General features: G+C 35.6%; 6 protein-coding genes and 1 pseudogene across 6 annotated transcripts; 4 read left to right on the top strand and 3 right to left on the bottom strand.

The window, feature by feature from the left end:
- Positions 1-966: 966 nt before the first annotated feature.
- Positions 967-7,073, top strand: LOC143436429 (olfactory receptor 6C1). The gene is made up of 2 exons (XM_076920796.1): positions 967-1,183; positions 5,613-7,073. Exon 2 carries the CDS (start codon positions 5,645-5,647, stop codon positions 6,578-6,580), a length of 936 nt encoding a protein of 311 aa, XP_076776911.1. The 5' UTR covers positions 967-1,183; positions 5,613-5,644; the 3' UTR covers positions 6,581-7,073.
- A 15,192-nt stretch (positions 7,074-22,265) lies between these two features.
- LOC143435745 (olfactory receptor 6C2-like) lies at positions 22,266-31,417 on the top strand. The gene is made up of 2 exons (XM_076919201.1): positions 22,266-22,520; positions 30,319-31,417. The coding sequence occupies exon 2, from the start codon at positions 30,344-30,346 to the stop codon at positions 31,277-31,279; it is 936 nt and encodes a 311-aa protein (XP_076775316.1). The 5' UTR covers positions 22,266-22,520; positions 30,319-30,343; the 3' UTR covers positions 31,280-31,417.
- Positions 31,418-41,378: 9,961 nt separating this feature from the next.
- LOC143435746 (olfactory receptor 6C2-like) lies at positions 41,379-43,902 on the top strand. Its single transcript, XM_076919202.1, has one exon. The coding sequence runs from the start codon at positions 42,018-42,020 to the stop codon at positions 43,083-43,085; it is 1,068 nt and encodes a 355-aa protein (XP_076775317.1). The 5' UTR covers positions 41,379-42,017; the 3' UTR covers positions 43,086-43,902.
- A 3,552-nt stretch (positions 43,903-47,454) lies between these two features.
- On the bottom strand, positions 47,455-51,293 carry LOC143436430 (olfactory receptor 6C6-like). The gene is made up of 2 exons (XM_076920797.1): positions 51,225-51,293; positions 47,455-49,509 (listed from the first exon to the last, which is right to left on the bottom strand). The coding sequence occupies exon 2, from the start codon at positions 49,484-49,486 to the stop codon at positions 48,527-48,529; it is 960 nt and encodes a 319-aa protein (XP_076776912.1). The 5' UTR covers positions 49,487-49,509; positions 51,225-51,293; the 3' UTR covers positions 47,455-48,526.
- An 8,265-nt stretch (positions 51,294-59,558) lies between these two features.
- Positions 59,559-63,863, bottom strand: LOC143436431 (olfactory receptor 6C1-like). Its single transcript, XM_076920798.1, has 2 exons — positions 63,470-63,863; positions 59,559-60,644 (listed from the first exon to the last, which is right to left on the bottom strand). Exon 2 carries the CDS (start codon positions 60,610-60,612, stop codon positions 59,677-59,679), a length of 936 nt encoding a protein of 311 aa, XP_076776913.1. The 5' UTR covers positions 60,613-60,644; positions 63,470-63,863; the 3' UTR covers positions 59,559-59,676.
- Positions 63,864-65,823: 1,960 nt separating this feature from the next.
- LOC143436432 (olfactory receptor 6C3-like) lies at positions 65,824-69,499 on the bottom strand. Its single transcript, XM_076920799.1, has 2 exons — positions 69,349-69,499; positions 65,824-66,844 (listed from the first exon to the last, which is right to left on the bottom strand). The coding sequence occupies exons 1-2, from the start codon at positions 69,482-69,484 to the stop codon at positions 65,892-65,894; spliced, it is 1,089 nt and encodes a 362-aa protein (XP_076776914.1). The 5' UTR covers positions 69,485-69,499; the 3' UTR covers positions 65,824-65,891.
- A 1,357-nt stretch (positions 69,500-70,856) lies between these two features.
- On the top strand, positions 70,857-70,974 carry LOC143436542 (small nucleolar RNA SNORA17; annotated as a pseudogene).
- The last annotated feature ends 1,115 nt before the right edge of the window (positions 70,975-72,089 follow it).

The raw sequence follows: 72,089 nt of genomic DNA on the forward strand, positions 1-72,089 counted from the left end.
TTTTAAAGCAAGCAAGAGAGAGGAAGATGGCTTGGAGTTGGGTGGGTGAGGCTGTGGAGAGGATTTGAGAAGAGTTTGAAAAATGGAAACCATGATTAGATTATATTGCATAAAATTACTTTGAAATTAAAATATGAAAAAATAAAACAAGATGAGAGCTGTTATCCACTACTAAATAATCATCTATGAAAACTTACAAATATCATACAGACTTCACAGGTTGTGTTTATGTACATATATATATACATATATACATATTCCTGTACATATATGTTTATGATAATAATTAATGAACAAAGAGGCTATAAGTTTGAAGAGAGTTAAGCAGAGGTTATATGGGTTTGGAGGGAAGAAGGCAAAGGGGTCAAATTGTGTAATTATATTATAATCTTATGCACTAAAAGAAACAATTTTAAAATTAAATAAAAATCAGCAAAATAAACAATCAAAACCCCCATTCACGCTCTACTTTAATGTTCTGGACAGCATTTGCTAAAGTCTCACACAATATTGTTAGACCTTAATAACAATCCAACATTGGCATGACAGTATATTTCTGGCCTCCTTAAGGAAGATGATCCTAATATATTTGACACACATATTATAACATTAATTCATTGTCATTGAGAAATTCAGTGAACAGATAAAAGGAGCATAAAGTGTAAGGAGTCTTAATGTAGCCAAAATGTAAAGGTAGGGAGATTTTAAACTTAATGAAAAAAGCAGCATAATTTTTTCTTTCTGAGTGATCTTACTCTGTTTCACTGGACAATGTCCCCAAACTTCTTTTTCCAGTTTTGCAACTAATACAATTATTGTTGATATTCCCTAGTGTTTTGTGTACATTCCTCTGCTGGCAATTTTTACTCACTGAATTGGTCCCTTGAGCCAGCTGCAGAGTGAATGGATAAAACTTTAAGTACTCCATGCAACATAAAATATATTGACAAACCATGATTATTTTAAAACATCTCCTGAAACTGTTTCTATGTCCACCTTCATTCTTTCTTATCTCTCTGCACTCAAGGGAATAAACTCACTTTGGATGAAATGAGAAAATTCAGATGAAAACATTTATTATGAATCCCAAACTTGTTTCCTGGGGGAGGAAGTTTTTAAAGAAACAACAATGGACACTGTATTACCTCTCCTAGCTGTTCTGCGAAGCTGTGTATAATCCTAGGTAAGTTGATCATGAAGAAGGAAGTGAAAGTTGCTGAAAGTTAAACATCAGTTCAGAGCTCAACTTTGTAAAATTTAAGATTTACTGTAATTATATTTTGAAATGTGGCATGGCTGCCTATGTCAATTTATATATTTTCTGTCGGTTTAAAGCAAATATTCATTGTCTCCACAGTTCTCATTCTGGATTTGACAGGCCGTGTAGTGCTCTTTTAAAGAAATATTCGTTAATTGTAAGAAATCTCTTGATATCTGACATTTGACATTTGTATAAATTAATGAAAGTCACCAAATCTGATTCTCCATTTAAGAATCAGAATAAAAGTTTTACAAATGTGTTAAAATAATTAAATGAAATAAAATATACAAGCCTTTGATCCCTGAAATGAATAATATCCTTAATAAGCTATTACTAATATGAATACACTGTCAAATTTGAGAATTCATTCATTTGAAATGAAGTATACATAATTTATTTTAAATGAGTTTACAGTCTGTTGGTAAATAACTTAAACTAACTTTCATGAAGTATTACTGATTACTTTTCTAACATTTGTGTGAAACTTACTCTTCCAATTCATTTTTTCTTCTTTACTAACATTATTCTTAATAAATCAAAATTTTGGTTTTTATTTTCAAAAACACTTATGAGTTTTAGTATTAAATGTAGCTCAAAAGTCTCTCTTTCCACAGTTTTCTTGTATATATAAGTAACTATTAATGTTGAAATTTGATCCTTTTCATTATTATTGAAAATATTTCATTTATTCTATTCATATTTTCCTGAGAAGAAAAACACAAATAACTGTGAAAGTAGTACAAAGATAATTTATTAAAAATAAATCTAACCATTCAATGAGTTCTGAGAAGTCTGCTAAATCCAAATTTTAAAATAGTTTCAAAAAATCCTTGTGACATAAACCACACCATGCAGTGAAAGTATACTAATAAAAGAATATTCTTCTTGTATATTGCTTACTTATTGTAAATATGTTTCTAAATCTTCTGCTCATAATGTATTTTGATCATATTCTTTCCCCTCTTCCAACTCACTCTGAATCCCCTCCACCTCCTTATTATTTAATTTCTTGTTAATAGGGTATTTTTTACAGTTTGAAACTTGAGGCTGAGCTATATATTATCCCACTTAGAATTAAATATTCTTTCCTACCCTCCATTCACCAAAATTATAAACAACTCTTTAATATTTGAATGTGTAAAGAATTAAGACAATGTAATCAATAAAATATGTATGGAGATCAGCTCAGTGTAAATTTTCTAATAACTTTCATCTAAAGAGGTTTGACTGAAGGAAAAAATAGATAAATGTAGAGAAGGTTGAGAAAAAGCTGCCCTTTCAAAGTCAATGACTCATGGAGGAAAATGATCATCAATTGCATCATGTAATATTACTAACAATATTCAAACACACATACCAAAAATAAATTGTAACTAGTCAAACTCACTAACATATCTCTAAAAAGAGAATTCTTCAGCCTTTTAGTCTAATATACATTTCAATATAGTTTCTCTTCATTAATTTTATATAAATTGTCCATACATTATCTAGTTTATTCTAAGAATCACTGTTATTTATTTTATTAGAGAAACTTGGAAAGGTCATTATTTGAAGGTATTTTCATATTGAAAACCCAGAAAATTAATCGCAATCATGATACTGAACAAACATCATTGTTCATTCTTATTTTGAATTGTTCAGATTTTTTAGAAGGTAAGTAAAGAAGTAATTTTGATGAAATGGGTGGAAGAAAGATGTTAATAACCTAACTGATGTGCTAGAAAGATTGTCCTATGGTTAATCACACTGGCTGCTCTTACACAAGTCCTAAGTTTAATTCCCAGCAACCACATGGAAGCTCACAACTTTCTATAAGGAGATCTGAAGACCCCTCTGGCATGCAGGCATACATGCAGACAGTGCACTCAAATAAATAAATAAATAAATAAATAAATAAATAAATAAATAATTCTATCTTTAGGTAAATAAATAACCTAAACCATTTAACATTCTGAACCTAAACGAATGATTTAAATTCTTGGAATAATCTTTATTCTCAAGTGAAATATATCATTGGTATAATTTATTGGTCTAGGAATTTATGAATGTTTAGAATTTGTATCAAACCCATTTAATTAACAAAAAAATCCAACCCATGGAGGTATTATAAATGTTATAACATAAAAGTATATTACAGCAGCTCTAGAGCTGTGTATTAAATCACCTACTTACAAGTAACTTTGTAGTTTCCTTAAGCCTGCTTTTCTGGACTTTTAAGATTGGTACAGAATTGTTAATGGAGGAGGGATGTTCTCATATCCCAACACCTACTAAGACATTTCTATACAGAGCTGACTGTGCTCATTCCCAGCTCTAATCCATAGGGGGAAAGTGAATAAATACATTGTTACCTGTAAATGTTAAAATTAAAGTACATATAAGAAGAAAAGTACATGTAACTGAAAGAGAATAAAATATGATGCATTGATGGATTTTCACATACATAATAACACTAATCTAATATGTATTTACATCTTTTTAATTCTAAAAAGGATTTTATTCATCAACAATTTTACATTTTAGAATTATGGCATACAGTGTGGGGGAAGCAAGTTTCTCAGTTTTTTCAAGTGTCAGCATTTCAAGTAGCATTTTTCAAATGCTACTCCTACAGTTTTAGACATAATAAATAAGTCAATAAATCAGAAATTTCAGTATTATGATTATTTTAAACTTACTTCTAACACATTTCATACTCTATGATATAAATAACTAAAATTTATTAAGGGATAAAATACACTAATATTAATAGGACTTACAAAGAGCTACAGCATATGGAAACTCAAAAAATAAAAATTATTATTCAAGTATCAGCTCTTCCAGTTCTGTAACAATCCCCATAGACTCACATATGGATGATGCCGAATTAAGGACTTGTTTTATATTGAAAATATGCTATGTGAGATCATTCAAAGGTCTAGCATGAAGTATACTATACATATGAAATTACTTGTAATTGTTTTAACTTCAGTATCTATTTTTAAATATGAGTTTTAATATTATTATTTTACTGCAAGAAAGTCACCTAAAGATAGGAATCAAGTTTTATCTATTTGATGATGAAGTACTTTTTGAGCTAGATATTTAAAAAGTAACATATAATTTTGATCACAATCAAACTCACACCTATTAAGAATAATGGTATTCTTAATAATGGTATTCTAAAGAAACAGTAAAGTAAGTCAAAATAATATTTCACAATTTATTAAAATTTATATATGTGTGTTCTAGATTCCCTTACATACATTTTATCTGAAAAAATTTCAAAACACAGATTTTGAAACAAGTGCTTATGCATATTGAATAAAGTTAATAATTGAGAAAACTTACATTATAAAACAAAGATAAAAATATAAATAATACACATGCACAGAACAGCATAGAGAAGAGAATTATGCCAACAAGTGAATAAATATAAGCCAATACTAACTGGGCAAAATCTTCCTTTAAGCTAACATTACACTATGCTCGACACATATTAAAATAGCTTTGATAATGAAATCTTATCCTGTGAATTTACTCCATCACTTAGGAATTGATGGGAAAGGACAATGTGTTGAAGTCTATTGACAGGAATGAATGTAAGGTTTATGTGTGGTGACAGCAGGTGTTACTGCTAATGTCATGGAAATAAAGGAGTGAGAAAATGTGATTTGGTTGTCATTATGTTGAGCTACACATACTCATAATCATGACCATGTAAATATAATTTACTAATGCTTAACATATGTCGAGACATAACTTTTGCACTTTAACATTGACTTGTCTGCAGAAGAAACTGTATATTTACAAAAAGAGAAAATGGAACAAAGGGGATTAACCTATTTTCAGGCTAGTAAGTCGTTCAGATTCAACAATCCTTAACATTTCCTGGGTGTATATCAATTGCAAGATCATTCCACTTTCTATGAAAAGTAATAACATGTTTCTTATAGCATCAATTGAATCACCTTGGATCAGGGCCACAGGAATATATACTAAGTACTCATTCCTATTTGGGGAACCTCTATTCTGTTCTCATACTAGTTGTACTAAGTCAACATCACTGCTAAAATGTCTTATGAGTACTTTTCTCTCTCCAACCCCCAAGAGAATATTTTTCATATTTCCTTTCTCATTGAGATGACTGGTATTGCATTCCAGTTTTGATTCCAAACAGTCTTTCAAACTTCCTTGGAGGTGGAGTTGTTCTCTAAAAAAAAAAAAGGTAATTAAAGAATCATTAATATTGAAGAGCTTTAAATTTCCCCTACAGATGGAAACAGCATACTAATTGAACAATATGACAGTCCCTTGTTTGGGTTTTCATGAATCCTCAGTTCTACTTAAATCTTGCTGATTTTGTGTCTAGATTTGGCAGAAGGAATAAAAAGTAACTGCAGAATGAGCAACCATACAGAAACCACAGAGTTTATTCTTCTGGGATTGTCAGATGACCCAAAGCTCCAGGTTGTGATCTTCGTCTTTCTCTTCATCACCTACACACTCAGCATCACAGGGAACATGACCATCATCACTCTCACCTTGCTGGATTCTCACCTCCAGACCCCCATGTATTTCTTCCTCAGGAATTTCTCTGTTTTAGAAGTATCCTTCACAACTGTCACTATACCCAACTTCTTAGCCACAATTATCTCAGGGGATAAAACCATTTCCTTCAACAACTGTATAGCTCAGTTATTTTTTTTCATCCTCTTGGGAGTTACTGAATTTTACCTTCTAGCTGCCATGTCCTATGACCGTTATGTTGCCATTTGCAAGCCTCTGCATTACCTAACCATCATGAGTCAGAAGGTCTGCACAATGCTGGTCTTTTCCTCCTGGCTGATTTCTTTCCTAATCATCTTTCCTGCACTGATGTTACTTCTACAGCTTAATTATTGTGGCTCCAATATCATTGATCACTATACCTGTGATTATTTCCCTCTGCTTCAACTTTCATGTTCAGACACAAAGTTCCTGGAGAGAATGGGGTTTTCCTGTGCTGTCTTTACCCTAATGTTAACTTTGGTGTTAATATTTCTGTCTTACACATACATCATCAGAACGATTGTGAAGATTCCTTCTGCTAGTCAGAGGTCAAAGGCCTTTTCCACGTGTTCTTCCCACATGATTGTCATCTCTATCTCTTATGGCAGCTGCATTTTTATGTACATTAAACCCTCAGCAGCAGATAGAGCATCATTGACCAAGGGCGTTGCCATACTAAATACCTCAGTAGCCCCCATGTTAAACCCCTTCATTTATAGCCTGAGGAATCAGCAAGTCAAGCAAGCCTTTATGAACATGACAAGGAAGATATTTTTTACAAGTACATGAAATGATGTGGCCTGTGAATGAGAGGTACATTGAAGGTCAAAATAGCAGATTTACATGGCCTACTTATATTAATATGACTCCTTTTTTTGATCATCCAATTAAAATTCCCTTTCTAAATTGTTCTAACACAGTTTTACTTTCTCAAGGATTACCATTTTGTATTGCATAATCAATTGATGTTTGCTAAAACTTTTTAAAATGGAAATTCCAAACTTACCTTGCCTTTGAAAAAAAAGATTTATGTGCCAAATTGAAGGATACCCATGAATGAAATGTATGGGTAGCCATGACATGTTAACTTATGCTTGCTCTCATAAGTTATCCTTCAGTGACTTGCTCATTGATAAGTCATTATAGACCATTACTCATTTAAACTTTAGGTATAAATGTTGAATAAACATTTATATTATTAACTTCCTAAGTGTTTACAATACAAATAAATTATCATCATTTCCCTAAATGCAACTATGCAACTGATATATATATATATATATATATATATATATATATATATATATATATAATTATAAATGTATGAATAAATAGATAAAATAGTAGACAATAATTCACAACACAAATGTTATAAAAAACATAGTGAAGTATTGGACATTATAACATTATATTCAGGATTCAAATTTGCTTTCACAGAGTCTATCAACAGAAGTCAATATTCTGAATATTAGCAGACAAATATTTAATATCTATAATTATATTTGTATGTATGCCTTACTCAAACTGCTCTAGAATTTGAAAACAAAAATCATGAAAGATATTAAGTGTTCATATATTTATTATAAATATACATATAAATATGTATGGGTGTATATACGTATATTTCATATCATACAAAAATTTGAATTATGTACGTATTTAACTTGTAACATTCCTTAATACCCTAAAGCCATGAATTATATAAATAAATGTTTAGGAGCCAAAATGTTTAAGAACACAGTGCTTCCAGAAGTTCTGAGTTCAGTTCCCAGTTCCCATGTCAGCTGGTTCACAATCACCTGTAATACTAGTTACAGAGTTACCAAACTACTCTGTCTCCTATGGCCCCCTGAACTTATATGCACACATAGGTACACAGACCCATACACATGAACATAATTAAAAATAATAAAAATGAATCTTGGTTTCTGGGTGGTGGGAGGAAATGGGGTTAGGGGATAAAATCTGAAATGTAAATATTACAACCAATTTTAAAAAGGGGGGAAAAAAGAAAAGTTGTTAGAACCAACATCTTTAAAAAAAAAATGTCAGCCCCCTGGGTGGGAAATTTTTTTTTCTTGATACTAAAACTTGTTCTGAGAATTGTATATTGCAGAATACACAGCCTTGGTGTATCTACTCATCAAGCATACTGAGCAGACCTGCCCAAACCTCCGATGTCCTGGAATTCCATCTGGATTCAGTGAAGACACAGCATCAGAGGCTTATCAACTTACTCTTCCCCCCACCCCTCTTCTAATATCTCAACGCCCATAATCAGCTTGAAGAAGTTAAAGAAGAGTCAGCGCCCCTATTCCCTGGGCTTGAGGACTAATGTGGTTAGTAATGGTCTGTCTTTCTAGGGAAAAGTAGTGGTTTTATTGGAACAGGGAGGATTAGCTAGGACTTATTGCATAGCCATAACCTATAGCAGGACAGATCCAACAGAAGAAAAAAATAGTGCCTTTAAAGACAATATCTAAACAGGCATAAACACTCCTTATGGGAACATTGAACAGTAGTCAAAATAACAAAAGTTTAAGTGATTTGCCATCAAAAAAGATTTGATAATGCTAAAATGGTGAAAATTAATTCAAATATCTATTAATAGAAACTTTCCCACCTATAGAAGGAAATAGGCATCTAGTGGAGAAAACCAAAGGTTATTATTAATGTGTAACTAAATCTACCCAAGATGTTTTATCATTAAACACTCATTGGTGAAATGGTGAAACCCTCATGGACATGAAGTACAAACAACTTTATGGTGCCCCAGTTTGCCTTATACCCAACTTTTTAGCAGAAACCTTGTCAAGAAAAAAAATGTCATCGAAATTTCAAAATACTGAAGGAAAATTATATCAATCAAAATTAATATCTATCTAAGCTATTCTTTAGCAATGGTGAGCACATAAAAACTTTACCCAACAAGGGCAGAGAGACTATCTCCACCACACATGTTCTACAGTAAATGCTGAAGGAAGCTATTTAAGCTAAAAGAAGTCGACATTGATGAGTAAGGCTATATAATGAAGGTATAAAAATGCCTATAATTATACAAATTGGGATTATCTTAATAGTGAAAGTAAAGTAAAAAGTAAACACATGTAACAATCATAATCAGTATTAATAAATGTAAGTGGAGAAACTCCAATACTATAATTATTGACAGCTTATAACTTAATCTTACTTTTAGCAATGGACACAAGATCCAGAATATTGGCAAGAAAAATAAGTGTGGAATTGCACCCTGAACTAAATTAGACATCTACAGGACTTTTTGCCTAAGGAAAGGTTCACCTTTACTTTCTCAGCAGAAAATGTAACATTATTCATGATATATGATATGTCTCCCACAAAATAGCATTTCCACACATTAAAAAGGCACTGAAGAGAGACACCCAGGTGCCCACCCCAGGCCTTATGGTAGATGCTACTATGAAGAACAAATATGTGGTGGAGAGATTGGAAAGAGTGGGTACATGGTAGAGAGATGAGAGAGAAAGCAAAGTTGAGTAATTAATGTACTGTGAAGAGACATAGAACTAGAGGCTAGAAACTGGAAGTGAGAAACAGGTAGATATGAGGAGCCTGTGCAACCACCTAGGGTCATGGCGATGTCAAGGCCTGGGCTGCCAACAAGGGCCATTTCTGGGTCTGAGGCCCTACTGCAACCAGGATATGTGCTGATGACTTGACCTGTGTTGCCAGAGAAGGCCATCTGAATGTCACTGGTCTGGTCTGTCACTGACATGCTGGTGTATGGGGATGGGAATAGAAGTCACACTGATGTGAGATTGGGGTGTTGGCGACCAGGGTGTGGAGGTTGAAAATGAGAGTTATTGGAAGAAAATTTGATCTGAGTAGTTTGTGTAACTTCCTGAGATCATGGTGATGATCTTCTGCTGAGGACCATGTCAGGGTCCTTGGTCTGGCTGCAGCAGGGGGCTCCGTTGATGTCTGTGACCAAGTTACCACCAAAGGCCATGTAGACATCAATTGTCTGGGTTGCTACTTGTAGCCATGTAGATATTGTAGAACTGTGTTGATCTGGCCTGGCCCCTGGCCATCTACCACACTAAGCAGAGCTGGCCCCATAACTAGCCTAGATAGTATAACTGGCCCTGGTTATGTGGGTGTGGCACAACCCACTCAAGTCTTCTGAGAACAGGAGAGCTGGTCCTACCCCTTGCCTAAACAAAGTAGGAGAGCTGGCCCTGGTGGTGTGGTTGCAGTAGTACTGGTGGGCTGACCGACTCAGCTACCACCCAGGATAAGATCCAGGACTCTTAGTTGGCCCAACCAAATATCGACTCCATCTGTGAACTACTGCTGGAGCATGTGAAAGGGCTGGTTCTGCATATCCAAAGCTGAAGGATCTCTATGACACAGGGAAACTACCAAATATATGAAAGGAGTCCCAGTGAGGATCCAGTATTGATAATGTAGCCAAAGTCAAAAGCTTGAAACCAGAACAAGGACTCATTACACTGAAATTTATGAGTAAAGCTGTTTGGGGCAAAAGGAGAACACTGTGTAAGGTATTCGGACACACCACTGATTACACAGTGAGATTCTTGTTGTTTGTTTTTGCAAGGGTAGATTACAGATATAAAGTGCCAGAGAGATGAATGGGATTAGAGTGTAGGATGTGAAATTCACACAGACTCAGTTAAAAAGTTTAAAAACAGATATTAAAATAATTTAAAGTATTTTGGGGGGACCAAGTTACAATAAATTTAGATATCAGCATCAACAAAAACCTTGAAAACTACCCTAAAATATGAAAATAAAGTCTCTTACTCTTAAGCAATCAAGGGATCATGGAAGAACACAAGAATATTATCAAAACATTTCTTGACACAAAAGAAACAGAGAGAAAAATACAAGTGCATCCAAAATGTTGTGGAATACAGCAGAAGCAGAGCTGGGAGGGAAGCTTAGACACATCAATGCTCACATCAGAAAACTAGAAACATCTCAAATAGATAGCTTGCATTTCAAGAACATAGTAGAAACTACAATCCACATTTCAAGAAAATATTAGAAAAATACAAGAACTGTCTCAACTCAAAGTGGTAATAATTAACTAACTAATTAATTAATAATAAAATTCAAGTACATAGAAGAAATAAAGATGAAAAATACAACACAAAATCAAGTGCAGGGCAAGCTGTTTGGAGGGAAGTAAAATGAACACCTAGATTAAGAAAAAGTGAAAAATCAGAGATTAGGAAGGTAATATTATAACTGATAAAACACAAACTAAAAACTTCACTGGGAGTTATGATGGAAATTATATCCCCATACACTTGAAAATGAGAATGAAACAGAAAATTTTCTCGATACATAAACTTTATACCAAGAATGGATTATGAAGAAGTAGAGAAGACAAAGAGACTCATAACAAGTAATAAAAATCAGTAATAAAAAAGCTTCCCATGAAGGAACAGATGTACTCACTGCTGAATTCTATAAAACATTTAAAGAACTGATACCCATTCTCATTTTGTTATTACAAAAGATAGAAGAGGAAGGAATTTTTTCAAACACATTCTTTGAGGCCAGAATTATCCTGACACACAAACCAGTTAAAGACACAAAAGTAAAATTTCAAAAGTTGTATGTTTAGCTGGTATGCTTCTATAATATCAGCAAGTGAAAGACTAAGTGGGGAGAATCATCAAATTCTCTAGGACATCCTGGGCTATGTAATGAGTTCCAGGCCAGTCTGGGCTAGAAAATAAAGAAAAAAAGAAAGGAAACAAAGAAAAAAGGTAGAAAGGAGAGAGGAAAGAAGAGAGGAAGGGAAGAAAGAAAGAAAGAAAGAAAGAAAGATGAACAGACCACATGTTTAAAGAACCTAAATGCAAATATTCGAAAATATAATATCAGTAAATCAAATATGCCAGTGCATTAAAAAGATTATTCACCATGATAAAGTTAGATTCATTCCAGAGATGCAAAGATGAGAGAATGCCCAAATATCCATAAATGTGAAACAACGTATCAACAGTATAGATGGGTTAAATTGTTTATCCGTCTGAATTAATGCAGAGAAGACATGCATCAAGATACATGTTCTGAGATGATGATATAGCTCTATCATTTTAATACATGATTCATAACTATTAACATGTGCATCCAAATACCAGCATCTATATAGAAAGTTCTGTAATGGGAGTTTGTCTGTAACCAATGTTGACAAAAAGACATGTCTAGCACAATAACCACTAGTCAGTAGGAGACTTTGCTTCAAAAAGTAATTTATAAAGTGAGGGAGGAAAATACTTAACATTGAATTCTGACGCCCCCCACCCAACGCACACATACATCATTCCACAAGTATGTACCAAGTAGAAATCTGTATAATTATAATCAAGATGAAGTTATAATTTCTTAAATGGTACAAAATTTACTTTGATCTCAAATTTAAGATTTTCATTGGTACGAGCTCCTTATTAATATAAAAGTGAGATGAATATTGACACTCTCATGGGCAATGTGCTTGTATAACACATTTAGGAATACAAGGCCTAGACCCAGTCCTTCCTTAACTTTTTTAACTGATTTGGGACGGTTAACCTATGAGTTAAGGGACTATAGCAAATTTATGGCTTTGAGTTTATTGTTAGGAGGTTTCCCATATTTTATTTAGAAATAGCTGAGAGGAGTGTACAGACAACAGTCCAGGTGACCTTACATGGATAGTTGGTTTTCAAAATGTCAGAAGTCCATAGAATTGATGCTACAAAAATTTATATATTAATGTCCATTCTCATTAGAGACCTGTCTGCTCCTGACAGCTTCCTATTGTGGATTCTAAGAAGAAATTGAGCATCCTTGGAGTTACGCCAGTTGTGTGGTGACAGCCACTAGGTAAGAATTGCTTCTTTCCATCTACAGACAAATTACTGTCCAGAAGAGGACACACATGCAGAATAGTCGACTGATTATATCTGCCTAGACAGAGTAATCAGCCCTTAATAATCCTGCATCACTAAGGTCTGTCAGATGACTCTGGGCCAGAAGGCTGAAGATTTGATGTTCCAATGTTCGGTAGTATAGGGGCTTCTCAGGTGTTCAGCGGTCTCTATAAATTGCTAAGTTTTAGAAGCTACGTTTAGTGCTTCCCATAACTTCAGTTAACTCAGTCATTCTGGATTTTTGATGGGGTTGAAGACCCATAGTCTCATAGCCAATCCTGGCTATTTACTTTGAGAGAAAAGATCTGAGTAGATAGTTTTCAGCTGACATTCATTCTAAAGCCAAAAAAAAAAAAAAAAAAGCCAGGCTTCTGGTCTGGGCCAGAGCACTGAGCAGATCTTGGGTGGCAGCTCTGCCCCCAACCTCCAAGAACCCAGAAGAGGCAGGGATCCCAGGCGCTCTAACTTGGACAGTGTCTTAGAAACTAATTCTCAGATCTGAGGCTTAGATCAGACCTCTGCCAGGTCTGCTGTTGTGTGGACCCCGGATTCCACCTGAGACATACTGGAAGGTCCACTCAATCCAGATCCACAGAGGAACAAATGAACTCAGAGCTTCAGACAACATATCCTGAGATATTCTAGAGGAGACAATGCACCCAGAACAGCAGACACCTAGCTGGACTACTACCTTGGAGGCACCATATCCTGAGGCATCCTAGAGGTACCACTGTAATCAGTGCAGCTGGAAAAGATCACCGAGACATCTGGACCCCTAGGAGATCAGACACAAGCTAGATAACTAGAAAGACAGGCTTCAGTCAGAGACAGCAAGTACAGGCAGCACTAGAGTTAACCAGATGGCAAAAGGCAAGAGCAAGAATGTAAGCAACAGAAACCAAAGTTACATGGCATCATCAGAACCCAGCTCCCCCATCAGAGCAAGCCCTGAACACCCCATCACACCAGAAAAGCAGGAATCAGAATTAAAATCACTTCTCATGATGATGATAGAGGGCTTTAAGAAAGACATAAATAACACTCTCAAAGAACTTAAGGAGAGCACTGGTAGACAGATAGAAACCCTTAAAGAGGAAACACAAAAATCCCTTAAGGAATTTCAAGAAAATGCAACCAAACGGGAAAAGGAATTAAGCAGAACCATGCAGGATCTAAAAATGGAAGTAGAAACAATAAAGAAATCACAAAGGGACAATACCCTGGAGATAGAAAACCTAAAAAAAAGATCAGGAGTCATAGACACAAGTATCACCAACAGAATACAAGAGATGGAAGAGAGAATCTCATGTGCAGAAGATACCATGGTAAACATTGACACAACTGTCAAAGAAAATGCAAAATACAAAAAGCTACTAACCCAATGTATACAAGAAATCCAAGACACAATGAGAAGGAAAGCAACAATACCAAACAACCAGAGCCCCCCAGGGTCTAAACCACCAGCCTGGGAACACATAGGGAGGAACCCAAGACTCCAGAGGTATATGTAGGGGAGGATGGCCCTGTCCTATAAAAAAATGAATGAAAAATGAATGAATGAACACACAGTGGGGGGGGATATGAGGGCGGGGAGGGGATAGTGAGGGGGGTAGGTGTGGTCACTGCCTCATAGAAGCATGAGGAGGGGTATGGGATAGGTTCCTGGGTGGTGGGAGGAAGTAGGCTAAGGGGATAAAATCTGAAACGTAAATACTACAACCAATTTTAACAAGCGGGGGAAAAAAAAAAGTCTTCAGAACCATCATCTTTAAAAAAAAATGTGTCAGCCCCCTGGGGGTGGGAAATTTTTTTTTCTTGATACTAAAACTTGTTCTGAGAATTGTATATTGCAGAATACACAGCCTTGGTGTATCTACTCATCAAGCATACTGAGCAGACCTGCCCAAACCTCTGATGTCCTGGAATTCCATCTGGATTCAGTGAAGACACAGCATCAGAGGCTTATCAACTTACTCTCCCCCCCACCCCTCCTCTAAAATCTCAACGCCCTTAATCAGCTTGAAGAAGTTAAAGAAGAGTCAGCGCCCCTATTCCCTGAGCTTGGGGACTAATGTGGTTAATAATGGTCTGTCTTTCTAGGGACAAGTAGTGGTTTTGTTGGAACAGGGGGGATTAGCTAGGACTTACTGCATAGCCATAACCTACTGGTAGAAATCTGTATAATTATAATCAAGATGAAGTTATAATTTCTTAAATGGTACAAAATTTACTTTGATCTCAAATTTAAGGTTTTCATTGGTACGAGCCTCTTATTAATATAAAAATGAGATGAATATTGATACACTCATGGGCATTGTGCCTGTATAACACATTTAGGAATACAATGCCTAGACCCAGCCCTTTTCTAACTTTTTTAACTGATTTGGGACGGTTAACCTATGAGTTAAGGGACTATAGCAAATTCATATTTTTGAGTTTATTGTTAGGGTGTTTTCCATATTTTACTTAGAAATAGCTGAGAGGAGTTAACGGAAAACAGTCCAGGTTACCTTACATGGATAGTTGGTTTTCAAAACATCAGAAGTCCATAGAACTGATGCTACAAATATTTATATATTAATGTTCATTCTCATTAGAGACCTGTCTGCTCCTGACAGCTTCCTGTCGTGGATTCTAAGAAGAAATTGAGCATCCTTGGAGTTACTCCAGTTGTGTGGTAACAGCCACTAGGCAAGAATTGCCTCTCTCCATCTACAGACAAATTACTGTCCAGAAAAGGACACACATGCAGAATAGTCGACTGATTATATCTGCCTAGACAGAGTAATCAGTCCTTAATAATCCTGCATCACCAAGGTCTGTCAGATGATTCTGGGACAGAAGGCTGAAGATTTGATGCTCCAACGTTCAGTAGTATAGGGGCTTTTCATGTGTTCAGAGGTCTCTATAAATTGGCTAAGTTTTAGAAGCTATGCTTTGTGCTTCCCACAATTATAGTTAACTCAGTCATTCTGGATTTCTGACGGGGTTGAAAACTTATAGCTATTTACCGTAAGAGAAAAGATTTGAGTGGATGGTCGTCAGCTGACATTCATCCTAAAGCCAGGTTCAGAACTAAATGTTTTAGTTAGGATAGATGACAGAGGTGCTGGTTAGTCAACAAAATGATGGACTGGGTATTAGGACTATCTTGTACCTCACTGATACAAATTGGCATAATTATGCTCTAATTGTATTTTGAGAGAAAAGTTTCATTTTAACAGGAAGGGTGATGTGTAGGAGGAGCTAAGGTAGGAGGAGTACTGAGAGGAAGAAAAGGAGTAAGAAGAGGAGGAGAAGAAGGATAGGAGAAGGTAGGTGATGAAAGAGAGAAAGAGAGGGGAGACAGGGAGGCAGATATTCATGTATCTCCACCAGTCAAAGATAGTTGTTATATCTAGGTTGGTCAGTGGGTTACACCTCTGATTGAACAATTCCAAACTTATAACGCTTATGATTAACATTATTTAAAAAAATGTATAAATGCAAAAAGGAAAAGGGGGTATGGGATAGGGGTTTTCTAAGGGGGGGTAATGGGGAAAGGGGATGGCATCTGAAGTGTAAATAAAATATCTAATAAAAAAAAAAGCCAGGATCAAAAGTAAGTGTTTTAGTTAGAAGAGATGACAGAGGTTCTGGCTAGTCAACAAAATGATGGACTGGGTATTAGGACTATCTTGTACCTCACTGGTACAATTAGGAATAAGTATGCTCTAACTGTATTTTGAGAGAAAAGTTTTACTTTAACAGGAAGAGTGATATGTAGGAGGAGCTAAGTGGGAAGGAGTATTGAGAGGAAGAGATGGGGTAAGGAGAGAAGATGAAGGAGAGGAGAAGCTAGGTGATGAGAGAGAGAAAGAGAGAGGGGGCATGGAGGCAGATGTTCACAGGTCTCCACCAGTCAAAGATAGTTTTTATATCTAGGTTGGCTATTGGGTTATGCTTCTGATTGAGCATTACCAAACTTATAAATCCTTTGATTAACTTTTAAAAAAATTGTATAAAAGCAAAAAGGAAAGGGGGGGCATGGGACAGGGGTTTTCTAGGGAGGGGAAATGGGGAAAGTGGATGGCATCTTAACTGTAAATAAATTAAAATAAGAAAAAAATAAAAAAAATAACATATGAACACATGCATAAAAAATGAATCTTACTACCATATGCATAAAGTGATTGTTAGTGTTCTGATATGACTAAAAGCTTCATGTACTGAAAGGGTTGGGTTCCCAGTGGAGCTGCTATCAAGGACTGATTAGATCTTGAGAAATGTCTTAGAAATGGATTGATGTAGAGAAGGTTTCAGAATCATATAAGTAATTTTCCAAGGCCAAATATGTTACCAAGTATCATCTGGACCCTCTTGCATGTTATTTCTCTTTTTTAAAGAAAAAAAATAGAAAGAAATTGGAAACATAAAGATTTTTAAAGAATAGCAGAGGAGGCTGTAAACTTGGTAGCTTCCAGGAGGAAGGAGTTGGATCAAAGGAAAGGAGAAGGCCATGCCTTTTAGAAGTGAATGGAAGAGATGGGCTCTACAAATGAAAATCACCAAGTTGTTGCACTGGAAAAGGGAGAGAGAGAGAGAGAGAGAGAGAGAGAGAGAGAGAGAGAGAGAGAGAGAGAGAGAGAGAGAGAGAGAGAGAATGCTCAGAGTAAAGCTCAGACCAAGTAGAAATTGAGCAGGTCCAGAAAAATTTCACATATATGGAAAAAAATTTTACATTTTCCAAGTTAGAATACAGAAAATGAGGAAACTAAGCAATGACAATCTGTGAGCAACTGCAGGAAGAGGGGCTTCTGAGGTGTGTAAACACGACTCATTAACAGGACAGTGATGCTTGCTATCTTGTTGTCATTGTTGTTGTTAGAAATGGTCAAAGAAATGGCTTTTTCAATTTTTATTTTTGATATTCTTATTGATATTATTATTAATTTATTTACAATCCAGCGGTTGCCTCCCTTCTGCGCCCTCCTCCCAAAGTTTCTCATCCCATCCCTCCTCCCCACCCCTGTATCTGAGAGGATGCTTCCCCACCACCAAGCCCCCCCCCCCCCCCCCCCGCCCCAGGCCTCAAGTCTCTCCAGGGTTAGGTGGACCTTCTCCAACCAGGCAGTCCTTGGACCAGCTCATGTATGCTGCCTGGCTGGATGCTCATTCTCTGGGTGCTCCCTGAGGTCCAGGTTAGTTGAGACTGCTGGTCTTCCTATGGGGTTGCCCTCCTCTTCCCCTTCTTCTATTTTTCCCCTAATTCAACCATAGGAGTCACAACTTCAGTCCTATGGTTGAGTGTAAGTAACTGCATCTGTCTTAGTAACTGGTTGGGCTTCTCAGAGGACAGCTATGCTAGGCTTCTGTCTGTCAGATGATAGCATCAGTAATATTGTCAGGCCTTGGTGTCTTCTCATGAGGTAGAAATCCAGTTGTGACGGTCATTGGACTGCCTTTCCCTCAGTCTCTTCTCCATTTTTCTCGCTGCAGGTCTTTTAGAAAAGAACACTTCTGGATCAGAAATTATGACTGTGGATTGGTAACACCATACCTCCTCTTGAGGTCCATTCTATCTACTGGAGGTATACTCTTTGAGTTCCCTCTCCCCACTGTTCAGCATTTCATCTAAGGTCACTCCTATTGAGTCCTGAGCTTCTCTCACCTCCCAGGTCTCTGGTACTTTCTAGAGGGTCTCCCCATCTCCTACTTTGTGAGGCTGCGTATTTCCATTCATTCTGCTGGCCCTCTGAACTTCTCACCTGTTCCCCCTCATCCCCACTCTCCTGCCCCCACATACCTGATCCTGTTCCTTTTTTCCTTTTCTTCTTCCCTCTCTCACGCAAATACCTCCTTGTTTCTGTCTCCTGGCATTATTTTCTTCCACCTAATAAGTGGAATTGAAACACCCTCCCTTGGCGTTTCTGCTTGTTAACCTTCTTAAATTCTGTATCCTAGGTATTCTGTAATTTTTAGCTAATATTCACTTATTAGTGAGTACATACCATGTATGTCCTTTTGGGTCTGTGTTACCTTACTCAGGATGATATTTTCTAATTCTACTCATTTGCCTGCAAAACTCATAATGTCCTCATTCTTAATAGCTCAATAGTATTCCATTGTGTAAATGAACCTCATTTTCTGTATCCATTTGTTGTTTGAGGGACATTTGGGTTGTTTCCAGCTTCTGGCTTTTACAAATAAGGCTTCTATGAACATAGTGGAGCATGTGTCCTTGTGGTTTGGTAGGGCCTCATTTGCGTATATGCCTAAGAGCAGTATCGCTAGATCTTTAGTTAGATCTATTTCCAATTTTCTGAAGAACCTCCAGATTGATTTCCAGAGTGGTTGTACAAGTTTGCAATACCACCAGCAATGGAGGAGTGTTCCTCTTTCTCCACACCCTCACCAGCATCTGCTGTCACCTGAGTTTTAATCTTAACCATTTTGACTGGTGTAAGGTGGAATATCAGGGTTGTTTTAATTTGCATTTCTTTGATCATTAAGGAGGTTGAATGGTTCTTTAAGTGCTTCTCAGCCCTTAGTGATTCCTCTGTTGTGAATTCTCTGTTTATTTCTATACCCAATTTTTTTGATTGGGTTGTTCATTTTCTTGGTGATTAGCTTCTTGAGTTCTTTATATATTTTAGATATTATCTCTCTGACAGATGTGTGATTAGTGAAGAATTTTTCTCCCAATCTTTAGGTTGCCAGTTTGTCCTATTGACTATGTCCTTTGCCTTACAGAAGCCTTTCAGTTTCATGAGGTCCTATTTATCAATTCTTGATTTTAGAGCCTGAATTACTGGAGTTCTGTTTAAGAAATTTCCCCCTGTCCCAATAAGCTTGAGGCTTCTTCCCACTTTCTCTTCTATTAGATTCAGTGTATCTGGTTTTATATCGAGGTCCTTGATTCACTTGGACATAAGCTTTGTGCACAGTGACAAATATGTATTTATTTGCATTTATCTACATATAGACTGCCAGTTAAGCCAGCACCAGTTATTGAAGATGCTTTCTTTTTCCATTGTATATTTTTGCTTCTTTGTCAAAGATCAAGTGTCTGTAAGTGTGTGCTTTTATTTGTGCATCTTCAATTCTATTCCATTGATCAACCTGTCTGTCTCTGTACCAATACCATGATGTTTTTATCACTATTAATCTGTAGTACAGCTTGAGCTCAGGGTTGGTGATTCCCCCAGAAGTTTTTTTATTGTTAAGAATTGTTTTTTGCTGTTCTGAGTTTTTTGTTTTTCTAGATGAATTTGAAAATTGCTCTTTCCATATCTTTGAAGAGTTGTGTTGGGATTTTGATGGGGATTGCATTCAATCTGTAGATTGCTTTTGTTAGGATGCTATTTAACCGGCTTTTTTGTTTGTTTGTTTGTTTTATATAGAGTCTCTCTACATCACCCCAGTTGTCCTAGAACTTGCTATATAGACCAGGCTGGCTTCAAACACACAGAGTTCTGCCTGAGTCTACCCTTTAAGTGCTGGGATTAAAGGCCTGGGCCATCATACCTGTTTTATGGGTTATTTTCTTTTTTGAGACGTCTCATTTACTTCAAGTTTACACTAAACTTGCTGCATAAGTGAAATTACAGGTATATGCCATCATTTCAAACAATATATTTAAGGATTTCAATAGTAGTTTTGTAAGTATTAAAAATGCCTTTTAACAGTATGTTTCATAAATGTTTACTATAAGAACTCTGATAGTGCTTTTATAACTACTGAGGAAAAGGATACAGTCCTCATAATAGTTTCCCATGTTTTACCATCTTTCATAAAATGTTTATTTTTATTGGTTATTTTATTTATTTGCATTTCAAATGTTATCCCCCTTCCCAGTTTGCCCTTTCCAAAGCTCCTATCCCCTCCTCCCTCCCCCTGCCTCTAGGAGGGTGCTCCCCCACCTGCCTATCCACTCCTACCTCAGCAGCCTAGGGTTTCCCTACCCTGGGTCATGCACTGCATAAAATATTTATTAATCATCACATACTATGGCTATTATAGACTACATGAAACATTCAAATTAATTTATACAACAGTGAAGAAATTTTGCTAAGCTAGTGGAATTTATAGAATGGATTAGGAGGAATAAAAGCATTCTTTTAAGATGGCAGGTTTTCACTGAGGATCCATTTAGTTTTCTACAATTACAAAGAATTTAAGACCCAGATATTCCAGAACTACCAACCAAATGAGAGAGGGTCTTAGGGTTCAATGAAAGTAACCTTAACTCAGATGCATAGCAGTGGGTATGTGGAACCTACAGGTGCTTTTTGTAGACAGGACAAATTTGGGGTCAAAATTTTGTGGATGGTTTGTCCTGTCTACAAAAAATGCAGGGAGAAAGATGAAGCAGAGACTGAAGGAATGGGCATGAGCAGCCAATGAGTGGTCCAGCTTGAGACTCATCTCATGGACAAGCACTGATCCCTGATACTATTGATGATACTCTATTGTGCTAGAGACTGGCAAAAGTCTAGTATGAGAGGCTCTACCTAGCATCTAACTGAAACAGACGCAGAGACTCACAGTCAGACATTGGCTAAAGCTTGGGGGTCTCTTGTGAAGAAGTTGGGGGAAGAACTGAAGGCCCTAGTAAGAATCAGACCTCCACAGGAGGACCAACAGAGTCAAAAAACCTGGGCCTTTGGGGACTCTCAGAGACTGGGCCACCAACCAAGGAGCATACATTGGCTGGAACCATGGCTCCAACCTCATATGTAGCAGAGGATGGCCGTGTAGGACATCAATGAGAGGAGAGGCCCTTTGTCCTGGGAAGTATCAATGCTCCAGTGTATGAGAATGCCAGGGCTGGGTGGTAGGAGTGGGTGGGTTAGTGGGGAGCACCTTCATAGAAGCAAGGTGAGGGAGGATGAGATAGGGATATATATATATATATATATATATATATATATATATATATATATATCCCGAACTACCAACCAAATGAGAGAGGGTCTTAGGGTTCAATGAAAGTAACCTTAACTCAGATGCATAGCAGTGGGTATGTGGAACCTACGGGTGCTTTTTGTAGACAGGACAAATTTGGGGTCAAAATATATATATATTTGTGTGTGTGTGTGTGTGTGTGTGTGTCTGTGTGTGTGTATGTATGTATATATATAGTGTGATACAATTATATACTTTTAACATTGAAAGGTATTTATTGTTAGATACTGCCTTTGAATATATTTATACTTTTCAAGTCAAAACATAGGTATAAACAACTTTATTATCTTTTATTACCTTTATTACCTTCATTTTATAAACACAGAATCTGTTGAAAATTCTGAATTATCTTTTGTCTATCAATTATTGATTTGTACTTAGAATGTGGCTAATAAAACTGCTGCATCTTACTATCCCCAAGGACACAAATCCCATGTATGCTGCTGTTTGATATTCTGCCAAAATTTAGTGACTATTACATTCATTAAATGTGTTTATGTTTAGCCACAAAGGACTCTAATCTTTATCATCTCTATACCCATAAAAGATTAGCATAATAAAACAGCCTCCTTTCTTCACAATTTAAAATTCCTTTTTGTAAAAAGAAGTTGGAAATTATCTATCAAAAATCTCTGAAAATCATTTTATATGTCTTTATTTCAGTTTAAGTTGTAATAAATTGGTTACTGAGTTTAGAGTTGAGTCTTTAATGTGAACCTGTTAACCAAAAATAGCATTATCTTCTGCAAGATAATTCTGTACAGCCATATACATCTTTATAAGATTTGTGCACACATTTGATCAAACTTTCAGTTTCATCTTCATGAAAACTAAAGTCATGATTGCCTTCCAGAAGAGTAAGTATGCTTTAGTTTGATTACTTTGTTTCTTTCTCCATTCATCATTCTTTTTTCTTAGCCTCTAGACTATTTATACTTACTCATTTAAAAATCAGAGGTAGAAAAATTCAAGATCAGCATTGCTAGACAAGGAAATATATATTTGTTATGTCATTTTCTGTTTCATTAAAATTAAGAATGATGGAATAGTATTTATTGGAATTAAATTATACATGAATGGTCAGGAAGAATATGGCCATATCTTGTTCACTCCACCTGTCCTAATTATTTAATCTATACCAGTCACATCATAGATTTCCAAAAAAATCCTTTAATAAATTCATAAGTACTCTGGCAGACAGAATAATTTTAGAGGCAAACAGAAGTGACCCACAATGTCACTTTGCATACAAATGTAAATTTTAATATCCTTCATGAAATCTCCAAAATATTTGTGATATTGTCACTCACAACTACTGAGCTCAAGTGAGTTTGAAATTTGCAACATTGAAAGAATACCTAAACTGAATTGATTGATCAGAGCATGCATTTCATATTCACATTCAAAGAGAAAAAAAGATATTTCTCATCAGACAAGAAAAATTATTTTCGAATCTGTAATTCTGCTATAAGTTAGATTACAGCATGAAAGACCAAAAGCAGAATTTTTATATTGTTCTAAATTTCCAAATGATCTTGTCTAAAAGGATATTATCTCAATCCTATTTAGCCCATCTCATTATCAGCTAACAATTTCTTCTGTACTTAAATTGTTTCTCTTCTTATGTAGAAATGCTTACAAAATAGGTATTTGTCTGTCTTTGATAATTTAAAGTCTTCACTTGTAACTTGCCTTAATCCACCAACTTTAAGAAAATAGATTTCTTCCAGAGTATATTTCATAAGATATAAGTGTGCAGATTGAGTTGAAGCTACCATTTTTATAAGAAACCCTTTTCAAGCTTGAAGTAGAGAGAAAATAGAACTTGTTATTTACAAAATAGAATTAATAGACTAAATTTTTCTCGAACTTATTTGAGAAGATTAATCATACTTGGACTTAAGACAAGGTATTTCTGATTGCTCTGATAAAAGAGTGAAAGCAAATGAAAAAATGTCTTGAGAAATTAATATAGATTCCTACTGACAATGGCCCCAATTTGCAGAAGTCTGACTACTCCTCTTGTTAATTAACTAGCAGGTTTGAGGATTGAGATAGAAGGTTATCAGATGTACCTGATAACAGGTTCTCATCTTTTATCAAGATTACAAGAACAAAAATATAGCATGCACAGTCACCATTGGTTACTGACATTGTGCATTATCATAAATGTTAGAGAAAGTTTCAGAGCAAAGGAAGAGGAGCAGAAGGAAGCAGAACACAAGTGAAGAAAAGAATTTGAGATATTGGACTAACTTACTATCCACTAAGAATTCCTGAAGAAATATCCAAACAAATGATCATGATAATTCCATAAACTAGACACTGTTGAGGAAGCTGAGGAAAAATAAATCAATAGGAATATAAACCTCATAGAATTTTCTAGAGATTATAAAAGCACAGGAAATATACTCTCATTAGGCATCACTCAATAGGAAAAAAATTGTAGAGTCAGACCAATTACTATAATAGAGATAGTATCAAAGCATCAATGAATTTTTGCTATTCAGTTCATGTAGAAAGTAAATTCTTAGAAGTCATTCTAATGATTCTTTTCTGTATGTAAGTCAAATATTATGCTCATTTCTGCATTAATTCCATAAATTTTTGTATAACATTTTCCAGACCCCTGGAAATACATACTCAAAGAATTATATTACTATTTAAGAACATTTAAGCCCATGGGTTTTTTTGTCATCATTAATAATATGCAAGATATAAAACTAAGTGGCCATAAGTAGATAAATAAGAATGAAATATCTATGCTAAATAAAATTCTATACAGCTTTTATTTAAGGAAATGAGGAAATTCTGCCATTTGTAATAATATATAGAGAACAACAGTAGATTATTCTAGTTGAAACGAGCAAAACATAAGAATAAACAATATACAATTTTCAATATCATTATGATGGAGAAAATTATATATAACCAGATGTGGGATGTCAAGACCACATAGTAATTTTTTTCATGAAATACCAAGATTTTAATTGCCTTATAAAGATAATTTTAATATGACTATCATTAGGTTTTTTTTTTTTTTAGTATTTCCTTATATCCTGATTGTAGCTTCCTCTCACTCCTCTCCTTCCAGTCTCTCCCTTTCATATCATATACCTGTAATCCTCCTGTCCTCCCATTCTACTCAGAAAAGGGTCAGAAAAAGGGAGGCCTCAGTTGAATGTCAGCACATCTTGGCATATCAAGTTGCAATAGGTCTAGGCGCATCTTCTATTGTGGCTAGACATAACAGCCCAGTTAGAAGAAAGAGATCCAAATTTGGGCAACAGTCAGATACAGGTCCTGTTGTTAGGTGTCCCATATGAAGATGCAGCTTCACAACTGGTAAAAATGTGCCGAGGGCCTATATTTGTCCCGTGCATGCTCTCTGGTTGGTGATTCAGTTTTTGTGGGCCCTTATCAGCCTAGGTTAGTTGATTGTATATGATTTTTAGTGGTGTCCTTGACATCTCTGGCTCCTTCAATCCTTCATACCCCTCTTCCACAAGATTCCCTGAGGTTTGCCTAATGTTTAGCTGTGGGTCTTCACATTTGTTTTCATCAGTTTCTGAGTGGAGCCTCTCAGGTGAGAGTTATTATAGGTGCCTTTCTGGAAGTATAGCAAAATATCATTAATAGTGTCAGGGGTAGGTGTTCTCTTAAGGCATGGGTCTCAAGATGGACCAGTCATTGGTTGGCCATTCCCTCAATTTTTGCTTCACTTTTACTCTTGCATATCTTGTTAATAAGAAAAATTGTAGGTAAGATGGTGATTTTCACTATGTAATTTTTTTTTAGTTGTAAGACTTTTAATGACCTCTTTACTTCACTAGGGTTTATGTATCTAATTAAATTGTTTACCTGATTTTAACCTAACTTTGGTAAGTGGTATCTATCAAGAATTTTATTCATTTATTTTAGATTTTCAAATTTTGTGGAGTACAGATTTTTAAAGACCTAATGATTCTTTGCATTTCTTCAAAGTCTGCTGTTATGTCCCTCTTTTTATTTCTGATTTTATTACTGAGGATATTCTTTCTGCCTTTTAGTTAGACCGGCCAAGGGTTTATTTATTTTGTTGACTATTTTCAAAGAATCAGCTCTTGATTTTGTTGATTTTTTTGTATTGTTCTTTGTTTCTACTAGTTTGATTTTAGCCCTGTATTTCCTTCGGTCTACTACCCTTTGACATGTTTGCTTTTGTTCTAGAGCTTTCAGGTGTGCTGTTAAGCCACTAGTATGTAATATCAGTCATTTCTTTATGGAGGCACTTGGTGCTATGAACTTTCCTCTTAGCACAACATTCATTGTGTCCCATAAGTTTGGGTATGTTGTGCGTTAATTTCCATTAAATTCTAGAAAATGTTTAATTTCTTTATTTCTTCCTTGACCCAGTAATCATTGAGTAAACAGTTGCTCACTTTACATGAGTTTGTAGTCTACCTTTAATCTATAGTGGTCTGATAAGGTACAAAATTTTGTTTAAATTTTAAAAAATTTGTTGAGGCTTGCTTTGTGAGTAAGTATATGGTCAATTTTGGAAAATAATCTGTGAGATGCTGAGAAGAAGATATATTCTTTTGTGTTTGAGTGAAATGTTCTATGGATATCTGTTAGGTTCATTTGATTCATTTTCTCTGTTAGTTATATTATTTCTCTATTTAATTTCAGACAGGATCACCTCTCCATAAGTAAGAGGTTATTAAGTTATTCTACTATAAATGTATAGGATTTAATGTATGATTTAAAATTTAGTAATGTTTCACTTTCAAATGTGGGTACTCTTGCATTTGTGACATAGTATTCAGAATTGAGACATCATCTTCATATATGTTTCCTTTGATGAGTATGAAGTTTCCTTCTCCATCTCTTTTGATTAATTTTAGTTGAAAGCCTATTTTATTAGATATTAGAATTGTTACTCCAACTTCTTTTTGTTCCCATTTGCTTTGAAAAACTTAGTCCAGCCATGTACTGTGAAGTAATGTCTGTATACTTGTTGGAATGTATTTCTTGGATGCAGCAGAATGATGGATCCTGTTTTCACATCCATTCTGTATAGCATATTCTGGTAGCATATGTGTGTATGTATATGTATGTTCCCCTTCCTTTCGTTCTTCCTGTGCAGAATTATTTATCTCCTGTGTTTTCTTGGATGTAGCTAGCTTCCTTAGGTTGGAGTTTTCCTTCCAGTATCTTCTATAGGGTTGGATTTGTGGATAGATATTGTTTAAATTTAGTTTTGTCAAGGAACATGTTGTTTTCTCAATCTATGGTAATTAAAAGTGTAGAAATCTGTGCTGATATCTGTGGTCTCCTAGGGTTTGTAAGCTTCTTCTCAGGTCTTTCTGGGTTTTAGAGTCTCTTGAGACATAGAATGTAATTCCAATAGGTTTGCCTTTATATGTTACTTGCCCCCTTTTCCCTTGAAGCTTTTAACATTCTTTCTTTGTTCTGTACATTTAGTGTTTTGATTAATAGGTAGTGGGGAGATTCTGTTTCCTGGTTAATAGCAATAAAATCCAGTTTTAACATTGGTAACATTGGTAAAATATATGCACATATACATGTAAAAAGATATGGGTGGCTAATGCAATCATATTTTATTCTTCAACATCTCTAACCACAAAAAACAAAACAAAAACCCAAGCCCCACCAAAACAAAACAAACCACCACCCCCCAAAACCCCTAAAACCATATTATCTAGGGTTGAGGCTTCCAGAACTTTCTCCTTCCATATTATCATGTTCATTGGTGTGAGTATTGTTTGGGTCTTTCTTAGACACCCACATTAATGAGATTTCATTGTTGTAGATCCTCTGACATTCCTAGAAGAAATTATCTCACAGCTAACACACTGCATCTCTGTCTTTCATAATCTCTCTTCTCCCTCTTTCACAATAGCTTCTGAGCCTTAAGATAGAAGTATTATTGTTGTATCCAACAGATCTGGGTTCATAATTCTGCATTTTGATTGGCTATGGTTTTCTGTAATACTCTTTTATTGCATAGAGAAGTTTCCTTGATGAAGGATAAGAACTACACTTATCCGTGGGCATAAGAATAAATATTTACAGTGTAGTTAGTGATTGTGTTGGTTTAGTAAATTAGAGGTGGTATGTTCTCCAAGATTCATGACTAGCCCTAGGTAACTGGCTAGGTTTCCAGAATCAGGCATGATTTTTCCTTTTGCTGAGTAGAACTTAAATGCAATTAGAGAGCTGTTGGTTGCCACAAAGAGATGCATTCCATTATTGCACCATTAAATGTATCATGCCATGCTTACCATTGTTATGATTCCTAGGTGCTATAGCTGGGTAGAATGATTGTTTGCTTTCCATCATTAAAAATACAACTAAAGAATGGCAAACTTCAAGAGATAGTGTTCCCTAGGAAACAGACTCTGCATTGGGTTGTCCTGTATTAACTTTTCAGCCCTGAAATCCTATGCATACATGTAACTTTATACAGACTAATTGTGTTGTATATAGTCTTTAGAAATAATGTACACATATATTTAACAATAATTTTAAAAAGAAAAAACCATGAATTTGTGAGAGAACAAAAGGATTCATAACAAGATTTGGAGTGGGGGAAGAGAATGTAGAAACGTACTTTTGTAATTTAAAATTAAAAATATATGTAGAATAAATGTTTAAAACACAATATCTCTTTGTGGTGACTTATGAAAAGATAAGTAAGTATACAAAACATTTTTTTTTTTTAATTTTGCACTTGGATATAACACTAGATGAATGAGTTAAGCAAATTGTTCAAGAACATTTAGATAGAAAAAATAAAATGTGAATTCAGACCCTCTGAGCATGATTTAGAGATCCTTAAATAAGCTCTTTTGTAAAGCTGGAAAATGGCACCATATGCTTTCTTTACAGGTAAGAAACAGAGGACCATTTCCTTAATTTAAGTCACTTCATTTAAAAACCCTCCTAAGCACGAATCAGAAACAACTTCTTGAATAGAAATTACTCTACACCAATAATAGAAATTATATGAGGAAACAGAGCCATGAAGGAGAATGGGAAAGTGGTATGAAACAGAAAATATGTGAGATTATGAAACTGAGCTATAAAGCCTTTTATGAGGTTAAACAGATCAAAGATTTATATATAAACAGATCAAAGTAGAGAATGTGAATTTAAAAAAGAATGAGTTGTGCTTAATTAATAAAGCAAAGAGTGATGACTTTGGCCAAAATAGTTGAAATCATACTAAATAGTTTGAAGTCATACTAAAATCAAATGAGTTTATGTATAAGTGGAAAATTAAAAAGCAGAGACAATTTTAAATAGAATGTTAAAGAAAGGGAAAAGTATAAATAAACTTAAGAAAGAGCTTATTCTCTTTATGTGTGTATGAGAATATAAAAAAAATAATACAATTACTAGGTGAAACTATCATTTATTATAAAGGATTAAACCATCTCAAACTAAAACAAGGTTAATCCAAAACAGCATGAGAAGGGCATTGCTTTTTGATTGTGTAGTCATACTTCTCATTCCCTGAATCAAAATTAACATAATAGAATGCATACAGAAAGAAATATGCATAAAGAAAGAAATATTATTATTATTATATTTAAAAATAAGCATAGAAAACTTCATTTAAAAATTTTAATACCAAAAATACTTTTATTCAAATCCCTTCTGGTAGAAATAAAGGAAAAAACTTCAATGTCTAGAGAATACTAACCTTGGAGCTAGTTAGAGGGGACTAGGGTTTTCATCATGAAAATCAAATAATCAGGTGATTCAGTTTCACACTTCCACTTACAAGTTGGGAAACAATACTTTGTAGAAGCCTGTCTTAGGAATCATAAGATAGTATAAAATGGTTCTACATAGACATCCTATTGTGACATTCAGTGGAAAAAAATCAACACTAATTATCATATATAGAACATTTATGTTAATATGTATGGAAATATAAATCAATCTGGAAAAAAAAAACATGTGAACTACAACACAACCAAATGAATCATTTTGTGAGGGGATGCTGAGTCAGGGTTTGTCAACATAGCACTGGTTGTCCTGGAATTCATTATGTAGACTAGGATGGCCTCTAACTCATAGAGGTCTGCCTACTACTGCCTCCCAACTACCAAGGTAGTACTGCCATAACACCCTGTGACCTAAATAAATCTTTAATAAACCATAGTAAAAAATTATTTTAAACATAGAAACTATGCTGCAACTTCATGATAAGTATTTATCAGTCAATAACTAATATTAAATATGAACATATTATTAAGACTACCTAAACAGAGAAGACTTTTCATTTAACAGTTGTCTCCTAAAATCTTTTCTGGGAAAAGAAGTTAGAGGAAGACAGAGTGTTGGACAAAAGCAATTAATTTAAAGGGACATTTTTGTGGAATGATGTTTATAAGATTATGTATTAAGCTGGTATCAATTACAGCTAGACCGTAGGCATATAATAATAGCAGTATGAAATATGTGATTCAAATATGAGCTATTCTGTGACACAAAGAAATGTTCAAACATCAGCTTGTACTATGTACTTGCTTCTTCACTAAACAATGGTAATATGGGAATGATACTCAAGTTAGCTTGTCTTGAGATTAGCACCTGACTCAACTGTGAAGTTTTATAAAATCTTTGTTATTTTTCAACCAGATTGGGCAAGAGGCAATAATCAAGAATGAGAAACCGAACAGTAACAACCTTTATTTTGCTGGGTCTGACCGATGACATTCGGCTGCAAATTCTGCTTTTTATTTTTCTGCTCCTTTCTTACACGTTGAGTTTATCTGGTAACCTAACCATCATCACCCTCACGCTGATTGACCCCCATCTTAAAACACCTATGTATGTTTTCCTCAAAAATTTCTCCTTCTTAGAAATTTTACTCACAACTGCTTGTATTCCCAGATTTTTATACAGCATATCATCTGGGGACAAGTCCATTACCTATATTGCTTGTGTCAGTCAACTTTTGTTTATAGACCTTTTTGCAGTTACAGAATTTTTCCTCCTGGCTATCATGTCCTATGATCGCTATGTGGCCATCTGTAAACCTCTGCACTACATGACCATCATGAATGGCAGAGTCTGCAAGAACTTCATCTTCTTCTGTTGGGTAGCAGCACTGATCATCATTCTCCCACCAATTAGTCTAGGCCTGGGTCTGGAATTCTGTGACTCAGATATTGTTGATCATTTTTGCTGTGATGCAGCTCCTCTTCTGAAAATCTCTTGTTCAGACACATGGTTGATAGAACAGATGGTGATAGTTGGTGCTGTGTTGACATTCATCATCACCTTTGTATGTGTTGTCCTTTCCTATGTTTATATCATCAAGACCATTCTGAGATTTCCCTCTGCCAAGCAAAGGAAAAAGGCCTTTTCCACCTGTTCTTCCCACATGATTGTTGTTTCTATTACTTATGGTAGCTGCATCTTCATTTATGTCAAACCTTCATCCAAGAATGATGTAACTATCAATAAAGGAATTTCACTTATTATCATATCAGTTTCACCAATGTTGAATCCCTTTATTTATGCACTGAGAAACAAGCAAGTGAAGCAAGCTTTCAATTACTCAATTAAAAAAGTTGCATTCCTCTCAAAGATGTAAAAAACCAAATGAAGAATACTAAACAAAGTAGAGTGAATGATTGCAAAATCTTAAGCTTTATTACAGTATTATTCTATACCCTTATTTTTAATCTTTTTATAGTCACACTTTCTTCTTAAACTTGCATACTATGAACATGACTTTGTTGGTCTCTATTAAAATCAAACTTTTTGAATATGTTTAATCTTACAGTAAACCTGAAATTGTTGTCTGACTGTTATCCTTGAGAACACAATAAATTGTGGTTTTCTACCATCTTTCCCACACTTTCATGTATACCATTTTATTTTATATTGAAATAATCAAATGAGCATGGAAGTTATATATAAAAGTGCATATAAAGTATTCATTATCCATTCATTATTCATTTGCCACTTAGAAAACAGATGGCAATTCTTAAATGACTTTCTATGCTTCATGCTTGTTATGAATGATCTTATTAATATTTCATCTCTTAATCACTCTAGGAAAACCTTCCCAATCACCACCGAATTCAAACCTCTATAAATCATTTAGGTAAACAACAACAACAACAACAACAACAAAAACTGATTTGAGTTCTATCTGTTGACCAAGTTTTCATGGAACTTTTCTTGGAGCAGTTGTTGTAGTTAAAATCTAAGACATGTGGCATTCATACATAATGAGAAAATAGAAAACTAAAAACATAAAAATTTATGCAAAACATAAAATTTATACAAAGTAAACACTGCTATTCCTGTAGATACCCTTAAACACCCCACACCATTTGTTCATTCCTATCCCTAAGTTTCAGCTCCCAATATCTAGAAAAACATTCTACCAAGGACACCCAGGGGGTCACATCTGGTAAGATCTCAAAAAACATTCCATACTAGGCAACCCACAGTTACTACATTCTTCTAAGAGAGGGCAACAGAAACCCACCCAACAAACACAATCATATATCAGCACCTAGAATTACAATCAGCTTAAATCCAGACACCTGGATGCCAGCGTTAAAACACAATAACAGCCAGGATAATATGGCACCAACAGAATGTAGCAACTTTATTAAAGTAGGTCCTGAAATTTGCAATATAGCTGAAGAACAAGACAAGAACTTCAAATAGGCTTCAAAAAATGTTAGAGGTCTTTAAATAGTATATGAAAAGCATCCATTAATGAAATCCATGAAAGCACAAACATAGAATGAAACAAAAGAAACCAACTCAAGAAATGAAAGTAGAAATAAAATCAATAAAAAAAACTCAAATTGAAGTAAAACTGGTAGTGAAAAATTAGTAACTCAAACAAGATACTTAGAAGCAAACCTCACCTCAAAACACAAGAAATGGAAAAGAGAGTCTAAGGCATAGATAGAATGGTTGGACACCTTGTTTGAAGAAAATGTGAAATCATTTAAAAAAAAAAAAACCCAGGCCCAATCTTCCAAGAATTCTGGGAATCTCTGATGAGACCAAATCTCATAATAATAGGAATAGAGGAAGTAGAAAAAACTCAAGTCAAAGACACAGAAAATATTTTCAACAAAATAAAAGAATAAATGTGCTGACCTATCAGAGTACAGGAAACATATAGACTACCAAATACATGGGACAAGAAAAGTAATTCCTTGCAGGGCCAAATAATCAAAGCACAAAACATAAGAACAACGAGAGAATATTAAAAGCTGTAAGGGGAATAGGCCAAGTAACATATAAAGGCAGACCTATCAGAATTACACTAGACTTCTCAATTGAGATGTTAAAAGCCAGAATATCCTATACAGATGTTATACAGACCCTAATAGAACATAAATGCTAGCCCAGGCTGCTATACCCAGCAAAACTCTCAATCACCATAGATGGAGAAACCAGGAGATTCCATAACAAAACAAAATTGAAGCAATATCTTTCTACTAATCCAGCCCTAGAGAATACTAGAAGGAAAACTTCAAAACAAGGAGGATAACTACACACAAGAAATCAAGAGAACAACTTTGTACTCAGTGATAACTTGGTCAGGAAAGAAATAAAGAAAGAAATTAAGGACTTTCTAGAATTGAACAAAAATGAAAGCACAGCATAACGAAACTTATGGGACACAATGAAAGCAGTGATAAGAGGAAAAAGCATAGCTATGAGTGCCTTCATAAAGAAATTGGAGAGATCCTACACTAGCAACTTAACAGCACAACTGAAAGCTCTAGAAAAAAAGAAGCAAATACACCCAAGAGTAGATGGCAAGAAATAATCTATCTCAGGGCTGAAATCAAAGAAGTAGAAAAAAGACAACTATACAAAGAATAAAAAAATAGGAGCTGGTTCTTTAAGAACATCAACAAGATGGATAAACTCTTAGCCAAACTAACTAGAGGGCACAGAGACAGTATCCAAATTAACAAAATCAGAAATAAAAAAAAATGTGACATAACAACAGAAACTGAAGAAATTTTAAAAATTATCAGATCCAACTACAAAAGCTTATACTCAATAAAACTGGAAAATCTAGATTAAATAGACAATTTTCTAGACAGATACAATGTACCAAAGTTAAAGCAGAATCAGATAAATCATCTAAACAGTCCCAACACCCCTAAGGAAATAGGAGCACGGTCATTAAAAGTCTCCCAATTTAAAAAAAAAAAAAAAGCCTCTGACCTTCAGAGAAGATCTAATAGCAATTCTTATCAAACTATTACACAAAATAGAAAAGAAGGAACATAATTCATTCTGTAAAGGCACAGTTACACTGATACCCAAACCACACAAGACCCAACAAAGAACAATTTTGCTCAAGTATATTGATACAAAAATACTCAATAAAATTCTAGCAAACCAAATCCAAGAACATATCAAAACCATCATTCACCATGATCAAGTAGGCTTTATCACAGGGATGCAGGGATGGTTCAATATACAGAAATTCAGCAACATAATCCATTATATAAACAACTCAGAAAAAAAAAAACCACTCGATCTCTCATTAGATGCTGAAAGAGCCTTTGACAAAATACAGCAACCCTTCATGTATAAAGTCCTGGAAAGATCAAGAATTCAAGGCACAAACCTAAACATAATAAAAACAACATATAGCAAGCCAATAGCCAGCATCAAATTAAGTGGAGAGAAAATTAAAGCAATCTCACTAAAATCAGGGACAAGACAAGGCTAACCACTCCCTATTTATTCAATATAGTACTTGAAGTTCTAGGTAGAGCATTTAGAAAACAAAGAGAGGTAAAAGAAAAATAAATTGGAAAGGTAGAAGTCAAGATATCACTATTTGCAGATGATATGATAGTATGCATAAGGGTCCCTAAAAATTCTATCAGAGAACTCCTACAGCTGATAAACAACTTCAGCAAAGTGGCTGGTTATAAATTAACTTAAACAAATCAGTAGGACCTCTACACAAAGGATAAATGGACTGAGAAAGTAATTAGAGAAACAACACCCTTTACAATAGTCACAAATAATATAAAATATTTTGGTGTGAATATAACCAAGCAAATGAAAGATCTGTATAAAAAGAACTTCAAGTCTCTGAAGAAAGAAATCAAAGAAGACCTCAAAAGATGAAAAGACCTTTCATGCACATGGATCTGCAGGATTAATATTGCAAAAATGACCATCCTAACATAATTAATCTACAGATTCAATGCAATCCCCATCAACATTTCAACACAATTCTTCACAGAGATAGTAAGAGCAATTCTTAAACTCATATGGAATAACATAAAACCCAGAATAGTGAAAATAATTCTCAACAATAAAAGAACTTCTGGTAAAATCACCATCCTTGATCCCAAGATCTACTACAGAGCAATAGTGATAAAATACCACATGGTATTGGCACAGAGACAAACAGGTAGATCGGTGGAATAGAACTGATGATCTAGAAATAAACTGACACACCTAAGATCACTTGCTCTTTGACGAAGAAGCCAAAACTATCCAATGGAAAAAAGACAACACATTCAACAAATGTTGCTGGCTCAAGCAGTGGTAGGCAGGTAGAAGAATACAAAATCCATTCTTATCTCCTTGTACAAAGCTCAAATCCAGGTGGATTAAGGACCTTCACATAAAACCAGATACACTGAATCTAATAGAAGAGAAAGTGGCAAAGAGTCTTGAACATGTCAGCACAAGGGAAAATTCCCTGAACAGAACACTGATGGCTTAGGCTCTAAGATCAAGAATTGACAAATGGGACCTCATAAAATTGCAAAGCTTCTGTAAGGCAAAGGACACAGTCAATAGGACAAAACGGCAATCACCAGACTGGGAAAAGATCGTTACCAATCCTACATTTGATAGAGGGCTAATATCCAATATATACAAAGAACTCAAGAAGTTAGACTCCAGAGAATCAAATAACCCTATTAAAAATGGGGTACTGCTGGGGGCCAGCCCAGGCTTGGGTGAAGGGGGAGATGCTGCTTCTTCTTTCTTCTTCTCCTGTTGGTTCTTCCTGAGGCAGCCCCCCCCCCGGGGGGGGGAATAGAAGGTGGAAGAGCAAGAGCATAGGCAGGGGGTAAGACTTAGGTTTTAGGAGATTGAGATTTGGGGTAAGGCCTTGAGCCTTACAAGACTTTTAGGGTTGCTGTAATAAAAGTTGTACTTATCTATGCTAGAAAAGTTCACTTACTATGCTACTGTATCTGACCTGCCATCCACAATCCTGTGGCCAGAAACTGCTGTTTCTGGCACTTGCATCTTATCCCTAAAACTAGCAAGGGGTTAAGTAAATAGCCTTGTACTATCCTAAACACTTCTTCTGAAGCAGGCTTGAGGCTGCAGGTTAGGGTGATTAACACCTGTAGCCTAACAGCAGAGGATTAGGCAATGTGGCCTTTGTTCTATCTCAGCAGGAACTGCTGGGCTCTAACTTATGTCTGCTAGTCTGAGGTTGCAGGAAGAAAAGACACTTTAAAAAGTTGTTATAGATTTATTTGAGTGTAAAAGGAATCCTATGCAGCTATCTGAGGGGAAAGGTGGAAAAGTCCTGAGTGGGGAAAAGGAAAAGATTCTAACAAAGTAAGAATTCTAAGGGAGAAAAAATCTAGGCAGGGGGAAAAGAAAAGGAAAAGATGAACGGCTCCTAACAAATCTCTACAACTACTCTACTGCTACTGCTACTGCCTACTACTGTCTTTTTCTTTGTCTTCAGTACTTATGCATCTTACAGAGTACATGGTCACATGTTACAAAGTTCATCACAAGTTCACACCAAAATTTAAATCATAAATTAAAATGGAAATTTACAACACAGAATGTTTACATGAATATCCATTAGGAGCAATTATCTAGTTAGACATTCATCACCTGTCTAGCTCCACAGGTTCGCTGAAAGGTTGAAATTATAACTTAAGAAATTAATGAGCCAGGCAGTGGGCAGTGGTGGTGCACGCCTTTAATCCCAGCACTTGGGAGGCAGAGGCAGGCGGATTTCTGAGTTCGAGGCCAGCCTGGTCTACAGAGTGAGTTCCAGGACAGCCAGGGCTACACAGAGAAACCCTGTCTCGAAAAACAAAAAAAAAAAAAAAAAAAAAAAAAAAAGAAAAGAAAAGAAATTAGTGAAGTTTTGTAGTTTTGTATAGATAAACCCAGGCAATATTTTCTCTTCTGTCCTGGTACCTATAATACATCATTAATTCCTTTTTAGTGACCCTTGGTTAATTGTTTTACAACTTCTTGGCATGTGCTCTGAGCAGGAGAAAGTCTGGTTACTATCTAAGGGCAATTAACTGATGACACTCAGAAGATTGGCAGAGTTCTCATTGCAGTTTTGACTATGTGTGAGGGATCTAATAGCAGTCCCATTATAAAAGAGCTTAATAATCATTGATATAATTTTAGGAAATCTTATAGGATCATCAAGACTTAAAAAGTCATCTATTTGTCTATATAGTATCACTACAAGACAGTACATCTTTGTGGATCTACAGAGATCTGCTACAAAGGGGTGTGCTGTTGCTTAGTGATTGTTACATATGTTTAATAATAATAGAAAAAGCTTATCAATAGCAGGAATCTTTCCTAAAATTACATCCGCCACAGCCTTGCTAATGGGGCTCATTTGTCGCAGATTATATAATTATCCAAGGCAAGCATTTCAGGATGATCATCTGCTAATTATTAGCTTGTCCCATTATGGCTCCTGACAGGGTACAGAGCAAAAAAATAAGAACTCTCAACTGAGGAATCTTGAATGGCTGAGAAGCACCTAACAAAATGTTCAACATCCTTGGTTATCAGGGAAATGCAAATTCAAAAGTCCCTGAGATTCCACTTTACACAATTCAGAATGGCTAAGATAAAAATCTCAAGTGACAGTAGATGCTTTGAGGCTGTAGAGAAAGAGAAACATTCTTCCATTGCTCCTGGGATTCCAAGCTGGTGCAACCACTTTGGAAAACAATCTGGTTTCTCAGAAAATTGAAAATAGTTCTACCTGAAGACCCAGGTATACCACTATCGGGCACATACTCAAAAGATGCTCAAACATAAAACAAGGATACATGCTTCACTGTGGTTATAGCAGCCTTATTTGTAATAGCCAGAAGTTGTAAACAACCCAGATGTCCCTCAACAGAAAAATGGATACAGAAAATATAGTATGTTTACACAATAGAGTACTACTGAGCTATTAAAAATGATAACTTTATGAATTTTACAGTCAAATGGATGGAACTAGAAATTATCCTGAGTCAGGTAACCTAGACCCAAAATGACATACACAGTATGTACTCACTGATTAGTGGATACTAGGGAAAAAAGCTCAGAATAAACACAATACAACTCACAGACCACACGAAGCTTAACAAGAAAGAAGACCAAAGTGTGGATACTTTGAATCTACTTAGAATGTGGAGGGAGGGGCTTGGGAAGTAGAGAGGAAAAGAAAGGAAAAGAGGAGAAGTAAGATCAGATATGGGAAGAGAGAGGAGAGAAGTCCAGAGGGTCAGGAGGATGAATAGAAATATGTAGCAGTGGGGGGTGGAGAAAGGGGAGAACCACTAGATAGTCCCATATGCCAGGGAGCTAGAGGTTCCCAGGATGCAACAGGGATGACATTGGCTGAAATACCCAATCTAGGGGAAATAGAACCTGAAGTAACCACTTCTAGTAGATAGGCATGGCTCCCAGTTGAGGGATGGCATCACCCACCCATCTCAAAATTTTTAACCCAAAATCGTTTCTGTCTATAGGAAACACAGGGACAAAAAATATAGCAGAGACTTAAGGAAAGGCCATCCAGAGACCTCCCTACACTAGGATCCATCCCATATGCAGACACCAAACACAGACACTATTGTTGATGCCAACAAGTGCTCCTAGATTGGAACCTATTATGGCTATCCTCCAAGAGGCTCTGCCAGCATCTGACTAAAACAGATGCAGATACAGACACCCTTGGAACTGAGCCCAGGGATGCCAATGGAAGAGTACGGTAAAGTCTGAAGGAGATGAAGGGGATTGCAACACCATAGCATGAACTATATTAACTAAATGGACCATACCCCCACTCCCAGAGCTCCCAGGGAATAAACCACCAACCTAAGAGTATATATGGATGGGTCTATGACTACAGTTACATATGTAGCAGAGAACTGCCTTATCTGACATCAATGGGAGAGGAGGCCCTTGGTCCTGTGGAAGCTTCTTGCCCAGTAGGAAATGAGACTCTAATGCTTCAGTATTAATCAAAGGCTTTATATGTTTGGTAATGCTCAATAACAATATGCCCATACAATTAAAGGAGTTTCCCACTGAGCTAACCTAAATATAAGTTGTTACCCAGGACTGCTCTCCATACCTGCATGACTCTTCATTCTCCTACATCTCTGCTCTCTCCCCCTCGCCTTGCTCCACCCTTCCTTTTCCTCTCCCTCTCCTTAATCCTCCCACCTTAGCTCTTCCTACAGTAAGATATGCTAGTTCATTGTGGTAGAAAGCCAAGATGGCAGGTACATAAGCTTCCATGGATTCTCCTGTCTTTACTTCCTACTTTCCATAGGAACACCATGATTAGAGTGGGTTACCTCACACTACCATAACCACCTTCACATGGGTGCTGGGTATTAGAACTCAAGCCTTCACATTTTCATATCAAGCACTTTACTCTTGGCACTGAGCCTTATCCTCAACTCCTTAGATTAGCTAGCAAAAATAACATTCTGGAGACATCCACAAGTAAAGACACTTGTTATCTAAGCCTGGGACCTGAATTTTATCTCTAGACTCTACATAAAGGTGGAAGATGAGAAACAGCTCCACAAACCTGTCCTCTGAGAGCCACATATAGCTATCACACATATAGCTGTAGTACCCACACCCATATGCAAACACACACATATCATTTACATATATATACATTGAGTAATTAACTTTTAAAAATAAAATTAAAGCATTATTATTACAGAATAAAACTAAGCACTATTTTAAACCCATGACATTTATTCACCTCATAAAAAACTGATAACACAGAAAATGAGTCCTAAATCGTTTACAGCTGATATAACAAGAGTTAATTATAAGAAACTGGACTAGGTTTTCTTTTAATTAGAATCTATGCTTCCCTTGCAGTTTCGTGTAAGTGATTTCGATACTTTAAGTCTCCAAAGGCCCTGTTCCCACAAATGATTAATTAGTTATCTCTGAGCCTGGGTCACCAAGGACTCTTATGTTTATTTTCCATAGACATGGCAAACTAAAAATACATATCAGTCTTGGTAACAGACTTTCTGAGCAAAGAGTTCAGAAAATCATCTTTTCCCAAACCACCATTCATTCCTTCGAACTTATTTTTCAGGGCTGGAAAAAGTAGGAGAATTTATTTTCTTATGATGGTACTGTATAATCAATGAGAAAGTTGACCCAAATGATTAAAAACAGAAAATGTAAACCCCCATGCATTCAAAGATTTTTTTTTACACATGACTAGATTTAATCAATGGCCAACAGGCATTATTTTACATTATATTTACAAGAATCATGTGGTTAAAAAACTAAGAGTGGAAGGCTGTGAACAGCTGCCAGAAATGTGAGTATGATAAAATCTGTCCTTTCAACTATAAGTTCTTTTTTGATACTCGGGTCCCATGTATTTTTAGTTAAAAAGTCTTCACAGAGTGTATTAAAATTAAGGATGGAAACTACAATATAGTAGTAATTTAAACACCACTTTAGAGTGTTTTGTTATTGGATATGGCATAGGCATTAATAAAGTTATAATAAGCAAAAATGAAAACTGAGGCTGTATCTCAGTAGTTCTTGCATAACTTAAGCAAGTCCTTGGTTAATAAAAGAAAAATGCAACAAGGAATAAGGGGTCATCTAAAAACTGGATAATTTGAGAACTGTAGAAAATATCTGCATGCAGTTCTCTAGAAATTTGTGAAATTGTGGACTGGGGAACAGAAATAGAACTGGGAACAAAGAACATTGGAGGAAGATTCCTGATAGGTAAACCAAGTGCTTGTCTCAGAATGAAACCTGCAGAAAAGGTTTAGCAATCACAATATACTGGCTTGATCAGAAGATACAAAATGGAATAGAATTAGGTATGTACATCAAGTATTTCATTTTTGGACTTGTGTTCCAGGTTTACACGGTTATGACTGATAAGAGAAATAATCATTTTTAAAGATTAAATGATTAAGATTAATAGTGTTATGTTGACAAATAATACAAAGGACTGCATAAAGGCATCAGCAAGAAAAACAAGTGCCTCAAACTTACAAAGAAAGGTGACAGATAAAACACATTTGCATTCTCAAGGTAACCTGTGAAAGAGTGGTATGAATGTTGTGTGATTAAAACACACACTCTACTTACAAAGTCCCTAAATTGAAACAAATTTCATACTGTTTAAATAATTTTGCTATAAATTTTAAACATAAATAATGGAGAAAATGTGACTTTGGTATATTGACAACTGAACATATTAACAGGAAAACAAAAGTATTATATATCAGCATGCTGAAATAATTCAAGTGTATCTGCAAATCACAAATATTCCATATTTAGTGTTTCAGTGTGGAATATGTATGAATAATAACATCACTTCCATATCAAGACCTAAAACTGAAGTTGAGGTATTTTTGAAGATAGGCTTAACAGTTAAATATGACTTTTTTTACTTAATGATATTGATGGTGATATTTTCAGTGCATTCCAAAATTGAACACTAAAAGCAATTGTGATGATTTTTGTCAAATATGTCTTATATATAACATTATTATACTATGCAATAAATCTTCCCTCAAGACATTTCCTTTTTTTAATCCCATGATAGGATAATGATGTACTTTTATACTGAAAATTAATATGAAGTAATGTAGTAATAAGTAAGGAAGAAGTTGTTTAAAGAGAATATGAATTTTGTAATTATGATACTATATTCCAAAATATTAGATCACAAATAGAAAGCTTATAGCAACCTGAACCTGAACCTGAACCTAAACCTGTCTGTGAGTTTTACAACTAACAAAACCTGAAGAAACACATGAACAGGCCAAAGAAATTGCAAGATTTCACTTCAGGATTCAGACTCTAAGGAGGAAATTAGTCTCACAAAGCATTAGCATCAACTCAAAATGATTGGGAAAACATGAACCCAAAGAGCAATTGATTAAAATCAGTAATGAATTAAGAATCAAATGCAAAAAGATGGAAGCACCCACAACATTTTCAAATGTGTAGAGAAGGCAGTTTGATTTTCTAAATCTATCCAGAAAAGAACAAACACTGTAATTCCTAAGCAACCAATGTGTTTGTGTTTGCAAACAGAATGTGTATATATATGTAAGTTGGATATCATAATATTTCCCCAGTTAATCCCTACTCCTGGACAGATATCTCTCAATTTTAAATGCAGACTGGATAGAGGTAACAACTTAATTATGAGAAACCACACAGTAACATTCATCCTACTGGGACTGACAGATGATCCACAACTGAAAACTCTGATCTTCATCTTTCTGTTTCTCACTTACATGCTGAGTATGACTGGGAACCTTATGATCATTTCCCTCACCTTTGTAGATTCACAGCTAAAGACTGCTATGTACTTTTTCCTACAAAATTTCTCCTTCCTAGAAATCTCATTTATAACTGCTTGCATTCCCAGATACTTATACAACATCTCAACAGGTGACAAGACAATTACATATAACAACTGTGTCATTCAAATATTTTTTACTGATCTTTTTGTTGTGACAGAATTTTTCCTGCTAGCCATCATGTCCTATGACCGATATGTAGCTATCTGCAAACCCCTGCATTATATCACCATCATGAGCAGCAGGATTTGTACAAGACTTATTCTCTGTTGCTGGGCAGCTGGCTTGATTGTGATCCTGCCACCACTTAGCCTGGGTCTCAAACTGGAATTCTGTGACTCTAATGTTATTGACCATTTTGTCTGTGATGCATACCCCCTCCTAAAAATCTCATGCACAGAAACATGGCTCATAGAGCAGATACTGATAGTTTCTGCAGTGTTGACATTTATCATGACCCTTCTGTGTGTAAGCCTTTCCTATGTATACATAATCAAGACCATTCTAAGATTTCCTTCTGCCCATCAGAGGAAAAGGGCCTTTTCTACCTGTTCTTCCCACATGATTGTGGTTTCCATCACCTATGGCAGCTGCATCTTCATCTATGTCAAACCTTCAGCAAAGGACTCAATGGCTATCAACAAGGGTGTGGTGATTCTCAACACTTCCATTGCTCCCATGTTGAACCCATTCATTTATACCTTGAGGAACAAACAAGTCAAGCAGGCCTTAAATAACTCAGTCAAAAGAATTGCACTGTTCTTCAGGAAGTAGGGAAATTGACTACTATAGGAAGTCAACTTTTTAATAAAAAAATATATGTTATCCACATTGTTACATATTTTTATCCTTAGCTTTCTAACTGGAAAAACTCATCATATTTAAATGTCTCAATCATTATATATGAATCACTTTCAGTAAATAAAAATATGTCTTCACATAAAAAATATTAAACAGGTAATGATCAAGCAATATCAGTGAATAATTGTGTTTATTGTCTATTCTAACTTCAGCTTTCATGAGGAAAGCACCATGATAAGTTCTACCTATTTCTTCATATCCTTAGAGAACTGTTTCAGGAATTTCCTTGAGGGTGGTAAAATGTTTGTATGCACAGGTTCCTTACATTAAATGGCTCAGTAATCCCATATACCTACGTCCATTCTCTTGCATACATTAAATCATCTCCAGATTTCTGAAAGTGCAGAACACATGGTAAATTCTATGTAAATAGATATCATGTCCAGGGACTTATTACCTCAGTTTGAGCATATTCATTATATATGTAAATTTTTGTTAAAGTTTCTCACCCTTTAGTTGACTCCTGCATAACCTGTATTTAAGGAGCTACCTCTGGTACATTATTGTTTACTCTAAACAATAAAGTAAGAAAAAATGCATTTAGAACAACAGATTTAATATTAAAATACTATTTAAATCTTGATTTAGTAATATTTTAATGCTTTCATCTTTACACTGTAATGACAATGGTAGTATATAATCTATTACTTTGTGATTTGAAGTAATAAATACAAATTATGCTTTATCTTGTGTTTAATGTAGAATTTGATGCCTTACTAAACTATATCTGCCAGAAAGATATCCTAATATACAACTTAAGAAAACTGTGCATAGCTAGTAGTAATATTGTTTCATTATTAAAAACTAAAAAATGGTGAGGGGGCTTAAAAAAAAATGTGGAGATTGGAGAGACGGATCTACATGTAAGAGCACTGGCTACTTTTCCAGAAACCCCAGATTTTATATATAAATGCATCCATTGACACTGGGCTCTAACAATAGGTTGATCTCTACATTTTGATCAGTTGTGGGTTTTCTATAATCTTCTCCTTTTGTTGCAAAAAGAGGTTTACTTGATAAGCAGTAAAAGCTACACTTGACCTATGAATATAGGGGAAAGTACATATGTCTCATAAATGTACATTTATTTCACAAAAGGAAGTCAGTGTGAGGAGTTAACTTTGACTATCTTCTTGCTTGTGATTAATCACAAATGAGTCTGTTGACATCTGTCTTTCTTTTTAATTAAGACATGCATTTGTTCATTATACCCTGGCAAGTTCCTCTGTTTACAAATACATCCTTGAGAAACTGACCTAGCCTAAAGGAAATGGGCTTAGTCAAACATAGATACTGTGTACCACAAACTTGCCATGTAAGGATTTGTGCTTACTGTTCATCTTTCTGGAATTGGTCATGCTTTGTGTTGGTTGCCTTTAAAAGACATTGAGGAAACACACTTGCTCTCTAACATGGTATTAACCAGCAACCCTCCCAAACCTGTCTCTTGCATCTTCTTTTTGCCTTTAGTATAGTCATCCACATTCCCCCAGTCATGGTTCCAAAGTTGACTGACTGGCTGGCTCCAGGAGAATGGTGTCCAGGTGAGGCTCAACTATGGCAGACACAGTTTTTTTAAAAACTCAAAACAAAGAATAAAACACCCCAAATGTTTAAGAGATGAAGAATGGGCAGGAGAGATGGCATACTCAGTTGTTAGAGGGCATACTGCTTTAATGGAGCACCTTAGTTGGCTTCCCCACACCCATACTGAGAGGCTTACAGTGGTTTGTAACTCCAACTCTGTGGAAGAGCATTAGCTTGTTTTAAGACCCTAGGCTCAATACTAAGTATTGCAAAGCAACAATAATAAAACTGTAAAATGGAGTACATGTGACTTAGGGTTTGAATCAATCATTTTTTCCTGGAATCTTCATCATGTGATTAGTTTATGAATTGAAAAAAGGGGGATTTTTTTTTCATTAATGCTTGAAGATCATGTAGGTAGAAGAGAACATGTCTTGCCTATACTTAATCCAACACTGATGATATACAGTTCATAGCAATGAGTCTGCTAGGATGAGCAGATGTTTTTTATGAAGCAAATCTGTTTTATTTTAGAGTCTTTTTCTGGCTTTTAGGTCCTTCCCCCCCCCCCCCGCCCCCTCAATGAAATTCCTTCCTTCTTTCTCCATGCCTTCTCAGTCTCTTTTTTAATTAATTTAATTTATTTTTTTTACTTATTCACATTACATCCTGCACACTGCTCCATTCTCGGTCAGGTCATCCCCTCCCACAATCCCTCCCCCACTTTCCCTCCCCTTGGTGCCTCCCCCCCCACTCCCCCCCCCCACACCCTGGCACTTCATGTCTGGGCAAAACCAGGTGCTTCCTCTCCTACTGAGGCTAGAAAAGATAGCCCATCTAGAAGAACATATTCCACATACAGGCAATAATTTGGGGATAGTTCCTGTTCCAGTTGTTCAAGACCCACATGAAAACCAAGTTGCACCTCTGCTACATGTGTGTTGGGAGGCCTAGGTCCAGCCCGTGTATGTTCTTGGGTTGGTGTTCAGACTCTGAGACCCCCTATGGGTCCACCAGGTTAGCTGACTCTTTTGGTCTTCCTATGGAGTTCCTATCCCTTTTGAGGCCTACAATCCTTCCTCCATTAGGAACTCTTCCACAAGTATCCCCAAGCTCTATCCACTGTTCAGTTGTGGGTGTCTGTATCTATCTGAGTCAGTTGCTTGGTAGAGCCTCTCAGAGGGCAAAATACCCTTGTCTGTAGGCATAACATAATATTATTATTAGTGTCAAGGATTGGTGCTAGCCCATAGAATGGGTCTCAAGTTGGGCTGGCCATTGATTGGTTATTTATCCAGTCTCTGCTCCATCACCCAGGCCTGCATTTCTTGTAGATAGGGCAAAGACACTTGGTCAACTATGTTCATAGCAGCTTTATACATAATAGCCAGACACTGAAATCAACCTAGATGTCCCTCAACTGAAGAATGAATAAAGAAAATGTGGTTCATTTACACAATGGCATACTGGTAAGCTATTAAAAACAAGGACTTCATGAATTTTGCAGGCAATTGGATGGAACTAGGAAATATCATCCTGAGTGAGGTAACCCATTCCCCCAAAAGACATGCATGGTATGGACTCATTGATAAGTGGATATTAACCATAAAATACAGAATATCCATGATATACTCCATAGACACAAAAAAGGTAAATAAGAATGAAAGTCCAAGGAAGGATGCTTGGACCATGCTTAGATATGGAAACAAAATAATAATAGAAGGCAGAGGGAGGGAGGGAAGTGGGTAAGATAGGGGAGCATGAGGGGAATTGGGGATGGTGGCAGGTGTGTGGAGAGACAGGAGAGACCCAGTGGCATGAAAAATGAGTGATAATAAGCAGCTTCCAAGGGTGGGTTGGTTGAGGTGGGGGAAATCTTTAGGAAGTCTCAGAGTCCTGAGATGGAGATGTCTCCTGGAAGTCAATCGGGTGATCTTAGCTGAGATGCCTAATAGTGGGGACATGGAACCTGAAGGTGCTACCTTCTGTAGCCAGGCAGTGGAAGGATAAGTGCATCAACATTCCAAGAAAACTTTTGACCCAAAACTGTTTTTTTTTTTTTTAAAATGCAGACACAAAAATGTAGCATTGACTGAAGAAATGGCCAACCAATAACCAGCCCAACCTCAAACTTATTCCATAGGCAGGCACCAAACCCTGACATTATTAATGATACTCTGTTATTCTTGCAGACAGAAGCCTAGCATAACTGTCCTCTGAGAGGATCTGTCTGGCAGCTGACTGAAATAGACGTTTACCCACAACCAAACATTGGATAGAGGTTGGGGATTGTTATGGAAGAGATGGAGGAAGGATTGAAGGCCCTGAAAGGGATGGAAACTCTACAGGAGGACCAACAGAGTCAACTAACCTGGATCTCTTAGAGCTCTCAGAGACTGAGCCACCAGTCAAAGAACACATGGGCTGGAATGAAGCCCCGATACATATGTAGCAGACATTCAGCTCATTATCCATGTGGACCCCAACAACTGGAGTGGAGGCTACCCTTAAAGCCGTAGCATGATTGTGGTACCTGTTCCTCAACAGGGCTTCCTTGGGAGAGTGTGTGCCTAATCTGGTAGAAACCTGAGGCATCATGGTAGGAAATTACCCAACAGGTCCCACTCTCTCAAAAGAGAAGGGGAGAGGAGATGGGAGAGGATCTCTCTGAGAGGGTGACTGGGAGAGAGCAGCACTTGGGGTGTAAATAAATAAATAAATAAATAAATAAATAAATAAATATTGAAATGCCATATATTTTCTAACATTTATTATTCTTTCTTAATTTTGCCTTTTTGTCAGACTACAGTCATGGTCTATAACAAATGCAGGAGAGATGTTTGAGATAATGTGAATGGATGTTATAGAGTCAGTGTTCATGATTGTCAAGTTATTTCAAATACTCATACATAATGGACGCTAATAGGACAGAAAGATGAAGATAATATTACTTTATCCAAACCTATTTCCAACACTGACATCATTCACTGAGTCACGAGTGTGACAATGTATAGGATATAACTTCAAAGTGGTTTTCATGGAGATCTGTATGCTGGCACATCAATATAACATACGATGCTCCCAACTCAGGAAAGGAGAAACCAGAAAGCAATTTGTCTCTTTTGTTTCCAATTTGGTGTGGCTCAGTGAGAGGATTTTTATGAAGAGGTTTGAAGTGGGAGTGTAATATAACAGCAGTTCTTTGCACAGAGAGTGAAGAACTTATATGACATTCATGGTGGTTTCTGAAAAAATATTTATCTTTATTATATGTATCTGAATGTTTTGCCTGCACCTATGTCTGTATTCTATGTGCATGTAATGCCTTCAAAGGCAAAAGAAGACATCAGATGATGGTGAGCCATCATGTAGGTCCTGGGAGGCAAACACATGTCCTCTGCAAAAGCAACATGTTTTCTTAACTACTAAGCTAAGTTTTCCCCAGTGTTTTTATTTCCCCAGAAAAGTACAACAGACAAGATTCTATATCAAATCAACATCTGGAACCAACTATAATATGAGAAACCTCAAAATTTTAGGTGGAGCAGAAAAATCCAAAAATATAGTACAAAATGAGGGATTTTTTTTTATAAGAAATTCCAGAAGAGAGAATCCTATCAATGTGACTGAAAATTTTTATCTATAGACATTTGATTTAATTTCATATTAATTGATGTAGGAGGTATCAGAGAAATTACTGGAGGGAGGAAGGAGTGAGGAAGCTGGGAAAAGAATAAGTTGACAGAGAACATGAGACTTTAAGCATAGTTAATAGATGACATAATTGGAAATTATTTTTCCCCTTTCATTCATGTTCCAGCAGCACACTATTTTTGTCTAAATCTTAATTCACTGTTGTGAGAAGAATACAGTCGGTGAAGCACCTGCTTGAAAGCATCCTTTACCTGCTGGTTCCTTAGAGTGTAAATGAAAGGGTTTAGCAAAGGAGCCACAGAGGTGTTGAGAACAGAGACACCTTTATTTAAAGCCACCCTCTCCTTGGCTGATGTTTTCATGTACATGAAGATACAACTCCCATAAGTAATGGAGACAACAACCATGTGTGAGGAGCAGGTGGAAAAGGCCTTTTTCCTCTGTTGAGCTGAAGGGAACTTTAGGATTGTTTTGATGATAAGTGTGTAGGAGAGAATCACTAAGAACAAGGTGATGACAAGTGTCACAACAGCTATTACAAAAGCCATCAATTCTATTAACCGTGTGTCTGTGCAAGACAGCTGCAGGAGAGGAGAAGTGTCACACAGGAAGTGGTCTATTGTTTTGGAATCACAGAAATCCAGTTTGAGTCCCAACATCAAAGGGGGTAAGATGACTAAGAACCCAGTCACCCAGCAGCTGAGGACCAGTATGTGGCTCACTTTGCTATTCATTATGATGGGGTAGTGCAGTGGTCTGCAGATGGCTACATAGCGGTCATAGGACATGGCAGCCAGGAGGTAGAACTCTGTGACTAGTAATAGAAAAAAGAAGAAGAATTGAGCTGCACAAGCATTGTAGGAAATTGTTCTGTCTCCAGTGAGAATGCTCATTAAGAACCGTGGAATACAGGCAGTGGTGAATGCAATTTCTAAGAAGGAGAAATTCCGAAGGAAAAAGTACATTGGAGTCTTTAGGTGGGGATCCAGCAGGGTTAGGAGAATGATCACTAAGTTCCCCATCAAGCTCAAGATGTAATTGAAAAACAGAAACAGGAAAATCAGAATTTGTAGCTGAGGGTCATCTGTCAGTCCAAGTAAAATGAACACAATCTCCACAGACTGGTTCTTCATTTCCTTTTCTTTTCCTAGTAAATCTACAGAAAACAAAATAATGTAAATCATAAGATATAAAATAAAAAATAAAAAGAAATATAGAAGAAAACTCCAAACAACTAATATCATATATTTACATATGAAAGTTTTTTATTGCTTTATAATCATAGCAAGGTTCATTTTCAGTATAACTAATTTCAGTATTTTATTTATAAAATAAAAATATTTAATGAGTTTAGATTTTGTTTCATGAACGTATCTTACACCTCATTAGTATGTATTTTAATTTCCCATTTTTGTGGAAAAAAAAAAACCCACCAAGACTAAAAGTAACATGGTAAAGGGTTGACATTAGAGCTTACAAGTCGTCTATCAGGGAGGGACTCCAGGGTCAGAACTCAAAGAAGAAACTTGGCAGCAGGGACTGGTGCAGAGGCCATGGAGGAGTGCTGTTTACTTGCGGACTTGTTCTTTTGGCGATCTCAGACTGCTCCCAGGACCACCCTACCACGTCAACTATCAGTCAAGGAAATGAAACAGGCTTCTGTCTGTTAGGGACATTTTCTCAGTTGAAGTTCCTTCTTCCCAAATGACTATGGCTTGTGTCAGTATCACATAAGGCTAGACAGACTCAGAATCTTACTTAACTCAAAGTTGACTGGGTCCTTTTGTTCCATTTACAGGAAGCGTGTCAGTTATGTCAAATAGTCCCTTAATTGAAGGTTCACCTGTGCCTGTCTTTCCAGTAATTTGCTTAAGTAAAATATTCAGGTGGTGTGTAGTATTTGAAAATTTCTCAAATACATCTGTTGATTAAGTTGCCACTTCAGTAATACAATATTTATAGTGAACGGTGATGTTCCCAGTAGCCATAGTAACTCCTAATTTAGATATACACATATAGGGCATTTCTAAGAAAGAAAATCTCTAAAGAAGAAAACACATAAGACTGTAGTATGAGATTCTATCAAGGTGTGTGTGGTGATAATCAGAGTTCACTTCCTAGAAAATAACTGGGAAACATGAATATCACATCGATTACTAACTGAGTCACCAGTTGAACTTGCTACCCTAAACTCTCTTACTGATAGGATTTCTCAAACTATCCTCTGATTCGTGACAGTTTTGAATAGAGAAAAATATCTGTGTGAAAAAAGGAATAACTATCATTTAATCTATGAATATAAAGCCAATGTGAAAATATGAGTAATTTTCATTTTAAACTAATTGTGCAAGACAAATACCTTATATTTATGGACTATTTTGATTCAATATTAAATCTTTATATATTCTATTCATTTTATAGCCATATAAGCATAGGAAATTTTGAAAAGAATGTAATAATTATTTTTGAATAATTAGAAAACACTAAAGCTTAAAAAATGCGGGTCCTATAGGAAGTGAAGTTTTAATTTTCTGGTTAGTTTTAGGAACTGTATCACAGAACCATGTGACCTATGAACAACAGTCTGTATCTAGAAATGAATATATACTCTCAAAGTAATAAATCTAGTATGCCAGTTAGTTCGTTGATACTACTTTATCCAGTCAATAAAAGATTAGCATATCTGATTCATGAGTGACTTTGTTTTATGGCTACTAACACTGGTGTTCAGGTAATTCCACTTTAAAAAGCGATGCTGAATCCATTTACTTTTTATTTAAAGCTTCTGGGTTGTCTGTGGTTCCACATCCTAGTTATGAAGTTCTTTCATTATGAGCACTTTTGGTAATACTTTTACAGAGAGCAACATACCTTTTTCTCACTTTTGCTGTATTGATACAGTGCAATGTGTAGTGATATGAAATGCCTGGTAAGCTACTGAATAAAAGAGAAACATGTAAATATTTTAAGACATACTAAGAAAAGATGGAGTGATATGATATGAATAACATCAAATGTAAAGTATTGTGGCTCGCATTCAGTAACTGGAACTGTATTCAGAAGTTATGATCTTAAAATTGTTCTATTTCCTAAAAGCTTTTCTGGAAGATTTTATTCAAATTCTATTTAAAAGTGAACTTAGAAATCATTTATTAAATAACCAGTGACATCTCTAGAAATAACTTTCACTAGAGTTTTAAACAACCATAATATAATTATTTAAACCATTTGAAATAGAAAATAGATAAGATAATATGTTCTGCATTGTGGCTGCTAATAGAATTATTTCCAAACTATGAGGTACAAATTATTCTTTAACACATTACAAAAGCAAAAAAAAAAAAAAAACCCACCCATAAAATAACCAGAGGGTAATTGAAAAATCAATGTTAATTTCTTTGGTGTATACAGAAATATACAGAAGGAGATATATGAGAATTTGGGTATTTAGATGGTTTGTAAAGGAACTGAAGACTTGAGATAGGATATTTTAGGCAGATAAAGCAGCTTTGGAACAAAGAAAACTTAATATCTCACACAGTCTTTGCTTGGAAAAATACTCACTATTCTCTTATATATTTATGTTTTATTGAACCATAAACCATTGAAAGGAACACTGCCATGATTATCAAAATTCTTTAGGACATGCAGATGTTATAAAACAATATATCAGAAAAATATCATTTATAAAACTTTACATTGGTAACACTGATATAAATGTTTAATTATATTATACTTAAAGTAAATTTTCCTCACATGAGATTATTGATTTTTTGTTCTGCTTTAACAACTACACACACCATATATCTTCATAATATGTATGCATTATAAGGGAAAACTACACAAATCACATTATGCATTATATGGTTCACAGGTCAAGAAATACAATTGCATTTAGTTTTGTGGGATCTTATGAATATCACATACATTTAAAAGGTTTTCTAATGTTAAAACATTTTTGTAATCACTTACAATTTTCCCTTTATGAGTCAACATAAGATGATATTAAAACACTAACCCCTTATTAGTTTCACAGCTTTCTTCAATTGAACATGTAAATTCTGTCAAATTTGTGCTTTCATACCCCAGTTATTATCTTGGTGAACAGACAATGGATGGACCATTCCTTCTTCCTCATTCTATTCTAAAATAAATGGCAGATTTGCTTATCTGTATGTTGTCTTAGAGATATTAATTTGGACTAATCTAATGAATGTTCATGAAATTTGTAATTCTAAAAGTACTACAGTTAATTTATTTAAAGTATATAAAATCCTGTTAAATGTAAAATATACCATAACATGGAAACTCCCCATCTCTGAAATAATGAAGAATTTATGCTCCTGTTTCCTATAGGAAAATATTTAATAAGAACAAACAATTCTCAGGGTAACTAGACCTAACACCATCATTTCCTTAGGGATGGCAAGTTTGATGCAGAAGTGCTGTCTATAAAAATAAACATGAACATAAAAACTCATTGTATACCAGTTAACTCTAAGATAAATGTGTTATTATACAAAAATCCTGATTCACCTTGGCTTGTATGCCAAGAAACATTTACTGTCAATCACAGGACCATGTCAACACTTGGAGGCACTTCAAATGTGACTTCGGCTGCATAGTTTTTTGTAACTTATCTTATCATTCTCTCAGAGGTCAGACAACAGCTTCCAGTTATAATAATCAGAACATTATTAATATCTAAAATTGTGTGTGAATATTTTGTGTTGTATTTTCAAAAACCATAAACTGCTCAGTGTTTAAATTTTGTTATCACCTCAGAGATAAACTTCTCATAATGGAATTGCTGAGTCAAAAATAAACAGTAATTTAAACAAAACCAAATAAATGATCTATCTGGATTCAATCAATTCTCTACATTATTATACAACTGCTCCTATTTCTTTCATTCTATTTTCCCCTCCCTGGGAGATCCACGAGTCCAGAAAACCCATAGTCCATTCTTCTATGCCTTGACATTTAGAGTCTACAGATTATAGCTTATCATTTATTAATGGCTAATATCTACATATAAGTGAATATTTCTGTCTTGATCTTAGTTACATAATTTAGGATGACTTTTTCTAGTTCTATACATTGGCCTTTAATGATGTCATCTTTTATAACAGCTGAATAGTACTCCATTGTGAAAATGTACCACATTATTTTTTTTTAATCCATTCTTCAGTTGAGGTACATCTAGGTTGTTTTCAGTTTCTGGTTATTATAAATAGAACAACAATGAACATGGTTGAACAAGTGTCCTTGTGGTAGGATGACATAATCTTTAGATATATGCCCAAGAGTGCTATAGTTGTATTTTAGGTAGAATGATGTCCACTTTCTAAGTAACTGCTGTTCTAATTTCCCTATTGGCACACCCTCCCACACTGAGGCCAGCAGGGCAGCCTAACCAGGGGAGGGGACTCCACAGACAAGCCATAGCTTCAGGATAGCCCTACTCTAGTTGTTGGGGCACCACATGAAGACCAAGCTGCACATCTGCTACACTAGTTCTGGGGCTTAGGTCCAGCCAATGAATGCTCCTTGGTTGGTGGCCCATTTTCTGAGAGTCCGCAAAGGCCCAGGTTAGTTGACTCTGTTGGTCCTCCTGTGGAGGTCTGATCCTTACTAGGGCCTTCAGTTCTTCCTCCAACTCCTTCACAAGAGACCCCAAGCTCTATCCAATGTCTGTGAGTCTCTAAATCTGTTTCAGTTAGATGCTAGGTAGAGCCTCTCATACTAGGCTTTTCCAGTCTCTAGCACAATAGAGTATCATCAATAGTATCAGGGATCAGTGCTTGTCCATGAGATGAGTCTCATGTTGGGCTAGTCATTGGCTGCTCATGCCCATTCCTTCAGTCTCTGCTTCATCTTTTTCCCCGCATTTCTTGTAGACAGGACAAATTTTGGGTCAAAATTTTGTGGGTGGGTTGGTGCGCTCATCTCTCTACTAGGGCCCCTTCCCAGCCACAGGAAGCACCTGTAGGTTCCACATACCCACTGCTATGCATCTGAGTCAAGGTTACTTTCACTGAACCCTAAGACCCTCTCCCATTTGGTTGGTAGTTCTGGAATATCTGGGTCTTAAATTCCTTTGTAATTGTGGAAAACTAAAGAGATCCCCAGTGAAAACCTGTCATCCGAAAAGAATGCTTTTATTTCTCTTAATCCATTATATAAATTCCACTAGCTTAGCAAAATTTCTTCAGTGTTGTATGTATTAGTTTGTATGTTTCATGCAGTTTATATACCCATAGTATGTGATGATTAATAAATATTTTATGCAGTGCATGACCCAGGGTAGGGAAACCCTAGGCTGCTGAGGCAGGTGTGGATAGACAGGTGGGGGAGCACCCTCATAGAGGCAGGGGGAAGGAGGAGAGGTAGGTGCCTTGGGGAGAAGAAACTGGGAAAGGGGATAACATTTGAAATGCAAATAAATAAAATAACCAATAAAATAAATATTTTATGGAAGATGGTAAAACATGGGAAACTATTATGAGGACTGTATCCTTTTCCTCAGTAGTTATAAAAGCACTATCAGAGTTCTTATAGTAAACATTTATGAAACATACTTTTAAAAGACATTTTTAATACTTACAAACCTACTATTGAAATCCTTTAATGTATTATTTGAAATGATGGCATATACCTGTAATCTCACTTATGCAGCAAGTTCAGTGTAAACTTGAGGTAAATGAGATATTGTCTCAACAAAACAAAACAAAACAAAACAAAAACAAAAACAAAAACAAAAAACAGGTATGATGGCTCAGGCCTTTAATCCCAGCACTGAAAAGGCAGACTCAGGCAGAAGTCTGTGTGTTTGAGGCCAGCCTGGTCTATATAGCAAGTTCTAGGGAAACCAGGGCTATTTAGAGAGACTCTATATAAAACAAACAAACAAACAAACAAAAAGCCAGTAAAAATGGCATCCTACCAAAAGCAATCTAAAGATTGAATACGATCCCCATCAAAATCCCAACACAATTCTTCAGAGATACGGAAAGAGCAATTTTCAAATTTATCTAGAAAAACAAACAAAGAAAAAACTCAGAACAGCGAAAACAATTCTTAACAATAAAAAAACTTCTGGGGGAATCACCAACCCTGAGCTCAAGCTGTACTACAGAATAATAGTGATAAAAACATCATGGTATTGGTACAGAGACAGACAGGTTGATCAATGGAATAGAATTGAAGACCCACAAATAAAAAAACACTCAGAAACTTGACCTTTGACAAAGAAACCAAAAATATACAATGGAAAAATAAATGATCTTCAATAACTGGTGCTGGCTTAACATGGCAGTCTATATGTAGATAAATGCAAATAAATACATATTTGTCACTGTGCACAAAGCTCATGTCCAAGTGAATCAAGGACCTCGATATAAAACCAGATACACTGAATCTAATAGAAGAGAAAGTGGGAAGAAGCCTCAAACTTATTGGGACAGGGGGAAATTTCCTAAACAGAACTCCAGTAATTCAGGCTCTAAAATCAAGAATTGATAAATAGGACCTCATGAAACTGAAAGGCTTCTGTAAGGCAAAGGACATAGTCAATAGGACAAACCCGGCAACCTAAAGATTGGGGGAAAAAATTCTTCACTATTTACACATCTGTCAGAGGGATAATATCTAAAATATATAAAGAACTCAAGAGGCTAATCACCAAGAAAACGAACAACCCAATCAAAAAAAATTGGGTATAGAACTAAACATAGAATTCACAACAGAGGAATCACTAAGGGCTGAGAAACACTTAAAGAACCATTCAAAGTCCTTAGTGATCAAGGAAATGCAAATTAAAACAACCTTGAGATTCTACCTTACACCAGTCAAAATGGTTAAGATTAAAACTCAGGTGACAGCAGATGCTGGTGAGGGTGTGGAGAAAGAAGAACACTCCTCCATTGCTGGTGGTATTGCAAACTTGTACAACCACTCTGGAAATCAATCTGGAGTTTCCTCAGAAAATTGGAAATAGATCTACCTGAAGATTTAGCTATACTGCTCTTGGGCATATACCCAAATGAGGCCCTACCAAACCACAAGGACACATGCTCCACTATGTTCATAGAAGCCTTATTTGTAAAAGCCAGAATCTGAAAACAACCCAGATGTCCCTCAAACAACAAATGGATACAGAGAATGAGGTTCATTTACACAATAGAATACTATTGAGCTATTAAGAATGAGGACACTATGAATTTTGCAGGCAAATGCGAAGAATTAGAAAATATCATCCCGAGTAAGGTAACCCAGACCCAAAAGGACATACAGGGTATGTACTCACTAATAAGTGGATATTAGCCAGAGACTACAGAAAACCTAGGATACAGAATTTAAGAAGTTTAACAAGCAGAAAGGCCAAGGAAGGATGCTTCAATTCCACTTATTAGGTGAAAGAAAATAATCCCAGAATTCAGAAGGAGCGAGGGATATTTGTGGGAGAGGGGGGAGGGAAGGGAAAAGGGGAACAGGATCAGGTATGCCAGGATAGAAGGGTAGGGGTGAAGGGGACAGGAGAAAAGTTCAGAGGGCCAACAGAATGAATGCAAAGACACAGCCTCAGAAGGTAGGAGATTGGAAGACCCTCTAGAAAGTAACAGAGACCTGGGATGTGAGAGAAGCTCAGGACTCAGTGGGAGTGACCTTAGGTGAAATGCTGAACAGTGGGGAGAGGGAACTTGAAGAGTCCACCTCCAGTAGATAGACTGGGCCTCAGGAAGAGAGATGGTGTTACCAACTCATAGTCATAAATTTCTGATCCAGAAATGTTCCTGTCTAAAAGAACTGCAGGGACAAAAATGGAGAAGAGACTGAGGGAAAGGAGGTCCAGTGACTGGCACAACTGGGGATCTACCTCATGGGAAGACACCAAGGCCTGACAATATTACTGATACTATCATCTGACAGACAGGAGCCTAGCATAGCTGTCCTCTGAGAAGCCCAACCAGTAACTAAGACAGATGCAGATACTTACACTCAACCATAGGACTGAAGTTGGAACTCTTATGGTTGAATTAGGGGAAGGATAGAAGAAGGGGAAGAGGAGGGCAACCCCATAGGAAGACCAGCAGTCTCAACTAACCTGGACCTCAGGGAGCACCCAGAGAATGAGCATCCAGCCAGGCAGCATACATGAGCTGGTCCAAGGACTGCCTGGTCTGGTCTCAGTTGGAGAAGATGCACCTAACCCTGAAGGGACTTGAGGCCCCAGGGAGGGAAGAGGCTTGGTGGTAGGGGAGCATACTCTCAGAGACAGGGGTGGGGAGGAGGAATGGGATAAGAAACTTTGGGAAGAGGAAGCAGAAGGAGGGCAACCGCTGGATTGTGAATAAATTAATAATAATGATAATGATAACGATAACAATAACAAAAATAATAACATAAAAAGCCATTTCTTTGACCATTTCTAACAACAACAATGACAACAAGATAGCAAGTATCACTGTCCCTTTAATGAGACATGTTTACACACCTCAGAAGCCCCTCTTCCTGCAGTTGCTCACAGATTGCCATGGCTTAGTTTCCTCATTTTCTGTATTCTAACTTGGAAAATGTAAAATTTATCTTTTCTATATATGTGAAAATTTTCTGGACCTGCTCAATTTCTACTTAGTCTGAGTTTTACTCTGAGCATTCTCTCTCTGTCTCTCTCTGTCTCTCTCTCTCTGTCTCTCTCTCTCTGTCTCTCTCTCTCTCTCTCTCTCTCTCTCTCTCTCTCTCTCTCTCTCTCTCTCTCTCTCTCTCTCTCTCTCCCTTTTCCAGTGCAACAACTTGGAGATTCTCATTTGTAGAGCCCATCTCTTCCATTCACTTCTAAAAGGCATGGCCTTCTCCTTTCCTTTGATCCAATTCCTTCCTCCTGGAAGCTACCAAGTTACAGCCTCCTCTGCTATTTAAAAATCTTTATGTTTCCAACTTCTTTCTATTTTTTTTCTTTAAAAAAGAGAAATAACATGCAAGAGGGTCCAGATGATACTTGGTAACATATTTGGCCTTGGAAAATTACTTATATGATTCTGAAACCTTCTCTACATCAATCCATTTCTAAGACATTTCTCAAGATCTAATCAGTCCTTGATAGCAGCTCCACTGGGAACCCAACCCTTTCAGTACATGAAGCTTTCAGTCATATCAGAACACTAACAATCACTTTATGCATATGGTAGTAAGATTCATTTTTATTATTTTTAATTATGTTCATGTGTGTGGGTCTGTGTGCCTATGTGTGCATATAAGTTCAGGGAGCCATAGAAGACAGAGTAGTTTGATAACTTTGTAACTAGTATTACAGGTGATTGTGAACCAGCTGACATGGGAACTGGGAACTGAACTCAGAACTTCTAGAAGCACTGTATTCTTAAACACTTTGGCTCCTAAACATTTATTTATATAATTCATGGCTTTAGGGTATTAAGGAATGTTACAAGTTAAATATGTATATAATTCAAACTTTTTGTATGATATGAAATATATGTATATACACCCATATATGCTTATATGCATATTTATAATAAATATATGAACACTTAATATCTTTCATGATTTTTGTATTCAAATTCTAGAGCAGTTTGAGTAAGGCATACATACAAATAAAATTATAGATATTAAATATTTGTCTGCTAATATTCAGAATATTGACTTCTGTTGATAGACTCTGTGAAAGCAAATTTGAATCCTGAATATAATGGCCACTTATATTCTTCACTATGTTTTTTACAATATTTGTGTTGTGAATTATTGTCTACTATTTTATCTATTTATTCATACATTTATAAATATATATATATATATATATATATATATATATATATATATATATATATCAGTTGCATTTATGGAAATGATCCTAAGTTATTTGTATTGTAAACACTTAGGAAGTTAATAATATAAATGTTTATTCAACATTTATACCTAAAGTTTAAATGAGTAATGGTCTATAATGACTTATCAATGATCACATCACTGAAGGATAACTTATGAGAGCAAGCATAAGTTAACATGTCATGGCTAATATAAAAAATACCACACATTTCATTCATGGGTATCCTTCAATTTGGCATTTAAATCTTTTTTCAAAGGCAAGGTAAGTTTGGAATTTCCATTTTAAAAAGTTTTAGCAAACATCAATTGATTATGCAATACAAAATGGTAATCCTTGAGAAAGTAAAATTGTGTTAGAACTATTTAGAAAGGCAATTTTAATTGGATGATCAAAAAAGGAGTCATATTGATATAAGTAGGCCATATAAATATGCTATTTTGACCTTCAATGTACCTCTCATTCACAGGCCACATCATTTCATGTACTTGTAAAAAATATCTTCCTTGCCATGTTCATAAAGGCTTGCTTGACTTGCTGATTCCTCAGGCTATAAATGAAGGGGTTTAACATGGGGGCTACTGAGGTATTTAGTATGGCAACGCCCTTGGTCAATGATGCTCTATCTGCTGCTGAGGGTTTAATGTACATAAAAATGCAGCTGCCATAAGAGATAGAGATGACAATCATGTGGGAAGAACACGTGGAAAAGGCCTTTGACCTCTGACTAGCAGAAGGAATCTTCACAATCGTTCTGATGATGTATGTGTAAGACAGAAATATTAATACCAAAGTTAACATTAGGGTAAAGACAGCACAGGAAAACCCCATTCTCTCCAGGAACTTTGTGTCTGAACATGAAAGTTGAAGCAGAGGGAAATAATCACAGGTATAGTGATCAATGATATTGGAGCCACAATAATCAAGCTGTAGAAGTAACATTAGTAGAGGGAAGATGATTAGGAAAGAAATCAGCCAGGAGGAAAAGACCAGCATTGAGCAGACCTTCTGACTCATGATGGTTAGGTAATGCAGAGGCTTGCAAATGGCAACATAACGGTCATAGGACATGGCAGCTAGAAGGTAAAATTCAGTAACTCCCAAGAGGATGAAAAAAAATAACTGAGCTATACAGTTGTTGAAGGAAATGGTTTTATCCCCTGAGATAATTGTGGCTAAGAAGTTGGGTATAGTGACAGTTGTGAAGGATACTTCTAAAACAGAGAAATTCCTGAGGAAGAAATACATGGGGGTCTGGAGGTGAGAATCCAGCAAGGTGAGAGTGATGATGGTCATGTTCCCTGTGATGCTGAGTGTGTAAGTGATGAAGAGAAAGACGAAGATCACAACCTGGAGCTTTGGGTCATCTGACAATCCCAGAAGAATAAACTCTGTGGTTTCTGTATGGTTGGTCATTCTGCAGTTACTTTTTATTCCTTCTGCCAAATCTAGACACAAAATCAGCAAGAATTAAGTAGAACTGAGGATTCATGAAAACCCAAACAAGGGACTGTCATATTGTTCAATTAGTATGCTGTTTCCATCTGCAGGGGAAATTTAAAGCTCTTCAATATTAATGATTCTTTAATTACCTTTTTTTTTTCAGAGAACAACTCCACCTCCAAGGAAGTTTGAAAGACTGTTTGGAATCAAAACTGGAATGCAATACCAGTCATCTCAATGAGAAAGGAAATATGAAAAATATTCTCTTGGGGGTTGGAGAGAGAAAAGTACTCATAAGACATTTTAGCAGTGATGTTGACTTAGTACAACTAGTATGAGAACAGAATAGAGGTTCCCCAAATAGGAATGAGTACTTAGTATATATTCCTGTGGCCCTGATCCAAGGTGATTCAATTGATGCTATAAGAAACATGTTATTACTTTTCATAGAAAGTGGAATGACCTTGCAACTGATATACACCCAGGAAATGTTAAGGATTGTTGAATCTGAACGACTTACTAGCCTGAAAATAGGTTAATCCCCTTTGTTCCATTTTCTCTTTTTGTAAATATACAGTTTCTTCTGCAGACAAGTCAATGTTAAAGTGCAAAAGTTATGTCTCGACATATGTTAAGCATTAGTAAATTATATTTACATGGTCATGATTATGAGTATGTGTAGCTCAATGCAATAACAACCAAATCATGTTTTCTCACTCCTTTATTTAATAAATTATACCAATGATACATTTCACTTGAGAATAAAGATTATTCCAAGAATTTAACTCATTTGTTTAGGTTCAGAATGTTAAATGGTTTAGGTTATTTATTTACCTAAAGATTTATTTATTTATTTATTTATTTATTTATTTATTTATTTATTTATATGAGTGCACTGTCTGCATGTATGCCTTCATGCCAGATCGGTATTCAGGTCTCCTTATTGAAAGTTGTGAACTTCCATGTGGTTGCTGGGAATTAAACTTAGGACCTGTGTAAGAGCAGCCAGTGCTTTTAACCACAGAACAATCTTTCTAGGACATGTGTTAGGTTATTAAAATATTTCAACCAACCATTTCATCAAAATTACTTTTTTACTTACTTTCTAAAGAATCTGAACAATTCAAAAAAAGAATGAAGAATGATATTTGTTCAATATCATGAATGCAATTAATTTTCTGCGTTTTCATTATGAAAATATCTTCAAATAATGACCTTTCCAAGTTTCTCCAATGAAATAAATAACAATGACTCTTAGAATAAGCTAGATAATATATGGACAATTTATATAAAATTAATGAGGAGAAACTATATTGGAATGTGTATTAGATTAAAAGGCTGAAGAATGCTCTTTTTAGAGTTATGTTAGTGAGTGTGACTAGTCACAATTTATTTTTGGTATGTGTGTTTGAATATTGTTAGTAATATTACATGATGCAATTGATGATCATTTTCCTCCATGAGTCATTGACTTTGAAAGGGCAGCTTTTTCTCAACCTTCTCTACATTTATCTATTTTTTCCTTCAGTCAAACCTCATTAGATGAAAGTTATTAGAAAATTTACACTGAGCTGATCTCCATACATATTTTATTGATCACATTGTCTTAATTCTTTACACATTCAAATATTAAAGAGTTGTTTATAATTTTGGTGAATGGAAGGTAGGAAAGAATATTTAATTCTAAGTGGGAGTAATATCTAGCTCAGCCTCAAGTTTCAAACTGTAAAAAATACCCTATTAACAAGAAATTAAATAATAAGGAGGTGGAGGGGATTCAGAGTGAGTTGGGAGACGGGAAAGAATATGATCAAAATATATTATGAGCAGAAGATTTAGAAACATGTTTACAATAAGTAAGCAATATACAAGAAGAATATTCTTTTATTAGTATACTTTCACTGCATGGTGTGGATCATGTCACAAGGATTTTTTGAGACTATTTTAAAATTTGGATTTAGCAGACTTCTCAGAGCTCATTGAATGATTAGATTATATTTAATAAATTATCTTTGCACTAGTTTCATATCTCTTTGTGTTTTTCTTCTCAGGAATATATGAATAGAATAAATTAATTATTTTCAATAATAATGAAAAGGATCAACTTTCAACAATAATAGTCTTTTATATATAGAAGAAAATTATGGGAAGGGACTTTTGAGCTACATTTAATACTAAAACTCATAAGTGTTTTTGAAAATAAAAAAACAAAGTTCTGATTTATTAAGAATAATGTTAGTAAAGAAGAAAAAATGAATTGGAAGAGTAAGTTTCACACAAATGTTAGAAAAGTAATCAGTAATACTTCATGATAGTTTGTTTAAGTTATTTACCATCAGACTGTAAACTCATTTAAAATAAATTATGTATACTTCATTTCAAATGAATGAATTCTCAAATATGACAGTATATTCATAATAGTAATAATTTATTAAGGGTATTATTTGTTTCAGGAATCAAAGGCTTGTGTATTTTATTTCATTTAACTGTTTTAACACACTTGTAAAACTTTTATTCTGATTCTCAAATGGAGAATCAGATTTGATGATTTCCATTAATTTATACAAATGTCAAATGTCAGATATCAGGAGATTACTTACAATTAAAGAATATTTCTTCAAGAGCACTAAATGGCCTGTCAAATCCAGAATGAGAACTGTGGAGACAATGACTATTTGCTTTAAGCCAACAGAAAATATATAAATTGACATAGGCAGCAATGCCACATTTCAAAATATAATTACAGTAAATCTTAAATTTTACAAAGTTGAGCTCTGAACTGATGTTTAACTTTCAGTGACTTTCACTTTCTTCTTCATGATCAACTTACCTAGGATTATACACAGCTTCGCAGAACAGCTAAGAGAGGTAATACAGTGTCCATTGTTGTGTCTTTAAAAACTTCCTCCCCCAGGAAACAAGTTTGGGATTCATAATAAATGTTTTTATCTGAATTTTCTCATTTCATCCAAAGTGAGTTTATTCCCTTGAGTGCAGAGAGATAAGAAAGAATGAAGGTGGACATAGAAACAGTTTCAGGAGATGTTTTAAAATAATCATGGTTTGTCAATATATTTTATGTTGCATGGAGTACTTAAAGTTTTATCCATTCACTCTGCAGCTGGCTCAAGGGACCAATTCAGTGAGTAAAAATTGCCAGCAGAGGAATGTACACAAAACACTAGGGAATATCAACAATAATTGTATTAGTTGCAAAACTGGAAAAAGAAGTTTGGGGACACTGTCCAGTGAAACAGAGTAAGATCACTCAGAAAGAAAAAATTATGCTGCTTTTTTCATTAAGTTTAAAATCTCCCTACCTTTACATTTTGGCTACATTAAGACTCCTTACACTTTATGCTCCTTTAATCTGTTCACTGAATTTCTTAATGACAATGAATTAATGTTATAATATGTGTGTCAAATATATTAGGATCATCTTCCTTAAGGAGGCCATAAGTATACTGTCATGCCAATGTTGGATTGTTATTAAGGTCTAATAATATTGTGTGACACTTTAGCAAATGCTGTCCAAAACATTAAAGTAGAGCATGAATGGGGTTTTTGATTGTTTATTTTTCTTGCTTTTTATTTAATTTTAAAATTGTTTCTCTTAGTGCTTGAGATTATAATATAATTACACAATTTGACCCCTTCACAGCCAAACCTATACCTCTGCTTAACTCTCTTCAAACTTATAGCCTCTTTGTTCATTAATTATTATCATAGGCATATATGTACAGGAATATATTTGTACATAAACACAATCTGTGAAGTCTGTATGATATTATTTGTATGTTTTCATAGATGAATATTTAGTAGTGGATAACAGTTGGTATGCAGTTCTCTAGGGAAGGCTATTTCTCAAACTCTTTTGATTTTTTTATTTTGTTTTATTTTTTGTATTTTAATTTCAGAATAATGTTTTATGCAATATAGTCTAATCATGGTTTCCATTTTCCAACTCTTCTCAAATCCTCTCCACATCCTCACCCATCCAACTCCAAGCCATCTTTCTATCTCTTGATTGCTTTAAAAATCAGGTTATCATATTATCTACAATTGGTCAGTGATATAATCAAGTTTCTCAACTTTCCTCAGCATTGGTTACTTACAAAGAGGAGATAGTAATAGTGATTTTCATGTAGTTGTAAACATTAAATGTGACAGAAGATAGGTCAGATATATTTCAAAATGACATTTTGTGTTTTATTGAATAATATTATTTGCTACATTTATTCTTTAAATATTTCTCAAGATTTATTTTATGTTCATGAATGCTTTGCTTACATGTATATATGTGTACCATGTGTCCATGGATGTCAGAAAAAGGAGGTGGCTCTCCTGGGCACTGGGAATTGAACTCAGGTCCTCTGAAAAAGTAACCAGTGCTCCTAACTTCTATGCAGACTTGCCATATGCACGTCAGCAGTGCAGCATAATATAGACTTTTTTTTTTTTTTTAGAATTTGGCATATTTTAAATAGATTTCCAGGTAAAATAATAGTAGTGGTGGGTACCTAAATATTGATTTGATTAGTGATTGTTTTAATACAATGGTCACATACAAGATAACGGTTAAGCTAAATCAAATGGCTTCTTTTTTCATTAACTGTTCGTGTATGTGTTTTTTTGTTTGTTTGTTTGTGTGTGTGTGTGTGTGTGTGTGTGTGTGTATGTGTGTGTTATTCCTAAATACAACTTGTTAAGTCCATAGAATGTCACTTGTATGATTTTTTTACACAGTTTGCCACAGATTTTTTTTCATAGTTTTGTCTTATATTTTTTTTAAGGTTATTTTTTTTCCTTTGGATATTTTATTTACATTTCAGATGTCATCCCCTTTCTGCATTTCCCTACCAGTCTATCCCATGCCCCCCTGCTTCTATGAGGATGTGCCCCCACCTACCAGCCCACTCCCGCCTCCCCACCCACAAATTCCCTCAACACTGGGGCATCCAGCCTTCACTGGACCAAAGACGTCCTCTACTACCTATGCCCGACATTGTCGGGCCACAGATTTTTTTAACCAGACTGAAAGGTATGGTCAAGTCTGTGATCCAAGCTACTTTGAAAAATGAGGTGCAAGAAATAGTGACTCCACCAAGCCTGGACCACAAAGAGCAAGCACCAGAGTGACTTGGTGAGAGAACACTGAGATAGACTTTATAAGAATATAAAGGATTTAAATTTTCATTAAATTTTATTGAATATTTACAATGGTATCTCTTCATATAAACACATTTTCTTTTTTATTTGTTTCTGTAAAAAACTACCTTATGAACCAAGTCTTTGAAAGCTTGTTTTACTTGCTGGTTCCTCAAGGTATAAATAAAAGGGTTCAACATGGGAGCGATTGAAGTGCTGAGAATAGCTACTGTTTTGGTGAGCGACGCTCTTTCATTTGCCGAAGGCTTCACATAGATAAATATACAACTTCCATAAGACATCGAGATGACAATCATGTGAGAGGAACAGGTGGAGAAAGCCTTTTTCCTCTGAGTGGCAGATGGAATTCTTAAAATAGTCCTGAAAATGTACATGTAAGATAAAATCACCAATGCCAAAGTGAACAGCAGAGTAACCAGAGCAACATAGAAACCAATCACTTCTAGGAGCCAAGTATCTGAGCAAGACAGTTGTAAAAGGGGGAAATAGTCACAGCAGAAGTGGTCAATGATATTGGAAGCACAGAAGTCCAACTTTAGGAGCAGCATAAGTGGTGGGAAGATGGTCAGGAATCCTGCAAGCCATGAGGTGAGGACAAGGAGGGTGCAGACTTTCTGATTCATGATCAGAGTGTAGTGCAGTGGCTTGCAGATGGCAACATAGCGATCGTAAGACATAGCAGTTAGAAGAAAAAACTCTGTCACCCCCATGAAGATGAAGAAAAATAACTGAGCCAAACAATTATTATAGGAAATGGTCTTGACTTGAGTAATTATTGATGCCAAAAATCGGGGAATAGAGACACTAGTGAACATAATTTCTAAGAAGGAGAAATTACGAAGGAAATAATACATAGGAGTCTTTAAGTGAGAGTCCAGCAATGTGAGGATGATGATGGTTAGGTTACCAGTGATGCTTACTATATAAGTTATTAATAAAAAGATGAAAATGACTACCTGAAGTTCTCTGTTGCCTGAAATTCCCAAGAGCACAAACTCTGTAATTATAGTGTAGTTTTTCATACTTATTTTCTCTTCTAATAAAATGTATTGATGAAAAAGAGATCAAAGAGTTTATTTAATGGGGTGGAATTGAAATTATTACATTTGATAGTACCATCTCCAACAAAACAATGCAACAACTTGCTTTCTCTGTCAGAATTACTACATGTGCATTTGCCAAATTTTATCCAACATGTTGATAATCAGTATTGTCTTCCTTTATAAATGCATATAGATGTCATTAATTTATCATTAAAGCATGCAGGTCTAAGACAATACTTGTTCATTACTATTGAAATAGAGACCAGATACCATAGAATATTGAAAAGGGAAATATACTTATGGATTAGTGTTTAAAATTCCTTTGTTAGTGTTTTTATATGAAACTTTTGCTCATACTCAAAATTTCTACATTGAGTAATACAACATTGAAAGATAGATTGCTCCATAGCAATTATTAACTTTACCTGTAATTTGAATTCTGCCATGAAATAGCTGCCTCAAAAGCACATTTATTAATCTCCAGTTTCTGACACTATCTGCTTTTATAACTGAAATATCTAATATTTAAAGTCTATTCTGATGCTGCTTGAAACTTACAGAACTTAATATAATAAATGATACATTTATATGATTAGTATATTAAATAGTTTAATTAAAAATTAACTTTTTAATACTTGCTTAATGTTTTTACCCTTACTTTTTTTCCTTTTTTATTTAATATTTTATTTACATTTAAGATGCCATCCACTTTCCCCATTTCCCCTCCCTAGAAAACCCCTGTCCCATGCCCCCCTTTCATTTTTGCTTTTACATAATTTTTTAAAAATGTTAATCAAAGGATTTATAAGTTTGGTAATGCTCAATCAGAAGCGTAACCCAATACCCAACCTAGATATAAAAACTATCTTTGACTGGCGGAGACCTGTGAACATCTGCCTCCATGCCCCCTCTCTCTTTCTCTCTCTCATCACCTAGCTTCTCCTCTCCTTCATCTTCTCTCCTTACTCCATCTCTTCCTCTCAATACTCCTTCCCACTTAGCTCCTCCTACATATCACTCTTCCTGTTAAAGTAAAACTTTTCTCTCAAAATACAGTTAGAGCATACTTATTCCTAATTGTACCAGTGAGGTACAAGATAGTCTTATACCCAGTCCATCATTTTGTTTACTAACCAGAACCTCTGTCATCTCTTCTAACTAAAACACTTACTTTTGATCCTGGCTTTCTTTTTTTTTTTTTTTTTTCTTTAGAATGAATGTCAGCTGAAAACTATCTACTCAGATCTTTTCTCTCCAAGTAAATAGCCAGGATTGGCTATGAGACTATGGGTCTTCAACCCCATCAGAAATCCAGAATGACTGAGTTAACTGAAGTTATGGGAAGCACTAAACGTAGCTTCTAAAACAGCCAATTTATAGAGACCGCTGAACATCTGAAAAGCCCCTATACTACCGAACGTTCGAGCATCAAATCTTCAGCCTTCTGGCCCAGTGTCATCTGACAGACCTTAGTGATGCAGGATTATTAAGGGCTGATTACTCTGTCTAGGCAGATATAATCAGTCGACTATTCTGCATGTGTGTCCTCTTCTGGACAGTAATTTGTCTGTAGATGGAAAGAGGCAATTCTTGCCTAGTGGCTGTCACCCTTACTTTTTTTGAGAACTAGACGGAACTCATATCGAAGTTTTGTTCTTTTATGTGAAAATACAGCATTGCTTTCTCCTTGAAAACTATCTATTCAAATTAAATTTTAAAAATTGTTAAATTTACTTTATTGAATGTATAAAGTGTAAGTGACATGCCTTCTATCTGTCCTGTTTAATACTAATAGCCAGTAAACAACATAATATCTGAGACATAAGTTCTCAATTACTGTGTGATAGACTGTCTGTCTATAACAGGACATGCTAGTCTTGGCAAGAGATAGTTATTAAAAATTACAATGGACACTTCCCCTCTTCTATATATTTGTGATAATCAGTACTGTACTTTTTTCAGTATGCATATTGTTATTAATTTATCATTAAACATGCAAATCAAAAGACAACTTATTATTTGATAAATTTTGAATTATATTAAATGTGCTTCTACTAAGAAAAATGTTAAAATGGTATTTGGAAGAGTTCAACAATTCTTTTTAATTAATAGGATTTTAAATAACAGACAACATAAATTTATTTAACAGAGAGCATTCTTTTCTTATGTTGTATAACTGTACATTAGAAATGTATAATACCAATTAAAATGTAATCTTAAATTTTCCCAAAATATGAAATATATTTTATGATTTTCTTGAGAATAGTTTTTGGTATTACTGGCCTTGAATTCATAGACATATGCTTGTATTTCTGTATAATATTGTTAATCCTTCCATGTGAACAGAAATATGGCTAGGAACTGCACTATAAAACATTCTGTCTTGAATCACAATAATTTTTTAATTTCCAGGGAAACGTGTATGGTGAAACACTTTAAAGTTCTCTGCAGAAGGTAAAAAAAAAATGAATATTACATAATGATAAGACAACTTTACCTTCTGTGGTCACTATAAATCCCTGAGAGAATAGCTTGAAGAAAGGAAGGAAGCAAGCAGAAGTTAATTCAGGAGATGCGTTGCAGTCATGGCATATCATTTTGGAAATCACAGCAATATAGGAAGAGAAAAACATTGTAAGCCAATGAGCTGATGCAATAAACTTACTTTTCCTTCAGCCAAACTTAATTTTCCTAATAAACACATGGACTCTACACTTGGGACATAATTTATTCTTAATTATCTGGGGATTTGGTTAAAACTGAGTGAACTGTTCTGCAAAGAATGATTTGTTGGAAATAGTATCTTAATTTTATTCATCTGTCCATCTCAAGGGCACAGAAAAGATAATTAAATGAAAGCATTTTAATATTTTTATATATCATCAAACTTTATTTGCTTCTGATGAGAGTATAACATGTTACTTTACATCCGTTATGAAAATAAATATGGAGCTTTCTCAAAAACCTAAAATTAAAACTCGTGCATGACCCATTCCTGGGCACATACCTAAAGGACTTAAATACTACCACAGAGGTTCTTGAGCATGCATGTTACTTTTGCTTAATTCACAATACCAAGAAAATGGAACCAGTTTAGTTGTCCAAAACAACAGATGAATGTGTGGTCCATTCATAAAATGGAATTTTTTAACCATAAATAAAATAGTAAAACTTGTAGAAAAATAAATTGATTCAAAAATTACTACATATTGACTAAAGTAAGTTAGGCTCAAAAAATAAGCAAAAATTGAATGCTCTCAGGCATATTCTATTTTAATTTTTACATATGTGCAGATGTCTAGGGCACATGTATATGTATATTCATGTGAGGTTGTGTTTATGGGTCTAGTCCATATAACTAGAAGCTAGAAAAGAGGCTTTAAAAACATAGAAGATGTAAGAATATATATGACATAAAAGGAAGAGGTCTAGTTGGGAAGGAAGGGTACTGGTTGGGGTTGGTTGGAAGAGAAGTAGGAAGGAAGATAAAAATGCAAATAATATAATGAATCACTGGCATTCTAATTTCAAAAATAAAACATCAAATAGAATATTTTAATTAAAAAATTAAAATTTAAACTAACACATATTTATAAAAGTGAATATATAATAGTTATAGTAGCACAAAGGGACATATAGTATGGTTTCTATAGTTCCCACTGGATTCCTATAGAATGGTTTTTATAGTTCCCACTGGACTCCTATTTTCTTTAAATTAGCTAATTTAATGCTCCATAATGTAGCCTTTGTGACACTTTGTCTATATTTTACTAAAATATATATATGTGTATATATATATATTTACATAGCAAATTTTATTAAATTTATTTAATCTCTATCTCTATCATCTCCATCTCTCTATATAGATAGATATAGATAGAGGTAGAGATATAGATAGATGATATAGATAGATATAGATATAGATATAGATATAGATTGGTGTAGACATGGCTGAAGACACAGTAAGAGTTTAGCCTATTATATGTTTTATATTTTCTGCCTACCCCTGTAAGTGCTGCAGGTGTGGCTGCTGTGTCACATGTAGCTAACAGTGAGGAGAAAGGTTATTTCTACATTCAGTGTTCTGATCTATGAACATCTGAATGATTAATAGCCTAACATTCACTGAAAAAAAGCAGGCCTGGGAGAAGTACTAGGCAGCACCAGGGCACTTGGACAGGGAGCTAGCCTGAGATGACTACCAGTTTGGTGCCAGGAAGGCCTGGACAGCTCCCAGGACAAGGAGCAAGCTGGATGCTAGATAAACAGTATTTGAGACTATAAGCCCGGTGGCTGTGAGTCTGAGACAGAGGACCCTTGCATGTGGTTACTTGGTAAGGCCAGGTGAAGAATGAGCCTGGGCTAACCATCAGAATGGCACCATAGAGCCAGACAAGGAGCCAGCTTGAGACAGACTACTAGTTGGCCATTATGAAAGCTAAGATGGTCCCTGCCAGGCGCCATAACGCATGAGCAGTACACTATGAGATCACTTCTGAGATGAGAGACCGCAGACACTAAGAGACCCCAGGGACCACTAAGAAGAACAAGTAAGTAATGAGAAAATGGAAGGGAAACAGAAGGGTGTGTGCACTGTGAAGATGGGCAGAACTGAAGACTTGAGAGTAGTAAGGAGCACCCTGATGTGAGTAGACAGTAATGCCACCTGGGACCATGGTGGAGTCCTGGCCTGTGCTGCCACATCTGGGTCCTTGGCCCTGAAGCAGTAGGGATCTATTACCACCAAGGGTCAGGTAGATGGTCTGAGCTGCCACCTGGGAACATGTTGATGTTTGAGGTATATGCAGAACTGGCCACAACCATCACCTGGGCATTGTGAGAAAACTGGCCTTGCCCCCTTCGAGGCAGTGGTGTGAATGAAGAAGAGGTACCTTCTTGCCCCTCTTGCCCATTGCCACCTATGACAGAAATAGAGATGGTCCATGGCTTATCAGAGCAGGAGAGCTGACCCTGCGCCTCACCTGCTGTAGTACTAGGGGAAGCAGGCCCTGCATCTCACCTGGGAATCACAATACAGTTGGCCTTCAATGTGGGGGTTGTGGGTGAGCCAGCCTGTATCTATGAGTATGGGAGAGCTGGCCCTGCCTCTTGTCTGCTATGTGTTGGCATTGGTGAGGGAGAAATCCCTTCCCCTTCTTTTTGTTGTCACCACCAAAGGCTGGCTAGAGAGTTTGCCTAATTGGGCCATGGGTCTCCCTAAGTGGGAGAGTATGCCCT

The sequence above is a fragment of the Arvicanthis niloticus genome, chromosome 22 (genome assembly GCF_011762505.2).
Source record: "Arvicanthis niloticus isolate mArvNil1 chromosome 22, mArvNil1.pat.X, whole genome shotgun sequence".
Classification (NCBI taxonomy): Eukaryota; Metazoa; Chordata; class Mammalia; order Rodentia; family Muridae; genus Arvicanthis; species Arvicanthis niloticus.

Bases quoted from the DNA above. Each gene is read 5' to 3' on its own strand.
- LOC143435746 (XM_076919202.1), top strand. From the start codon at position 42,018: ATGTGTTTGTGTTTGCAAACAGAATGTGTATATATATGTAAGTTGGAT.
- LOC143436430 (XM_076920797.1), bottom strand. From the start codon at position 49,486: ATGAAGAACCAGTCTGTGGAGATTGTGTTCATTTTACTTGGACTGACA.
- LOC143435745 (XM_076919201.1), top strand. From the start codon at position 30,344: ATGAGAAACCGAACAGTAACAACCTTTATTTTGCTGGGTCTGACCGAT.
- LOC143436429 (XM_076920796.1), top strand. From the start codon at position 5,645: ATGAGCAACCATACAGAAACCACAGAGTTTATTCTTCTGGGATTGTCA.
- LOC143436431 (XM_076920798.1), bottom strand. From the start codon at position 60,612: ATGACCAACCATACAGAAACCACAGAGTTTATTCTTCTGGGATTGTCA.
- LOC143436432 (XM_076920799.1), bottom strand. From the start codon at position 69,484: ATGTTTTTCTCTTCCTATATTGCTGTGATTTCCAAAATGATATGCCAT. The intron at 66,845-69,348 runs GTAAAGTTGTCT...ACATTTTATTAG, and splicing joins ATTTATAGTGACCACAGAAG to AAGAGAAAATAAGTATGAAA.